The sequence below is a fragment of the Zalophus californianus genome, chromosome 1, assembly GCF_009762305.2.
Source record: "Zalophus californianus isolate mZalCal1 chromosome 1, mZalCal1.pri.v2, whole genome shotgun sequence".
Lineage (NCBI taxonomy): Eukaryota > Metazoa > Chordata > Mammalia > Carnivora > Otariidae > Zalophus > Zalophus californianus.
In genome coordinates this window covers 54,014,403-54,077,262 of record NC_045595.1, presented here as the reverse complement: position 1 = coordinate 54,077,262, position 62,860 = coordinate 54,014,403, and the positions used below count along the sequence as shown (strand labels likewise).

At 45.5% G+C, this 62,860-nt stretch overlaps 1 protein-coding gene across 2 annotated transcripts; it reads left to right on the top strand.

Moving 5' to 3' along the window:
• Positions 1 to 20,733: 20,733 nt before the first annotated feature.
• On the top strand, positions 20,734 to 52,863 carry TMEM40 (transmembrane protein 40). Of its 2 annotated transcripts, XM_027585665.1 has the most exons (11): positions 20,734 to 20,819; positions 35,533 to 35,613; positions 36,309 to 36,431; positions 43,161 to 43,214; positions 45,757 to 45,792; positions 46,141 to 46,173; positions 46,565 to 46,612; positions 49,852 to 49,923; positions 50,005 to 50,079; positions 50,604 to 50,666; positions 51,412 to 52,863. In XM_027585665.1, the coding sequence occupies exons 2-11, from the start codon at positions 35,541 to 35,543 to the stop codon at positions 51,429 to 51,431; spliced, it is 597 nt and encodes a 198-aa protein (XP_027441466.1). In that variant the 5' UTR covers positions 20,734 to 20,819; positions 35,533 to 35,540; the 3' UTR covers positions 51,432 to 52,863. The 2 variants fall into 2 exon arrangements, with proteins under 2 accessions (XP_027441466.1, XP_027441467.1); XM_027585666.1 differs by lacking the exon at positions 36,309 to 36,431.
• The last annotated feature ends 9,997 nt before the right edge of the window (positions 52,864 to 62,860 follow it).

Below are 62,860 nucleotides of genomic sequence, written 5' to 3'. Positions count from 1 at the left end.
ACAAGGTGGCCTCCTTGGGATGCTGTTAATATTCTCTATCTTGATGGGAGTTATAATTACATATATATATTTATATATGTATAAATTAATCAAGCTGTATTTTGATATATGTAAGTTTGCCTCAGTAAAAAGGAAGGAAATGAAATAAATACATAATTTAATACATTTGTTTTTCTGTTTAACAATATTTTTGTAAAAATTTTACAAGTTAGTAAATATAATGTTTTCCAGTCAGAAATTACTAAACAGTTTGGTAGTTTCTTATAAAGTATACTTACCATATGACCCAGTGGTTACACTCATAGGTATTTACCCAAAAGAAATGAAAACCTCTGTCCATACTAACTAATACTTGTACATGGATTTGCATAGCAACTTTCTTCATAATTACCAGAAACAGGAAACAACTCAAATATCCTTCAACTGATGAATGGAGAAACCAACTGCTGCACATCCATATGATGGAATTTTATTTAGCAATTGAAAGGAATGAATTACTGATATATGCAACAAAATGGATAAATCCCAAGAATATTATGCTATGTGAAAGGAGCCTGACACAAAAGTCTACATATTATTTGATCCCACTTATGTGAATGTCCAGAAAAGGCCAAACCATGGGACACTGGTGTGGCTGTTGCTTAAGCATCTGCCTTCAGCTCACGTCATGATCTCAGGGTCCTGAGATCGAGTCCCACATCGGGCTCCCTGCTCAGTGGGGAGCCTGCTTCTCCTCAGCTTGTACTCTCTCTCTGACAAATAAATAAAATCTTAAACAAAACAAAACGAAAAAAGCAAAACCATAAGGAGAGAAACAGATCAGTGGCTGCCAGGATCTGGGGGTGGGCAATGAAGATTGAGTGGAAAGGGAACAGTTTGGAGTGATGGAAATGTTTTGTACCTTTATTGTGGTGGTAATTACATGACTACATACGTGTGTCAAACTTTATCAAGCTGTGCTCTTAAAAATGATGGATTACGGGGCGCCTGGGTGGCTCAGTCAGTTAAGCGTCCAACTTCTGATTTTGTCACAGGTCATGATCCCAGGGTCATGAGAAGGAGCTCTGCGTCAGGTTCCACGCTGGGCGTGGAGTCTGCTTGTGATCCTCTCCCTCTGCCTCTGTCCCTCCCCCTGCTTGCTCTCTCTTTCTCAGAATAAACAAATAAGATCTTAAAAAAACTTTTTTTTTTTACACAGCGTTACTATGTGTAAATTACTCCTCAATAAAGCTGATTAAGAAGAATTAATGAATTAATATATAAAATCTTGGCGGTGAATGAGATCATTAGAGAGGGGGAGATGAGAGGGGTGAGAGCCTGGGACCATGAACTGAGGAACTCCAACATTCAGAGGTTGGGGAGAGGAGAGGGAGACTCAGAAGGAGTAGGGGTAAGGTAGGAAGAAAACTTGAAGATAGTGATATCCCAGAAACCAAGGAAAGAGGGTTTTAGGAGAAGGTCAATGGGCACGTAGAGGGCTATCCCTGGCACACATCAAAAGATAACTGCAACACCCATTAAGATGGCTATCATTAAAAAAAAGGAAGAAAAGAACAGTTGTTAACAAGGATATAGAGAAATCAGGGCCCTTATGCACTGTGGGTGGGAATGTAAAATGGTGCAGCTGCTGTGGAAAACAGTATGGTAGTTCCTCAGAAAATTAAGAATATAACTACATATGATCCAGTAATTCCACTTCTGGGTATATACCCCAAAGAATTGAAAGCAGGTTCTCAAAGAGATCTCTGTACAACTGTGTTCATAACAATATTACTCACAATAGCTAAAACACGGAAGCAACCCAAGCATCCCTTGTTGGATGAATGGATAAGTAAAATGTACTCTGTATATGCAATGAAATATTCTTCAGCCTTAAAAAGAAGGAAATTCTGACACATGCTACAACATAGATGAACCTTGAGGACATTATGCTAAGTGAAAGAAGCTAGTCACCAGGGTCGTGAGTTCAAGCCCCACATTGGGCATAAAGCTTACTAAAAAATAATAATAATAATAATAATAATAAATAAATAAAAACAACAGAAATTTTAAAAGGCGGGGCGGGCGGGGGCGGGGAGGTGGTGCCTGGTGGTTCAGTCTGTTAAGCATCGGACTCTTGGTTTCAGCTCAGGTCATGATCTCAGTGTTGTGAGATCAGCCTGCATCAAGCTCTGTGCTCAGCAGGGAGTCTGCTGGAGATTCTCTCTCCCTCTCCTTCTCTCTCCCCCTCTGCCCCTCCCCCGAAGCGCTTTCTCTCTCTCTCAAATAAATAAATAAAATCTTAAAAAAAAAAAAAAGGAAAGAAGCCAGTCACAGAGAGACAAATACTGTATGATTTCACTTAACACGAGGTATCTGGAGTCATCAAATTCAGACAGAAAGTAGAATGGTGATTGTTTAGGCTGGGGTGAGTAGGGGAGTGAGGAGTTGCTCAGCGGGGACAGAGTTGCAGTTTTACAGGATGAAGAGTTATGGAGTTAGATGGTGGTGATGGTTTCACATTATGAATGGATTTAATATCACTGAACTATCACTTAAAAGTGGTTAAGTTGGTGAATTTTATGTTATGTGCATTTTACAAGAATATAAGAAAATTGGGGGGGAATAACTGTTATTATCAGAGATAGGGAGGGGAGGAATTAATTTTAGACTTACCAAAAAGTTGCATAGAAAGAAGAGAAAAAACAAGGAGCTGAACAGAAATGAATGAAATAAAGAATAAAAAGACAATAGAAAAGATCAATGAAACCAAGAGCTGGTTCTTTGAAAAGCTAAACAAAATTGACAAACTTTTAGCTAGACTAACCAAGAAAAAAAGAGGGAACACTCAAATAAATAAAATCAGAAATGAAAGAGGAGACATTATATCTGAAACCATAGAAATACAAAGGATCCTAAGAGACTATCAGAATATTTATATGCCAACAAATTGGACAACCTGGAAGAAATGGATAAATTCCTACAAACATACAATCTTCCAAGACTGAATGATGAATACATAGAAACTCTGAGCAGACCAATTACTAGTAAGGAGATTGAATCTGTAATCAAATACCTCCCCAGAACAAAAGTCCAGGACCACATACTTCACTGGTGAATTCTACCACCCATTCAAAGGAGAATTAATACCAATCCTTCTCGGGCACCTGGGTGGCTCATTTGGTTGAGTGCTGCCTTTGGCTCAGGTCATGATCTCGGGGTCCTGGGATCAAGCCCTGCATCCAGCTCCCTGCTCAGGGGGGAGCCTGCTTCTCTCACTGCCCCCCCTCCCCCACTCATTCTCATTCTCTCAAATAAATAAATAATCTTAAAAAAGAATACCAGTCCTTCTCAAACTCTTCCAAAAGGTAGAATAGGAGGGAACATTACCAGAAAGTTGCAAAATAGTACGGAATTTCCAAATATCCTTCACTCAACTTCTTCCCTTAATGTTAGACCTTATATTATCATGTTACAGTGACCAAAATGAGGAAATTAATATTGGCACAGTGCTATTAACCAAACATTATGTGGCTTTCACTAATTTATCTAGTGATGTGCTTTTTCGGTTCCAGAATCCAGTTCAAGTCCCCATGTTACCTTTACTTGTCATCTCTCTTGAGTGTCCTCCAATCTGTGCTCTTCCTTCTTCCTTTGTTTTTCGTGAACTTCACCCTTAGAAGAGAATTGGTCAGTTATCTATGGAATGTCCCTCAGTTTGGGTTTGTCTAAGGTTTTCTCATGTTTAAATTGATGTTACACCTTTTGGGGGCAGGAACACAACAGAAGTGGTGTGCTCTTTTCAGCGTGTCACCTATCAGGGGCTTCATGATGTCGTTAAGTCTCATGACTGGTGACGTTAACCCTGATCACTTGGCTAAGCTGTGATATACTTAAGCTGGCTTTCTCCACTGTCAAGTTGCTCTGCTTCTCTTTGTGATTAATAAATTTGCAATGTAAATTTTCATTTAAATTTTTATAATTTATAAAATTTTATACATTATACTTAATAAATATTTATGAGGAGATCATTTGAGACATTCAAGTCTGAGCCTCTAAAATTTCTGACCAAGTGGCTATGAATCATTTCTTATTATGCCACATATACACATACAGTATTTTCAGAATTGCTAATCCTTACTCCCGTGAGAAATTAATTTACTAACTACAGTTTTTTTTTAAGATTTTACTTATTTATTTGACAGAGAGAGAGATAGCAAGAGAGGGAATACAAGCAGGGGGAGTGGGAGAGGGAGAAGCAGTCTTCCCGCTGAGCAGGGAGCCCGATGCGGGGCTCGATCCCAGGACCCTGGGATCATGACCTGAGCCAGAGGCAGACGCTTAACGACTGAGCCACCCAGGCGCCCTAACTACAGTTTTTGTATGCAATTCTCTTTGTCTTTAGCCTTACAGAATCCAGTTCAAATACTACATTCCGGAGTTACTTAAGTTGGCTCTATCTTCCCCGCCCCATTCAGTGTTCTTTGTATTTATCTGTAATACACTTAGATGCATTTGTTAGTGTGTATTTTCTAGTTTGAGTTCCCCTAATGTCCTGGTTGGTTTTGTTTTTTTGTTTGTTTGTTTTTAAGATTATTTATTTGTTTATTTATTTGAGAGAGAGTGAGAGACAAGCAGACTCCCCAGTGAGGAGGGAGCCCGATGTGGAACTTGATCCCAGGACCCTCAGATCATGAACTGAGCCCAAGGCAGACGCTTAACCGACTGAGCCACCCAGACTCCCCTGTCCTGGTTGGTTGTAATTGTATATTTATTTGGGGAGAGATGTGAACATCACCAGTGCTGTAAGAGTCAAAGACAATCAAAAATGTACCCTAAGAGAAGTGTTGCTTCCTTCTCATTCCTACCACCCCGTTCCCATTTCTCCCCCTTTTTCACCCCTTTCCTTCCTGTAAGTACTGATCTCTTTGATTTCTAGTTCATCCTTCCTGGATTTCTTTTGCACAAATGAGCAGACACAAGTGTATTTTCCTATAACCTCTTCTTTCTTACAGGACCATAGATAATTTTTTCACTTTACTTTTTTCCCCTTAACTATCTATATGGAAATCATTCCATAGTGGCTCATAGAGATCTTTCTCATTCATCTTTTTAAAAGAGAAAGCAGCATTTATTAAGCACTAGCCTTGTTATAGATATATTTCACAAGGTACACTGATACACTTCAGTTCACCCACACTGTCACGCATGAGGTTGTGTCTTCACCAGGATTGCTTACATTCCTGATCCATTTGCCAGAGGCACTGACTTCTATTTGGAGACATTCCCTTCTCCACTTTAGTCCATGGGTGAAGCAGCACCCATAGCTCTGAAATGGGCCGCATTACCTAGGTTTAAATGAATGCATTAAACCATTCCTCTGGCTAGAGTAATTGACTCAGGAATGGGCATGTGACCCAACCAGAGCCACTGTATTACAATGAAGCTGTGACTGGGGCTTCTGAGAAATAGACTCACTCTTCCTATGGATCTTGAACTAGATTCTTCCCACTGAAGGTGAACCTGGAAGTTCATAGTCCAGAGCTGTTGCTATTTGAGAATGAAGACAACATATGGAGAAAAAATAGACTTCTGGTTCAGATGTCCTGGAGGTCCAATCAAGTCATTCCTGACTTAACTCTAACCCTGCAAGATCCTATTACATCAGTCATGGAGTTAATTCTATTTTTACTTGAGCCAGAAATGAGTTCTAACTGGCTCACAAACTCACCCAAAAAGCTCAAGTAGAAACAGGGTTTAGAGCAAAACTGTAGGGGATGCCTCAGATACCAACTGCAGGGGGTTATGCTCTACCTTCTTGACGGTAGAGTATCTATACGTATTATTTCAAATTCTTCTGCACTAGATATTTGTTTATTCTCTCCCATTTATTTATATACTCAATCATTTATTTATATCATTATGGACCTATGGATATTTATTTTATACTTTTGGTTATAATCTGGTACTTCTTTATTTTACTGCCCAAATTATTTTAGCTTTGGCCATTGGGAAAAGTTTCAGTTGGTTCTTGTGTCCTTTTGACATACCCTGACCACCACTGTGTGTGTGTGTGTGTGTGTGTGTGTGTGTGTGTGTGTGTGTGTGAGAGAGAGAGAGAGAGAGAGAGAGAAAGAGAGAGAGAGAGAGAGCATTTCTTTATTTTCTGGCACTACAAGGTGCTTCAGACTCATCCTGTATATTTCCTCACCCAATCCTAATGTCAGCCATTTCTCTAAGGAGTCCTGATTCCTTTGACTGGAGAATGGTATTACAAACCAACTTCTGGGTGCTGGATGTACTTGTTGCTACTGGGATGTCATTGCTTGTAGGCCCTCTCAGCTGACAGAGGAAGGAGCAGCAAGAACCTACTTATACCCAAATACCTATACAAAGGTCTATATGTAACCATTTGTATCTCTATTAAGCCTCCTTCCTTTAATAACTGTAACCTCCTACTCCAATAATGAGAAACCTGGCTCCCATCATCAACCACTCACTTACCTAAGTGTTCAATTCCAGTATATATGTACAGCAATATCAGAACTGTTAACTTGTGTCTCCATGGGAAATGATTTGATCAAGTACAGTACTTTGTACATCTTCTTTTGCCTTTAGTTTTGCAGCTTCCACTTATTTCCAAAGGATTTAGGCCAGCACCCTTCTCCCCGACTCTATTCAGTGAGGTTGTTGCATACATTTATAATATGGTTAGATTGCTTTGTCACATTCTGCATTCCATCCTTGAATCCCCTGACCCTCCTAAATGGTTTTATAAAATCTGAATATATTAAGACTCATCCTTTGTGCCGTAAAGCTCTGAGTTTTGAGAAACAGTGTCATGTATTCACTATCATATAGAATAATTTCATCATCCTAAAATATCCTCTGTGCTCCACCTATTTACTCCTCTTCCTTCCCCTGGATTCCTTGGCAGGCACTGCTCTTTTTTACAGTTTCTACAGTTTTGCCTTTTCCAGAATGCAATTTAGGTGGAATTATACAGTGTGTAGCCCTTTCAGATTGGCTCTTTTTACTTAACAACACGCATCTAATATTCACCTATGTCTTTTTGTGGCTCGATAGCTCATTTCTTTCTTTTTTTTAAGATTTTATTTATTGATTGAATGATTTGAGAGAGAGAAAGAGAGAGAGAGAGTGCACAGCAGGGGGAGTGGCAGGCAGAGAAGTAGACTCCCTGCTGAGTAGGGAGCCCAATGCCGGGCTTGATCCCACGACCCCAGGATCATGACCTGAGCTGAAGGCAGACGCTTAACCAATTGAGCCACCCAGGCGCCCCCGCTCATTTCTTTATATTGCTGAATAATATTCCATTGTGTGGATGTACCATAGTTTGTTCATCGCTTCACCTACCAAAGGACATCTTGGTTGCTTCCAGTTTTTAGCAATTGTGAATAAAGCTGCTATAAACATTCACATGCAGGTTTTTGTGTGGACATGAGTTTTCAAATCAGTTGCATAGATACCTAGGAGTGTGATTGCTGAGTCATATGCTGAGCTATATATAACTTTATAGGAAATTGCCAAAATGTCTTCCAAAGTGCCTGAACCACTTTGCATTCCCACCAACAATAAATAAGAGCTTCTGTTGCTCCACATCCTCACTAGTATTTGGTGGTGTTAGCTTTTTGGATTTTGGCCATTCTAATAGGTGCTTTATGGTATCTCATTGTTGCTCCAATTTGCAATTTCCTAATGACAATGATGATGAGCTTTTTTTATATGCTTATTTGCTATCTCTGTATCTTCAGAGAGGTGTGTTCTTATTGTTGAGTTTTAAGTCTTAAATTTGTATGTTTTTTGATACAAGTCCTTTACCAGAACTGTGATTTGCAATTATTTACTCCCAGTATGTGGGAGTAATAGTGTCTTTTACAGAGCACTAGGTTTTACTTTTTTTTTTTTAAAGATTTTATTTATTTATTTATTTGACAGAGAGAGGGCAAGAGAGCACAAGCACAGGGAGTGGCAGAGGGAGAGGGAGAGGGTGAAGGAGAAGCAGGCTCCCCGCTGAGTAGGGAGCCTGATACAGGGCTCCACCCCAGGACACTGGGATCACGACCCTAACCAAAGGCAGACGCCTAACCAACTGACCCACTGAGGAGCCCCTTTTAATAAATTAATTTTTTCTTTCATAGATCATGCTTTTGGTGTTATAGCTAATAACTCATCACCAAACCCAAACTCATATTGATTTTCCCCCAATATTTTCTTCTAGATGTTTTATACCTCTATGTTTTATATGTAGGTCAATGATTAGTTCTGGGTTATTGTGAAAGGTATAAGGTCTGTATCTATGTTTGTGTTTTGCATGTGGGCATACTATTGTTCCAGTGCCATTTGTTGAAAAGACTATCCTTTCTCCGTTGGATTGCCTTTGTTCCGTTGTTAAAGAAAAGTTGACTATATTTATGCGGGTCTATTTCTGGGCTCTCAATTCTGTTCCATTGCTCTATGTAGCTGTTCTTTTTCACCAATACCATACTCTCTCTCTTTTTTTTTTTAAGATTTTACCCATTTATTTGACAGAGAGAGACACAGCAAGAGAGGGAACACAAGCAGGGGGAGCAGGAGAGGGAGAAGCAGGCTTCCCGCGGAGCGGGGAGCCCAATGCGGGGCTTGATCCCAGGACCCTGGAATCAGAACCTGAGCAGAAGGCAGACACTTAACTACTGAGCCACCCAGGCGCCCCTCCTTTTGATTCATTCTTAAAGTTTCCATCTCTCTGCTTACCTTACCTACCTGCTCTTACATGTTGTCTACATTTTCCATTAGAGCCCTTAACAATATTAATCACAGGTATTTTAAATACTGTCTGATATTTTCAACACCTGTGTCATATCTGCATCTAGTCCTGATGCTTGCTTTGTCTCTTTAAGCTGTTTTTTTTTTCTCGTCCTTTAGCATGCATTTTGATTTTTTTGTTGAAAGCCAGGCATGGTGTTTCAGTGAATAGGAACTGAGGTAAATAAGCCTCTGGTGTGAGAATTTTTGTTAATCTGGCTAGGAGTTGGGCTTGCTTAGTGTTTTCTGTAGCTAGAGCTGCTAGAGTCTTCAAATTCTAGCGTCTTTGTATTCATTTTCCCTATTGACTTTGGGCTTCCCTAGATTCTCCTCCTCAGAGAGAATCTGCATCTTGCAGCTCTTTCAACCATAATCTACTGTTATTATTCTGGAGTCCTATTGTGGTGTGGTAAGCGGTGGAAGAGGAGAAGTGGCTAATAGTCTTATGATTAAATCTCAGTATTTCAGTGCATCTGTGTCCCTGGGTTGTGAGTCTTGTGCATGTTTCTTAGCTTTTTTCCTCCACTTTAGGTGACACAGAACGGCTAGTGGGATCTGGAGTGGGAGAAATGTCCTTCCCCTAGATGGGATAAGGTTTGGGAAAGACTTTTTCTCTGGAGAGTAGGGCTTTGTTATGCAGAATACTCTGGGTGTATTTCACAGTGGTTACTCTTTGTTTCCCCTGGTCAGAACCAGAAGGAGGTCTCTCTTGGCCCTTCACTCTAAGAATTTAGTGAGATTTCCAGAGGTAAAACTCACAAAAGTATGGGGTACCCCTTAAGACCATGGCCCCCAGGAATTTCTAACTCTCATGCTAGTCCATACTCAGCCTTTGGCAATTTTTAAAAAATTACCATCTAAGGATTCCTATCGGTTTAGGATTCTAGTGGCTTTTGCTATAGGTAAGCAGATCTCAGCTGTGACTTTTGTTATTCTTCTGTATTGTAGAAGATATGAATCTAATTTTATGTTTTTCCAAATGGTGACCCAATTGCCCTAGCATCATTTATTAAAAAGTCCACAAATATAAAGGAGTAGTACAAGGTAGTTTTTTTTGTGATGCTGTAAAGCTCTGTATCTTGATTATGGTGGTAGTTACATGAATCTATACATGAGCTAAAATGCATAGAAACTGCACACAACTGAACGCATGTTAAAAATTATGAAAGCAGAATAAGGTGCGTAGTCTCGTTAATGGTATCGTTCCAATGTCAATTTCCTGGTTTTGCTATTGTACTATAGTTATATAAGATGTCACCATTGGGATAACCTGGGTGAAAGGCATGTGGGATTCTGTATTACTTTTCCTGTTTCCTGTGAGTCTATAATTTGTATCAAAATAAAGTTTTTAAAAATCCATCTCTGCTATAGTGCATTGAAATGCCTAGATTGAATTTCTTAAAGTCCAATTTGTTCAAGTGGCAAAACTAGTCCATTTATGTTCACTATGATTACTGATATGGTTGGTTTACTTTTATTCTCACTTATATTTTGTTTTGTGCAATTTACCCTACCTTTTCTTTTCTATTTCCTGCTTCTTATTGGATTAATCGAATTTTCTTTGTCCCTCCCTCTTTCCTTTTAATGGAAGTTGTACATTCTATTTTATTAGTTTAGGGATTATCTTTAACATTTAAACAGACAAACTTGATTTACTAAAAATCAAATTTAATTTATAAATTAATTAATACTTCTACTCACCTCCTGAATAATACAAGTACCTTATAATACCTTAACTCGAATGTCTCCAGGCTGTTGTGTATTATTGTTTATTATAAATTTGAATTCTACCTGTGTTTATATATATCTCAAGTTACGTTTTATTTCAGAGAGCACTTACTTAGATTTACCCATGTTTACTTATTTTTTTACTAACAATTTCTTCTTTGATTCTTTCCTTCCTTCTGTGTTCAATTTCTTTTTTCTTGATCTAGGAAACCATGAAAGTTTTTTCAGCAAAAATCTAGGAATGATAAATATACTCACTCTGCAATGTCTTTATTAAGACTTTGCTCTTAAATATTTAGGTGGATTTTGAATTCTAAGTTGATAGTTATTTTCTTTCAGCACTTTGAATATATGATCCATTATTTTCTGGTTTATATTGATGCTATTTACATATCTGCTCTCATTATAACTAACCTTCCTGGTATTGTCTCATGGTCAAATATTGCTACTTGGACTCCTGCCATCACCTCTACATTCCAGTTGGAGTAGATACTTTCACTTACAATCTATTGGCCACACATAGGTATTAGAGCATTGGAAAATGTAGTCTTCATTCTGGTAGCCATGTGCCAACTATTTTTCTAGAATGGGGGTCAGAACTGGTTCATTCCTGGACTTTCCATCAGTAGGTACCCCATAGGTATCTGAAGATGGGTTTTGTCAACAAATCTTCCTCTTCACTCATACTAGTCCATGGTCAGGGCTTAAAGTGTTGCCTGAGGAGAAGGCTCAGGCAGCAGAACCAGCCCTTTTACCCCAGACACAGCCCTCTGCCCCAGGGGTTATTTCACTTGGTCCTGTGGGGAGGCTAGGCTGCTCCCCCTAGGTTCCACTTCTGTCTGGATCTCAGCAGGGCTCCCTGTCCATCTCCTGGCACTCCATGTTATGAGATCCCAGCCCACTTCAGAGGGGCTTGGATGAATTCTTTAGCCTACTGCAGAACTAAAAAGAAACACTTACTGAGCACTCTCAGACACTTTCTCCTGTGGGTAGGTGACTTCTCCATTTGCCCTCTGAAGAAAATGAGGCTCAGAGAGGTTAAGCAATTTGACTAAATTAGTCAGACAACTAGAGCCAAAACTCAAGTTGAGGTCTCCCAGCTCTTGGCTCTGCACTTTTTATGACTAAACTTCTTTCTGAGATGGAGAAAGATGTTTGTGGCTTGAAGCAAACAAGGTTGAAGTCTTGTTCTATCACATAACTGGGAAGTGAGTGAGGCAGGCAGGTTGCTGGGAAAGGGTGGCAGACCCCCAGCTGTAGGGGGAATCCAAGGATGAAGTGAGTTTTCCTTCAAGCATTTACCGAGGAGTCAGACCATGTGCAAGGCATAGGAGGATATAAAGGCAAGCTGATTGGAGATGCAACTTAGAACAGCTTACTCAGGGGGAAGACAGAGTTAAGTTTGAGTACCCTCTAGCTGTGTGAGCTTGGGCAAGTGACACAATCTCTCTGAGCCTCAGTTTCTACCTCTATAAAATGGAAATAACAGCACCCGCCTCAGGAGGTAAAGCTTTTGGCAGAATAGCTGGCATATGGCAAGCCTGCAGTGAATGGTAGCTGTTAGTTTTTGCTGTTTTATTATCGTGACACCTAGCAGGGAAGACATACGCCACCAATGTGTGATAGCTGAGGAAAGATTATGGGAACACGGAGTAGAGAGGTGGGACGTCTGAGTCAGGCCTTGAGGAGCAGGTACATCCTCCAGGCAGAGCACTGGGCTGCCATTCCAGACACACAAGCTTGCATCTGTGCAACCTCAGGCTTCATCACTCAGTGTCCTGGGCCTGCCCCTCATGCCCACAGGACAGGTGTATCGTGTGACATCTGGGCTTGAGCTCAGTCTGGACAGCACTTGAGGGGAGTCACCTCCCAGAGTTCTTAGGAGAATTCCTGGGCTAAAGGCACTGTCTCCTCCAGCAGAGATGAGCTATTTCCAAACTCTTGGTCTTGGACCTCAAGGTGCTCTCAAAAGCTTCCTTTTTAAAAAAAAATCTTCCTCCCAGGGCTCCTGGGTGGCTCAGTTGGTTGAGCATCTGCCTTCAGCTGAGGTCATGATCTCGAGGTCCTGGAATTGAGCCCTGGGGGCTCCCTGCTCAGTGGGGAGCCTGCTTCTCCCTCTCCCTCTGCCCCTTGTGTTCTCGCTCTTGCTCACTCTCTCTCTCAAATAAATAAAATCTTTATTTTACTTTTTTAAAGAATTTTTATTTATTTATTTGACAGACAGTGAGAGAGAACACAAGCAGGGGGAGTGAGAGTGGGAGAAGCAGACTCCCCACTGAGCAGGGAGCCCGATGTGGGGCTCAATCCCAGGACCCTGGGATCATGATCTGAGCTGAAGGCAGTCGCTTAACCAACTGAGCCACCCAGGCACCCCAAATAAAATCTTAAAAAAAAACCTTCTCCCTTCTTCCCTGCCTCCATTTCTTCTTTTTTTCTTTCGTTTTCTCCCTTCTTCCCATCCTTTCTCCCTTCCCTCCTCTCCTTTCCATTCTTTCTTTCTGTCATAGAGGTTAACTCACACCTCCCCACTTACAGAGACTGTTGAACCCCTCCTAGAGAACACGACTGTATTTGCGGGTCAGACAACACAGGGACGGGTTCACAGTTCACAGCTGGAGGTTCCACAACAGTGTTTCTAGCTGGGAGTCTCCTGGTGTCCTGTGTCCGATTGCTAAATGCTTCCATACTGGGTTTAAACAAAGACACGGAAGCCACAGTCCAGGCACTACTGAAGAACAGGACTTCTCTGATGCTGCGGAATGTGGGTCCAGTGACAGACCTCATTCTTAAAGACTTTTATGATGGAAACTTCAAACATACACAGAAGTAGAATGGGTTGTATAATGAACTCCCACCTACAAATCACCCAGCTTCCCCTCTTATCAACATTAGTCAATTGTGATTCCTCTCTCCCCCGCCTACATTTTCCCCATTGCTGGAATGCTTTAAAGTACACCCCAGACATGGTGTCCTATCACTAGTAATCACTTCACTCCTTATCACCAACAGATCACATTGTTTTTACGTTAACTGACTGTGCTAGCACCACACCTAACAAAAATAACAATGAACCTTAAATAATCTAATATTTAAGCCACATTCAGATTTCCCAGATTGTGTCAAAAGATGTCTATTTGCAACTAGTTTCTTAGAAAAGCATATTATCATCCCCATTCTACAAATAGGGAAACTGAGGCTACCCTCCCCCAAAGTCACAGAGTTAGTAAATGACAGATCTGTTTTCTATCAAAGACACTGTCCTGGATCTTTATCCTGTGCTGCTGACTCAAAGTTTCAAAAGCCCTAAGATAAAGAGAAAAAGAAAGAGAGAGACTGAGAGAGAAAGGAAGGAGGGAGGGGAGGAGGGAGGGAGGGAGAGAGGAAGACAGGAGGGAGGGAAGAAGGCAGAAGGGAGGGGAGGAGGGAGGGAGGGAGGGAGGGGAGGAGGGAGGAAGGTGGGAGGAAGGAGAGGAGGGGGGAGGAGAGAGGAAGGTGGGAGGGAGGGGAGGAGGGAGGGAGGGAGGGAGAGGAGAAGGGAGGGAGGGAGAGAGGAAGGCGGGAGGGAGGGAAGAAGGCAGGAGGGAGGGGAGGAGGGAGGGAGGGGAGGGGGAAAGCAGGAGGGATGGGAAGAGGGGGGAGGGAGGAAGGCGGGAGAAAGAGCAGCCACTGTCATCTGGAAGCTGGCCATGTGCTCACAGTTGGGCTGCGCTAGTCTCTGCCAAGACATGAGCAATTTCATGGAACACCAACCTCAGATAATGTCCCTCTGGGACCCTGATAGAGACAAAGCAAGGCCACTTCAAATTGTGTCTCAGTCCAGATGAACAAGGTCCCTGTGCCACCCACTAAATACCAAGCATCCCTCCCTTGGCTAAAATCAGTGTGACTGCTACATCTTTATGGATCATTGCTCCCCTCCCTGTAGATGAGATTCATCAAGATCCCTTTTCATAGGATTGCCCCTCCTTTCTGGCAGCATCCAATCTAGTGAGCCTCTGCTACTTTAGGCCCTCCCCCAAACCATCCAGCCAAAGCACCAATCCTGTAATAGGTTCTTTCTAGTACTCTCTATCAAGACACCCCATGGGGGCACCTGGGTGGCTGCCTTCAGTCAGGAAGGTTCTAGTCCCACCTCTGCCCCCAAACTCCCTATGCATCAGTGGTCAGGTCCCTTTAATCTCTGGACCTCAGTTTCCTCATCAGTAAAATGTGTTCAAGAGTGCTTGTTCAGGGGCACCTGGGTGGCTCAGTCAGTTAAGCATCTATCTGCCTTCGGCTCAGGTCATGATCCCAGGGTCCTGGGATTGAGCCCCACATCGGGCTCCCTGCTCAGTGTGGAGTCCTCTTCTCCCTCTGCCTCTGTCCCTTCCCCTCCCCCTGTTCATGCATGTGCCTGTGCTCTCTCTCTCAAATGAATAAATAAAATCTTAAAAAAAAAAAAAGGATGCTTGTTCAGTCCTTAGTCTTATTCAGCCAGGTCCTGGCAACTGGAAGAGAGAATGACTGTTTGGCACTTCGAAAGGTGGCCCATGGACTGGGAGAAAATATTGGCAAACCACATATCTGACAAAAGATTTATATCCAGTATATATAAAGAACTCTTAACACTCAACAGTAAAAATACAAACAATTCAATTAGAAAATGGGCAAAAGACATGAGTAGACATTTCACCAAAGAAGATGTACACAGATGGCAAATAAGCACATGAAAAGATGTCCAACATCATGAGCCATTAGGGAAATGCATCATGAGACCCATCAGAAGGATTCAGATAAAACATGGCAACAGCGTCAAAGGCTGCCAAGGATCTGGAGAAACTGGATCACTCATACTTGGTGGGTGGGAATGCAAAATGGTACAGCCACTGTAAAAAAGATTATGGCAGTTTCTTAATATACTAAACATGTAATTACCATATAACCTGATAATTGCCCTCATGGGCATTTATTCCCAGAGGGATGAAAATTTATTTCAATGCAGAAGCCTGTATATGAATGTTTGTAACAGCTTTATTCATAACAGAACTGGAAACAAACAAGTGTCCTTCGGTGGGTGAATGGCTAATGATCAGTAGCACATCCACACCATGGAATAGTGCTCAGCAATAAAAAGGAACAAGCTATTGATACACACAACAACCTGAATGAATCTAACAGAGAAGTATGCAGAATGAAAGGAGCTAATCCCCAAAGGTCATAAACTATATGATTCCCTTTATATAACATTCTTGAAATGATGAAATTATAGAAATGGAGAAGAGATTAGTGGTTGCCAGGGATCAGGGAATGGAAAAGTGAGAGGAAGAGTGGGTGTGGCTCTCAAAAGGCAGCTTGAGGGATCCTGATAGTGATGGAAATGTTCTGTATTTTAACAGTATCAATGTCAATATCCCGGTTGTGAAATTGTCCTGTAGTTTTTCAAGATGTTCCCATTGAGGGAAGCTAGATAAAGGTCATATGGGATCTCTGTATTATTTCTTAAAACTGCATGTGATTATCTCAAATAAATAATTATCTCAAATATACATTATAAAAAGTTTCATTTAAAAAACATGGTCAAACAGAGGTAGGTTTTTTTGTTGTTTGAAGTTTTTTAAATTTATTTATTTGAGAGAGAGAGAGAGAATGAGCAGTGGGGAGGGACAGAGGGAGAGAGAGAGAGAAGCAGACTCTCCACCGAGCAGAGAACCCAATGCGGGGCTCAATCCCAAGACCCTGGGATCATGACCTGAGTCGAAGGCAGGCCTTTCACCAACTGAGCCACCCAGGGGTCCCTCTTTATTAATTTTTAAAATTTAACTTTGGTCCTCGTCCTTTTTTTTTTAAGATTTTATTTATTTATTTGAGAGAGCGAGAATGAGAGAGAGAGAGAGCACATGAGAGGGGGGGAGGGTCAGAGGGAGAAGCAGACTCCCCGCCGAGCAGCAGGTAGCCCGATGTGGGACTCGATCCTGGGACTCCAGGATCATGACCTGAGCCGAAGGCAGTCACTTAACCAACTGAGCCACCCAGGCGCCCCATGGTCCTCATCCTTTAAAGTAGGCATAGGGATCCTGGCATCTGAGAGTTAGAGGCGTTGTCAGGGTCAGCAGGTTCAACCTCTGCCTTCAGCCAAAGCTGGTTTTCATCCTGCCCATTTTACAGACAGAACAACTGAGGCCCGGAGGCCAACATGAATCATGCTTAATCTGGATTTAGGGATATCTTAAACTCCATCTCATATAGCATCAGCTGCAGCTGTTGTTTCTTTTTTTTTTTTTAAAGATTTTATTTATTTATTCATGAGAGACAGAGAGAGAGAGAAGCAGAGGGAGAAGCAGGCTCCCCACTGAGCAGGGAGACCGATGCGGGACTCGATCCCAGGACTCTGGGATCATGACCTGAGCCGAAGCCAGATGCTTAACCATCTGAGCCACCCAGGCGCCCATAGCAGCTGTTGTTTCTCAAAGACCATAGAGCTGCAAAGATTTCAGTCTAGGTCAGAGGCTACCTCTTCGAATGTGGATTTCAATGACATATACAGGGGCTTCTAACCCAGAAGTTTAGGTTGGGGTTTCTGCACGGAGGAGTGGGAAAAGTCCCAGCTTTGCAGTCAGGGAAACCGGGCTTCGAATCCTGACCCAGTCACTTTCTGGTTAGTTATCTGACCTGGAGCAAATCATTTCAGCTCTCTGACCCTCAATTTTCTCATCCATGAAATGGGGCTAAAGCCCCCTGATTTAGAGGATCCATTTAATAAATGTTTCAAGGTGATTAAACAGGCCCCGCCCTCACAGACATCTGTTTGGTGACTAAAAATTCACGTAGAGAACCAGGCTCCTGGGTGTGCATAGTAGGAGCACATTTTTCCCCCCTACACCTGCGTGGCATAACTCTCAGACCTAACAAGTCCCTGGGCAGTTCTCATCTGCCTGAGGAATCCCAGTGGCCTCATCACAAGAATGCCCAGGTGTAGTGCAGGCATGCTTCCAAGCACTTTATACCAATAGCGTCACCAGGGATAGGTGCTGCCATCTCCCCATTTTGATGGATGTGGAGATGGAGGCCAAGCTTTTTGTTGCCTCCAGAGTGCACGTGCTTGCTGAGTCAGATGGGCCCCCAGCTGGCAGTCCTGGAATGCAGGGAAGCCGGATGCCATGCTCAGCTGCTGAGTTGGCTTCCCTGGGGCTGTCAGCTGTGCCCACAGGACAGTGGGAGGTTGTCTCATGAATCACCATCCCCCCTACATACACACATAGGGCAGTGAGGTCACCTCGGGAGGGAGCTAAGCTGGGGCCTCCCGTACACCTCTGGCAGCCCTGTCCGCAGCCCTGGCCATCTGCCCATGTTGGAGAGATAGCAAATGCCCTGAGGTTGTGCCTCTATCCTGTGTCAGGTCCATACATCCTGGTGCTACAGGTGATACAGGAAGTAAACTCATTTGCTCAGAGACAGGAAGTACCTTCTCCTGGGATTAGAAAGCAAACAGAAGGTGAGACAGGGGGTCTTTCTGAGCACTTACTATGTACCAGTCATTGAAACCTTTAAATGATACGAAGTATTCTTTAGTCCAGTGATTCTTGAACAAGCATCAGAAGCACCTCGGGGGGCTTGTTAAATACAAATTATGGGTCCCACTTCCAGAGTTATTCACTCAGTAGGACTGGGATGGAACCTGAGAATTTGCATTTCTAAAAGGTTTTCAGGTGATGCTGAGGCTGCTGGTCCAGGGACCACATTTTGAAAGTAACTAATCAGTTCAACTTCCTTTCCCCTGGTTAACGGTGGTCTTCAACTTTCTTCTTACATACCTCCTGGGACGGAGGACTCATTGCCTATTCTGTCAACCTATTCCATTTCTGGATTGTTCTTACTGTAAAGACAGGAATTTTGTGTGTGTGCTTGTGTTGAGAAGAGAGCTAATTCTATTGGCCCTTCCCTGTAGCCCGTTCTTTCTGCCTCTGGATTACACAGTCTCATCAGACAGGAGCAGCTAGAAGGGAGAGGAGACCTGTAATCAGACTGAGGGTCTCCCTCACCCTCCCAGGCCATCAGCCAAGCCCTGCCTGTTCTACCTTCTAAATCAGGACTGTCCAACAGGAATATATTGTAAGCTGTATGTACCTACAAAAATTTTTTAATTTTCCAGTAATTACATTAAAAATAGCAAGAAGCAGCAGGTGGAACTAATTTTAATAACATATTTTCTTTAACCCAGTGTACCTAAAGTATTATCTTTTTAATGGGTAATACCAAAATTATTAGTGAGCTATTGCGTATTCTTGTTTTTCATAGCAAGTTTTGGGTGTGTTTTACACTTAACAGCGCATCTCAGTTCTGACCAGCTACATTACAAGGACTCCATAGCCACACGTGGCTGGTGGCTACTGTTTGGGACAGTGCAGTGACCCTGTCCCTAGTCCTTATCTCCCATCATGGCTCGTGCTCACCTGAATGCCTGCCCCTCACAGCCTCCCCAATCCACAACATGGCAGCCAAATTGTTGTCTGAAATGTGGTAGATTTGATCATGTCCCTCTTGTGTGGCTCCCCATCGCTCTCAGGATAACACCGGGCCTCCGAGGTCTGGCTCCCAAGGCCCTGCCTCTCGCTTTCCCTTCTCCCCTCCTCCAGGCCCCACTCTCCTGCTGCACTGAGTTATTTCCAGATCCTCAGCACAAGCAGGGCCTCTTCCTCCTAACCCTTTGCACTCCTGGTTCCCCCTGCCTGGAATGCCCTTGCAATGCTTTTTCAGCTTCCCTTTCAGGTCATTCATTCAGTCAACAAAATCTATTGAGCACCTACTATGTGTCAGACACCAGCCTAGGTTCCTGGAGCAAACAACACATAAGGAGGAAATACAAAAAAACATATAGTACGTCAGTTGACGAACAATAAAGTGGGATGACAGGGAAAGGTGGTGCCGGCGGTTACTACTTTGTACCAGGTGGTCAAGGGAAGGCCTCTTGGAGAAGGTGACATTTGAGTAGGGACCTGAAGAAGTGAGGAAAGGAACCAGCTGGCTATTGGGGAAAAAGCATTTTAGGCAGAGGGAACAGCGAGTGCAAAGGCCCCGAGGGTGGAACCTAACTGGAGTGCTTGGGGCACATTCCAGTGTAGCTGGGCAGAGTGAGAGAGGAAGTCATTGGAATTAAGGTCAGAGAGAGCAAGAGGTGGGTCCCAGATGGTGGAGGGCTATGTAAGACCTTGAGTTTTATCCTGAGTGAGGTGGGAGCCCTGGGAGGGACATAAGTTGTCTTGGGTTTTAACCAGATTCCTCTGGTTGCCATGATTAGGACAGCCGCTGGGCTGAGAGCAGGAGCAGACAGACTAGTGATCATGTTGGCTGGACCAGGGTGGTTGCCACGGAGGTAGAGAGAATAGCCTGGCTTTGGGATACATTGAAGGTGGGGTCAACAGGGTTTTCCAGATATGTCAGATACAGAGTATGAAAGAGCCAAGAGTCAAGGATGACTCCGAGATTTTGGTCTGAGCTTAGGATCCAAATGACTCCTCTTCCAGAAAGCCCTCCTGGGAACCCATAGCTCCCTGGGCCTTGCCCTCATGGGGCCTGTCATGGCCTGTCTCTAGCTGGCCTGGGCACTTCCCAAGGCAGTGTAGGACTTGTTTACTATCCTACTTCCAAAGTGTTTGATAAATGAGTAAGAAGAAGCAGAGGCAGGCTGAGCTGGGGTTATTCTTGGACTCACTGTCGGAGGTCAGTCCCCACCCCTCACCCCCTTGGGACCTGTGTTTTCCTGTCTGCACAAGGCAATGGACATTCTAGCCTTTGCCCAGTTTCCTCACCAGGAGAGGGCACTGCCAGTCCCATTCACAGGAGTCCCCCGGTCCTCTGAGCCCTGGGCCTCTGGTCCTGCTGCCTGCCCAACCTCACCCCTTGGGAAAGCATTGGGTTGGCCCACACAGCTGGGTCCTGAGTCAGTCTCACCAATTAGGTGGGATCTGGGACACACCCCACCTCCTCCCTGCCCCAGCCAAGGGCGGTGCAACTACCGCCTGCATCACCGCGCCGAGTCAGCAGTCATGGCCATGACCAGGGGGTGGGTCTGGGGGTTTAGGGGCCCCATATGCTGTGCCTGGGGTGTCATGAGGAAGCCTCAAGTCAGACAGGAAGGCCTGGGGCCCTATAGCACCAGCCGGAAGGAATGCCACCCTGGTGAACTGAGTGCAGCCCAGGGCAACTCATGCCCCGCCCCCTCCCTGTCACGGGGGTGTGGCCTGGCCTCTCCCTCTTCCCCTGCCCAGCCTGGCATTGGCACAGTCCACACACGGCTCTCCTGGCAGCCAACACGGGCCTCCAGACCTCAGGTAATGGGACACACGTGCTGGGTGAGGGGCGGGGTGGAGGGTTAATTTTTAGAACAGGCTCTTCCACCGGCCTGAGATTTTGTGGTTCCTAGGTGGACCTGGATTTGAATCCCAGCTCTGCACCTTCCCATCTGGGTAAGCACCTCAGTCTCCATCTCTGGAGGTATCAGGGGAGGATGACAAATATTCACCTCCCTGGGTTGTTTTGAGGCTTCAGCCAGCCCATGTTTGGTCATAGCAGGTGACCAACTCCTGTTTCTGTCGCTAACTTGCAGGACCTTCAGAAAAACCTTTGATGGCTCTAAGCCTCAGTTTCCCCATGAAGGGCCAAACTCGATCTCTGACGGCTTCGTCCATTCTGCCCTTGTGGGACCAAACACTTGGGAGGACGAAGGTGTTTCCCCCCAAAACATCCCAGTCTCTGTGCTTTGACCAGCAAGTGAAGGCAGCTGCCCTCCAGACACCCCCTCCGAAGGCGCCCTAGGCTCTCTGGGCCAGGCCTGGTAGACTCGAGAAGATGAGGAGGCCAGTCGTCTCCTCTGCCTTGGGCTCAAAGCACCTTTGGGGAGAAAATGCTGGAAATGCTGAACAGGCAGAGCCGGGCCTTGGGGGAGGGGAGCCCTGCTGCCTGTCAGAGGCTCACCCAGGTGGCGTGGCCTGGAAGGGAGCCCCGCCCCCAACCCCGCCCCCCAGCATCAGGAGCCGCCCCCGCCCCCCCCCCCCCCCAGCTCCGAGGGAGCATCCCAGCCCCTCTCCTCAGAGGCGGCCTTCAGGCCTCCAGCCAATCCGTGTTTTTGGTAAGGGGGACAAAAGATGATGGTCATGTGCTTATTATTTTATACTGCTTTGTTTAGAAACTGCCAGAAAAGTTGAGTCAGGCGTGTGTGTTAGGGGGAGTTGTGGTGAGGGACGTGTGCGGTGTTTGGTTTGGGGTCCAAACCAAGCAGATCTATAAATAATGGGACCTCTCCTGTCTCTGAAACCCGTGGAACTGGGGGCTAGTGTAGCCCTCTAAAACGCCTCTAAACCTGTGCTTTGAAATCCCCTCCAGGCCACCGTCCTAGAGCGCGCTCTCTCCCGCGCTGGCGGAGGTGTCCTCATTCTTTTTTTTTTCAATAACAACTTTATTGAGATATCATTCACATGCCATCAAATTCTCACTTTTAAAGTGTACAAGTCAGTGTCTTTTAGTATATTCACAGTCATGCAACCGTCACCACTATCTAATTTAGAATTTAGAATTTTTATCATCCCCAAATAAACCCCGGACCCTTTAGCAGTCACCCCCCCATTTCCTCCTTCCCCTGGCAACCACTAATCTACGTTGTGGATTATCTCTATGGATTTGCTTATTCTGGATATTTTATATAAATGGAATCATATAATAGGTGCTCCTTCCTGACTGGCTTTTTTTTTTTTTTTTCACTTACCATCACGCTTTCAAGGTTTGTCCATGCTGTAGCATGTCACCAGCACTTCATCCCTCTTTCTGGCTGAATGGTGTTGTGTGATTGTATCACATTTTGTTTATCCGTTCATCAGTTGGTGGACACTTGGGTTGTTTCCACTTTGTGGCTATTATGAATAAAGCTGACGTAGACATTCACGTGAGAGTTTTTATGTGGACATAAGTTTTCAGTTCTCCTGGATGTATACCTAGGAGTAGACTTGCAGGGTCATATGGTGAATCTATGTTTGACATTTAGAGAAATCACTAAGCGTTCCCCAAGGGGCTGTACCATTCTGCAATCCCACCAACTATACATGAAGTCTCCCAATTTTCCACATCCTTGTTAGCACTTGTCATTATCTGGATTTCTTATTGTAGCCATCCTAGAGGGTATGAAGTGGTATCTCATTGTGGGTTTGTTTCGTGTTCTTTTTAAAGTTTTAGTTATTTAAATAATCTCTACATCCAACATAGGGCTCAAACTCATGACCCCGAGATCAAGAGTCATATGCTCTTCCGACTGAGCCAGCCAGGTACCCCTCTTTTTGTGCTTTTGATTTGCATTTCTCTTAATGAATAGATGTCGAGCATCATTCCAGGTGCTACTGACCATTTCTTCAGAGAAATGTCTATTCAAATCCTTTGACCATTTTAAAGTTAGGTTGTCATTTTATTGTTGAGTTGTAGGCATGCCTGTTTCTCCAGGAGAGGATTCTGAGGCTCTGAGAATGAATGTGGTGTGCAATGATCCCAGTCAGTGGAAGGTAGTGGTGGGAACTTAATCCAGGTTTGTCTGACATTCAAGATCCAGCAAGCTCCTTCTCTTGCACTGGACACCTCCTTTCTGGTTTTCACTGTTGCCGAATTATATGTGTGTTGGAGGGAGATGGGGAGACAGGAGAAAAAGATGGAAAAGAGAGAGGAGACAAAGAAACTTAGGTGACAGAATGAGAAAGGAGGCTGGACTGGCTCTGGCTGTTTAAATAGGCACCCACCTTGGAGAATCTGAGCTGCGGAAAACCTTTTAAGAGCTTTTGGGTTCTTCCCATTGATCTTGATATGTTGTTGGGTTGGGGCTCCACAATTTTTACTGGGGGGCACACTCCCCTCCTAGTTTTTCTTAGTTCTGAAATCTGAAACAAATCTGATTCAACCCTGAAACCCAAACAGGGAGCAGCATCCCCTAGTGTCTAGCTGGGTCTGAAGATCTGGAGCAGTGGTTGCCACACTTTCTTTTTTCTTTTTTTTGGGGGGGGGTGGTGCGGGCAGGGACAGAGGGAAAGGGAGAGAGAGAATCCCAAGCAGGCTCCACACCCAGCACAGAGCCTGACCGAGGGCTCAATCCTGTGACCCTGAGATCACCACCTGAGCCGAAATCAAGAGTCAGATGCCCAACCGACTGAGCCACCCAGGTGCCCCTGTCACACTTTTTGATTGCACAGGCTTCTCAAGAAAAATGCTTTAGGCACTCCTAACAGATGCATATTTACAGATTTAGAAATGATATACAAGTACTGTGATGATTAGCTAATGTCTAAAGGCCCAATATACACTCAGTGTGAATTTAATCTCCAAAATAGTGGATGGAAGTCCACATTCCAAGTAGTTTTCCTATTATTATTTCAGTAAGCAATACCGTGTGTATGAGATCCCATTCATTGTTGTTTTCAACATGGTAAGGTGGCTGATGAAGGCCTTGAGTGAGGAGCAGCCAAGGGTCTGTCCTGCACTTTTCCTGCTGCTCGCTTGCACTTTCTGGAGTAGAGTTATCTCCATCTGTGGTTTCTTTGCAGGGACTCTTTGAATCCACTTGTCTACTCTGTAGGGGCTGATTCAGTTAAAATGCATTGTTTGATCCTCAAATCCACCCAACCTGGCACCAGTGTACTGCAATATATTGCAGTACAATATATAGGCTGAATGTAGAGAAATGAAAGACAGGGTCACAGCAGACCTATTGTGGGGCTTCCCACTGGCCTTGGGAGCCCCACTTAGTAGGCATGACTTACTTCAGTATCTGACATGTAGCCAAGGGTGCCCATCAGGGTTGAACTATATACTGTTAGCTATTTTTAGTTGAAAGTTAAGTAGAAACAGATGGACTAACATGTCCCTCCTGTACTTTGGAGATTATAATTTGGGAGCCTGGTAGGTTCTGAGCTAAGGACATCTAACCCAACCTCTGCCACCCCTCATGGCAGGGTGCCCATGACCATCCAAAGCAGTTCTCTAAAGAATTTTAGAAAACTATTTTATATATTGAGCTGGCATCTGCTCTAGTGGCACCCCAAGGTCCTGACCTCTGGAGCTCATAGCCCCACATGGTTCCTCTGTCCTGCAGGAAGCCCTGCAGATACCTGGGGACTGTGACCAAGTCTGTCCAAGCAGTGCTTATCCCTAGGCTTAGTGCCCTGCTCCTCCAGCCACTTCTCTTGGCTTTGATCTTAATATCTCTGTTTGTCCAGATCTTATTCTGTTCAGAACCCAGGATTGAACCTAGGATGGGAGATGGTGAGATATGGGTCACCTTCTTCACTGTAGACTCTGTCCTTCTGTTAATATGACCTAAGGGTGTGTTAGCTTTGCTCTGTAGCTCTATCACCTTGTTGGCTCATATTGCACTTTAACAAACAATGGTTATGCACCTACTATGTGCTGGACACCAAGTTAGATGCTTGTGCTAACATTTACTTACCTTTCAGAGGGTCTTTTAAAACCCCTAGGTCTTTCTGTATGAACGGCCTCCAAGCTGGGTTCACCCATCCTCTTTCTGCACAGACTTGACTTTGTCCCTTTTTAACCTTCTAGGTTCAGCGTAGGTGCCACCCTGCACTGCTCAGAGGCAACCTCAGGCCCTGGCTGCTTTGTTGGGTGTGCTGTGGCCAAAGGGGTCATGTAGATTCATAATGGGTCCATCTGGCTTGTGGTCCACTAGCTGGGCAGCGTGGGTTGTTATCCCGCCATTAAACTGCCTGGACGGACTTGGGACAAGATGGTGGAGGAGGTGGAAACTGAGGCATTTTCCTTCTTTCCCTCTGTGAGGTTCCCCTCATGCTTGACTTCAGACTCAGATTTGAGTTCATATCTAGACGCCTTGCTGTGTGACCTTGTGTGACCCTTTCCCTTTCTGGGCCTCAGTTTTGGTCTCCAGGTTACAACTCTGTGGAATTGGAACCAGGAGAAAGGGAGAGACCGCCAAACCTGGGGAGCTGGGGGTGGGGTGGGTGTGAGGTGAGCCTGGGACAGGAATTGGGAGAATGTTGGAGAAGAAGGGATGTGAACAAGTAGTGTAAAGGAGAGAAGGAGATACTAAAGAAACTTTGCTAGGCTGGCATTTCTCTAAGCTCCTAAATTCAGTACTTTATGACTTCTTTTTATGAAGCACTTTGTCTAAGCCAGTGGCTAGAATATAGTAGAGAGTAAGAAAAACATGATTCCTCTTCCCAGGGAGCTCAGAAGTAAGGTCCTTCTCATCTCAATCCTCACAGCAACCCTGCAAGACAATGACACTCATCCTCATTTTACAGACAAAGGAAATCGAGGCTCAGAGAGGTAAAGTGATTTACCCAACGTCACAGAGCTGGGAAGCAAAGTGATAAAGCACGTCTTGAGTGGGCTCTGTCATACCCCATTGCAGCAGTGACTTAATCAAGATACCTCTCAGTATAATGTCCTGGCAAATGACATGATAATTTTACAATGCACTTTCCTATCCACAACCCCATATGCACTCCAAAATGTGAAAAATAAGAGTGACATTATTTTGTCTTGTAAATGAGAATAAAAACCTAGAAGGGGGAAGTGATGTGCCCGAGGGCCCAGGGTGGGTTGGAAGCAGGGCCAGGACTAGGCTCTTGGTCTCATGGCAGCTGGCTCAGTTTTCTCCCCACCCCGTACCTGCCCCGGGGATGCTGAGAGGATTTACCAGCCACACCTTGGGATTCCAAAACTGATGAAAAGACCATTTCTGTTCCATGCCCCTGGCTTCCGAGGGTCTGTTTCTGATTCCTTCCCTTCCCTAGCTGCCCTGACGGAGGGATAGAAGAACTCCGGATCTGGGAATTGGCACTGTCCAAAATGGGCAGCAATGGTGCCCAGGCCTGGACTCCAGGATAGAAAGGCTGACCTGGAGAATGTCAGGGATTGAAGCTGGTGGCATTTCCCAAAGCGGCGCCTAAGTACACTGAACCATATTCTGGGGGAAAGGACTATGCTCTTGCATGGTTTGGGGAAGGGTTGGGATAGGGTGAAAAAGCTTTCTCTCCTGCAGGCCTTTTCAGAGCCTTTAACACATAATCACACATTTTGGAGCTCCGAGATGGGAGCTATGGAAAGCAGTGTTGCACAAACTTCTTTGAACACAAAATCTCCTTTTTTCTTGGAGCATTTCAACAGCCTGCTGTTCCCCACAAGATACTATATGCATCTTATTATTAGAACAGGCTTTCTGGGCCTTCCTGCAGGTCACATCAACCCCGAGTCCCAAAGTTCTTTGCTGACTGGATGTATCAAGAAGACATTAACTGGAGGGGAGCGCTAATTCCCTAGAAAGTCAAAGCTGAAAGAACCTTACAGAGGGCAGCCCAGCTTCTACGTATGGAGTAACTGAAGCCCAGAGCAATCCAGCAATGTGTTTGGAGGGGCGACACCAGAGGCAGGCAGGGAGATGACTTTAACACTCTGGGAGAGGTTCTGGTGGTCTGAGTGGACCACACTCTGCCTAGCATGTGTTGCTTTTGTTAACAATGCACACTTCCTTGGGCCACAACCTAACCCTAACTTTGCTCCTAACACTAGCCCCCTGAGTGGAAACCTCCAAAGGAGAGAGTCCTGGGAATCTGCCCTGTCAACAGTTCTCCCAGGGAAATTGGATTATTAGCCAAACTGGGGAGACATTGAGGATGGGCAAGGAGAGGGGATACTCTCATTTATTAAGTGCCAGTATTCTGGGCTTGTTATGGGCACAATATCATTTAATCCCGACAACACTCTCGGGGACATATATATTAATACCCCATTTTATATATGGGAAACTGAGGCTGAGAGGAGCCAGGGATTACAACCAACTCCAAAGCCCTCAGTCCCCTTATCAGATCTCTTGGGAAGGAGGCAGTGGGAACAGAAAAGCCAGGCCCTCTTGAAGGGAAAATGGGACAAGCTTGGGCTTTGGCTGGCTGGGGAGGAAGGAGCCAGGGCATCCTTCCTATCTTTGGAGTTTGGGGGCCCAGGAGCATGGTGGAGTCAGAGAGGGAACCTGGTTTAAGAAGGAAGATGTTCAGCCTTTGCAGGGCTCCAGGCTGTGGCAGGCACTGGGGTTAGAGACTGTGGCAGCCCGAATAATGGCCCCCAAAGAGGTCTGCATCCCCATCTCTGGAAAGTGACTAAGTAAGCTTTCATGGCAAAGGAGAATTAACATTGCAGATGGAAGTAAGGTTGCTCATCGGCTGACCTTAACACAGGGAGATGATCCTCAATGACCTGGGTGGGCTCAATGTCACAATGACGCAAGGGTCCTTAAAAGTGGAAGAGAGGGGCGCCTGGGTGGCTCAGTTGGTTAAGCGACTGCCTTCGGCTCAGGTCATGATCCTGGAGTCCCGGAATCGAGTCCTGCATCAGGCTCCCTGCTCAGCAGGGGGTCTGCTTCTCCCTCTGACCCTCCCCCCTCTCATGCTCTCTCTCTATCTCATTCTCTCTCTCAAATAAATAAATAAATAAATCTTAAAAAAAAAAATGTGGAAGAGGGATGGGGCACCCGGCTGGCTCAGTCAGTAGAGCATGCGACTCTTGATCATGGGGTGGTAAGTTCGAGCCCCACATTGGGTGTAAAGATTATTTTATTTTATTTTTTTAAAGATTTTATTTATTTATTTGACAGAGAGAGAGAGACAGCAAGAGAGGGAACACAAGCAGGGGGAGTGGGAGAGGGAGAAGCAGGCTTCCTGCTGAGCAGGGAGCCCGATGCGGGGCTCAATCCCAGGACCCTGGGATCATGACCTGAGCCGAAGGCAGACGCTTAACGACTGAGCCACCCAGGCGCCCTAAAGATTAACAAAGGGGGAAAAAGGAGAAAAAAGGAGAAAGAGTGGAAGCGGGAGGCAGAAGAGGTCAGAATAGCGTAAGGTGAGGATTGACCTGACATTGCTGGCTTTGCAGAGGGGAAAAAGGCACCACAAACCAAGGTCTGTGGGTGGCTTCTAGGAGCTGGACAAAGCAAGGAAATTAAGGGGACAGGGCAGGGGGTGGGGGGGCATTGGAGAGGTAGCTGCAGCAGCAGGGATAACAACAAGGAAATGGATTTTCCACCTAGAGCCTCCAGAAAGGAACGCAGTCCTGCTGACCCCAGTGAGACCTGAGTTAGACGTCTCACCTACAGAGCTGTGAGAGGCTAAATATGCGTTGTGTCACAAGTCAGATTCCCAAGAGGAAGAGGCTGATGGTCTAACCTGGGTACAGGGCAGTGACCGCTTGTCCTGGAGCTGTGTTGGCCAGGCCAGGATACGTTTGAAATTAGGCTTTATGCCTGTTTGGGGGTGGCTTGGGAAGCCAAAGGAGATTCTGGAGGGCTTTGGTGTAGCCACCGGAAGAAGGGGCTTCCATCCCAGGTAGGCAGAAACAACAAGTATCCACCCTCAGTCAGCTCTGTTCTCTGCACAACTGCTCTTTTGCTTCTAATTCCGCCCAACCCCTTCACTGCCCTGGGCCTGTTTAACTTCGCTGGCTCTGCGTTTGTGGCTCACAGGCACAGGGCTACAGTCTACCTACAGGGAAAGGGCCATTCACCTGACATTCAAGGCCCAGGATGATTTTCCCCAATCTCATGGGCTTCCTACCCCTTCAACTGCCTGCCACCCACTTCCTCTAGTAAACCTTTATCCCATTCTGCCTTCTGCCACCTGTTGAAATCCACCTCAGTCCCCTCCTCCAACGTGGGGCAACAAGGAAGGATAAGCAGCTCCTGAGTCAAGAGTCAGGGCTCTGGAGTCAGCCTTGCCCCTGAGTTGCCTTAATACAAGTTAAGTGCAAGTTAAGACCCATTTCTGGGTCTTAGTTTCCCCATCTATAAAACAGGACAAGAATCCCCACTCTGCCTCCCTCCTGGTGCACATGAGGATCAAGTGAGCTGGGCGGGGAAAGCACTGTGAGGCTTGATGTCCCCTAGTATCCCTCCCACCCTAGGCCCAGGCCCTTGTGACAGCGGGAGCTTAGGAAATGTGGGCTGAAGTGAAGGGGAAATCCAGTTTAGCAAGACCTGTGGGTACAGAGGCCCTGGCCCCACCAGTGACTCAGCAGGGCTGGGCCTTTGGGAGAAAAGTGCTAGAAAGTCAGGCATTCCATTTCCTTGTAGGACCAGTCTAAGATTTGGGGGTGGGGGGAAGGGCAGAGCACCTGCAAGAGGGGATTTTAGGAACCTCTAACCAGGGTCAGGGAATGGGGCTTCTCTGCTTGGGCAGGGGTTGGATTCGAGTCCACCTGTCAGCTGGGAGACCTTGAACAAGTCACTTGTCTAACTGAATCCCAGCTTCTTGCTGCATAAAATAAGACTTGCATTCATGAAATAAGATCTTGGGAAACATGCCATGTTCTCTTTCCTCTTTCTGCTTTCTTCACTTCTCCTGTCTCAACGCCCCATGGTCCATCTTGCTTCAGAGGAGGTCACACACTGTGCCCTTGAGCTTTGGAAGCCCGTCCCAGAAATCCCTTGGCCAGTGCCTGATGCTCTGCCATCAGTGCTGCCCTTTTGAGTTAAGCATTGCCCCGTGCACCGATCCTTGAGCTTCAATTTTTTCTTGAATCCATTTATCCTTTCTTATAATAGAAATGTGGGTAGAGGAGGGATGGGGCAAGGACATTAAAAGGAGAAATAGGGCTGCCTCAGGTCCCACCTCCATGATAGTTCCATTTCCCTCGCTCCTGACGGAGGAGCTGAGCAAGTGCCTGGGGCGGTTCCCCTGGCAGTGAGGACACGGCTCAGCGCTCCACCTCCACGGAGGGCATGGAGGGCACGGAGGGCTGACTACAAGCCAAGTCAGCATCATTTGCATAGCACTCCCATGACTTAGTGGCTTCATTGCTGGTGCTAATGACAGGGGCCTGAGGAGAGCTGACAGCTGCACTCCTTCCTATCTCCCAACGTGAGCTAAACAACTCCCTTTGCTCAACCACTTACTAGCTACGGCCCTGGGAAAGTTTCTGAGTCTCCCTGTGCCATCTAGAAAGTGGGCACAACCCCGGTGAGCTGTCACAGAGTGGTGGTGAGGAATACATGAGATGACACCTGTAAGGTGCTTAGAGGGTGGCCTGGCAGCTGGGAAGTACTTGGTTGTCATCATCATCGTCAACATCATCATTTTTCCTTTTTTGCCAGGCCCCGTGCAGGCTTCAGGTGACACAGAAATGAGTCAGTCTTAGTTTGTCCCCCAGCTGGGTTCAGGCTCTAGGGGAGGAGACACACCCCGCTGAGCCCTGAGCAGAGATCTGTGTGTGACCGAGAACAGTGGCCCTAGAGTTGTGCAACAAGGTGCCCTACCCTGAGGAAGAAGAGTCTGGCACAAGGCAGAATTGACGAGGCTTAGGAGAGAGATATGCCCGGGGACAAGGCAGGGGTGCCCTTTGGGCCTCCCCCCAATCTCTTTCTTCTTTAGAATGGCCTCCTCCAACTGTTCCCCATGTGAGACGTGGCCCCTTGCCTCTATGCCTTTGCACATTGTCCCCTCTGGCCCTTCTAAACTCACCCCAGCATTCCTTCCTTCAGGAACTTTCCCTGACTGACCCTGGTCTGATTTGGCCCCTGGGTTCCCATAGCCCCCTGGTTTACCATGAAATTCCTTGAGGACAGGGATGCAACTTGTTCACCATGTATTGCCCAGTTCTAGCACACAGTAGGTGCTCAATTAACAGACGTAATGTAGGAGAGGGAAAGTGTGTATCAAAAGTCTTGACTATAGGGGCGCCTGGGTGGCTCAGTTGTTAAGCGTCTGCCTTCGGCCCGGGTCCTGATCCCAGGGTCCTGGGATTGAGCCCTGCATCAGGCTCCCTGCTCAGCAGGAAGCTTGCTTCTCCCTCTCCCACTCCCCCTGCTTGTGTTCCCTCTCTCGCTGTGTCTCTCTCTATCAAATAAATAAATAAAATCTTTAAAAAAAAAGAAAGAATGGCCTAGGTCTGGAGGCCTGAAATCATCTCCTCTGGCATTTATTCCACACCTGCTCTATACCAAACATTGTTCTAAGTGCTTTACACCTTTTAATACATGCCATTTTAACAACACTATGAGATAAGCACTATTACTGTCTCCATATTACAGATGAGGAAACTGAGACAGCAAGAGGTTAAGTAATTTGCTCAAGATCCCACAACCAGGAGTGTTAGATAGGATCCAAGCCCAGTTGGTCCACCTCTGAGGCACAAGGAAGGCTATTACCTTGCCAAGGTCTTGGTAGATTAAGAGTAGATTCTGTACCAAAAGCAAACAAACAAACATACAAAAAACCCAAACTCATAGATGCAGAGAATGGATTGGCAGTTGCCAGAGGTGGGGGTTGGGGATGGCCAAAATGGGCAGTCAAAAGGTACAAACTTCCAGTAATAAAAGAAATAAGTCATGGGGATGTAATGTACAACATGGTGACTATAGTTACTAATATGGTATTGCAGGGGGTGCCTGGGTGGCTCAGTCAGTTAAATGTTCAACTCTTGGTTTTGGCTGGGGTCATGATCTCAGGGTTGTGGGATTGAGCCCTGTGCAGGGCTCTGGGCTCAGCGTGGAGTCTGCTGGAGATTCTCTCTCTCTCCCTTTGCCTCTGCCCCTCCCCCTGCTCACGCATGTGCACATGCACGCACTCTCTCTAAAATAAATGAATAAGTATTTTTATTTATTTATTTTAGAGAGAGAGAGAGAGAGCATGAGTAGGGGGAAGGGGCAGAGAGAGAAGCAGGCTACCCGCTGAGCAGGGAGCTTGATGTGGGACTCAATCCCAGGACCCTGGGATCATGACTTGAGCCGAAGGCAGACGCTTAACTGACTGAGCCACCATTGCCCAATAAATAAATCTTTAAAAATAATAATTATAGGGTATTCCATATTTGAAAAGTTGCTGAAAGAATAGATCTTAAAAGTTCTCATGATAAGAAAAAGAATTTGTAACTATGTATGGGAATAGGTGGGAACTAGACTTATTGTGGTGATCATTTCACAATGTAGAGAAATATTGAATCCTTATGTTGCACACCTGAAACAAATATAATATTATATGCCAATTATATTGCAATAAAAAATTTTAATACAATTAAATTTTTTAAAAAGTAGGTTCTCTAGACCAGTGGTTCTCAAGTGGGGGTGATTTTCGCCCCCAGGGGACATTTTGGTAATGTCTGGAGACATTTTTGATCGTCACAACTGGCTGGGGGATGCCACTGTCATCGAGTGGGAGGCTTGACATCTCACAATGCATACAATGGCAAAGAATCATTGGTCCCAAATGCCAGGAGTGTTGCGGTGGAGAACCCTAATCTAAACTAATCAGAGTAGTGAAGCTATTCCTTCTCCCAGTTGAGGACTTAGACTCAGAGCTGAGAGAAGAAAGAGGGGAGACTTTTAAATGAACTGTGCAACTCAGTTATGTTGCTGTAACAAATAGACCAGATCACGGTGCTCAAATAAGAGAGAAGCTTATTTCCTGAGCACGTAGCTGATCAGAAGCAGATTCAGGTGGTTAGGCAGCTCTGTGCATGAGGCCTGGCAAGACTTAGATTTCCTTTTGACTTCTTGCTCAGGAATTCCCTGGGGTATTAGCTTGTTTTGCATGATTGAGGTGGTTCACCACCCCCACCCTACCCCCGTCCAGTCTGGGAGTCTGCCGCTCCAGCAAACACAAAAGGAGGAAAGAGGAAGTGGAAAGGCAAGCAGAAGTTATGTCCAGAGCTGACACCCAGCTGTATCGCCTGTGAAAGCAGATGGTTAAAGCTTTAGGAATTTTGGGAGCCAAAGATTGTTAAACCCAACCATTATTAAATTAGAGAAATGTACAATTAAATAAATCCTATTAAAAACAAAGTTAATATGTACTCAAAAGGTATCACTTCCTGATTTATTTTGCTACCTTCTGCTATTACCTAGGTACTTGAGATTTTCATACCTGGTTTATCTGTATGGTAGAAATAGCGCATGGTGTGTTCTATGGCCCAGCCCTTCCCAACTTCTCACTCCACGACCTCACGCTGGTAGTTGGAAATCAGCCACAGTGGGAGTGTTTACACCGTAGAAATCGGTAAACTGCAAATCAGAGCTCGATGGTTTGTTCTGTGGATTGTCTGCGTTTTAGAAAGTGATCAAGGGACGCCTGGGTGGCTCAGTCGGTTAAGCGTCTGCCTTCGGCTCAGGTCATGATCCCGGGGTCCTGGGATCGAGTGCCACATCGGACTCCCTGCTCCGCGGGGAGCCTGCTTCTCCCTCTGCCTCTGCCTCTCTCTCTCTCTCTCTGTTTCTCATGAATAAATAAATAAAATCTTAAAAAGAAAGAAAGAAAGAAAGTGATCAAGAAAACACTAATAGGGAGCCTGGGTGGCTCAGTCGGTTAAGCGTCTGCCTTCGGCTCAGGTCATGATCCTGGAGTCCCGGGATCGAGTCCCGCATCGGGCTCCCTGCTCAGCAGGGAGCCTGCTTCTCCCTCTAACCCTACCCCCCTCTCATGTACTCTCTCTCTCTCTCTTATTCTCACTCTCTCAAAATAAATAAATCTTTAAAAAAAGAAAACACTAATAATGCAGATTGAACCTAAAAATTGCATTGCACCTGCAGCCATTACATCGTGAGTAGCAGAAAAAGTTGAGAAAATACTCTTCCAGAATTTGAAAACTGATTCGATTCAGCATTGCTCATCTCACTGGCAAACTATGACAAGAAATGCCTTAGTTGATTCACTTTTTTCTTATCCATTAAGGTGAAAGAAAACAGCAGCTAACATTCACACTGGGAATACTCTGGTTTATCAATGATGTCAGCAACTTTTTTGCTGAATCTGGTAGTAATAAAAAATGTATAGTAGTCTGATTTTGTGCCCCTGTTATTGGTAATGGACTTAGAAACACTGATAATGGGTTTTGGGGTGTATTAAACAGAATGTGGGTTCTGGAGTGTCTCCGTAAAATAGGGATAATGAAATGTACCTTGCAGGGTTATTTTAAGAGTCAAATGAGACAATGTTTGGGGAAGTTTTGTTGTCTAGAAACTACAATTCAACTGTGAGGAGCCATGAATCCCAATTCCTACCTGACTGGTTTGTGAGCAGGCTCAGATAAGCCCTTAGTAAAACCCATGAAGGTCTACACTGAGACAAGATATGGGCATATTACATTTATAAGTACTTACGGAAAAATTATTGGCGATTTTTAAAAATTTTTTTAGATTTTATTTATTTATTTGTTTGTTTGAGAGATTGAGAGAGTGAGCATGTTCAAAGGGGAAGGGCAGAGGGAGGGGGAAAGAGAATCTCAAGCAGACTCCACACTGAGTTCGGACCCAAGGCAGGGCTCAATCCCATGACCCTGAGACCCCAACCCAAGCCGAAATCAAGAGCCAGACACTCAACCGACTGAGCCACCCAGGCGTCCCTACTGGCAATTTTATTATAACAAAAACAATATTGTTAAAAATTTAGAAAATGTAAAGTAAAAATGAGAAGCTAAAAAATACCCATAATACCACCACCCAGAGATAACCACTATTTATATTTTGATATAGCTCCAATAACTATTAACTCAGGATCATGTGTGTTTATTTGGACCCCCACCTATGCCCTGAGACTCCTCAACAAGATCATGTTGAAGAAAGTCCCAGACATCATTTAATTTCATCATAAAAACTTCAGTATCCTTACATTTAAGGACACTTCAAATCAATATAACCTCAATATAAATATCACACCTAAAAAAATACTCTGGTGGAGGATGTTTATAATGAGGGGAGGCCATATGTGTTTGGGGCTAGGGGGCATGTTGGTCATCTCTGTTTGTACCTTCCACTCAATTGTGCTGTGAACCTCAAACTGCTCTAAAAACTAAAAATAAGTTATTAATATTATCAAAAGATGATCCACTATTCAAATTTCCCTGTGTATTCCTTTTTTTTTTTTTTTTTGTAAGTTGTGCTCTTGTACTTTTGAATATTGGGTGTTTGTCTTTTTCTTCTTTGTTTGCCAAGGTCTTTATATGTTAAGGGGATTAACTAAGGTGGTACTAATTACTTATTTATTATTGTCATTCCTCCAGGGAAAACCATGGAGACATCAGGACCCTCCTCCCAGACTCCAGATCACAGTCGAGTCCATGGAGAAACAGAAGATCTAGACTGTATGTTTGCCTTTTCTCACCCTCTGGGCAAAGCCACATGGGAGGTAGAGTCCAGCAATGGGTGGAACAGAAGAAGACCTTGCTCCCCTCATGTGGCACAATGGCTCAAGTCACAGTTGAATCCTCTAGAGAAATAATGTTTTACACACACACACACACACACACACACACACACACACACACACACACACGCTTGGTCCAGTCTGTCCCCTAGAACTTTCTAGCTTTGGGGACCTTCAGTAGCTCCCCACATCCCAAGGGGGCTCTGGAGGCTTGGGCTGGCACTGGGGAGGGTCCTCAGAAGGCGGGAAGGTTCCTGTGCTACCCCACAATTGGGGATGAGAAGGTTCACTTGACCAGATCATCCCTGCCATGTAATTTAGAGTGAATCTTAAGTTGGCCACTATTGTACACAGTCTGGTGGACTCTGGGCAGGATGGGGGGCTTAGAAGCCCATCTCTGGTTTCCACATTCAGAGAAATTTATGCCTTGGGCCTTCCTCGAGCCCCTGGGGCCTCTGAGAGCTTGGATCTCCTGCACCTTCCATTGGCCCTACTTTTTGGGGGAAAGTGTCCCAGAGAATCCAGTCATTCCTGGCCCCCAAGGCCAAGTAGATGGCTGGGGAGGTCTTGTTGGTCTCTGGGGTGGGAAGGGGCAAGAAGCACTCAAGAAACTTTTCTGTGTGTGCCTCCCAGATGAAGAGACGGATTTCCACAAGTCAGACAGGGAGGCTGGACTCCTTTCTCATGAACAACCCAAGAGAGACGAGTCTTCTACCTCCTTCTCCTCTTCCTCCCTGTCATCCTGCTCTTCCTCAGGTACAGAATATTAATATATATGTATATATTCACAATATTATCCAAGAAAAGCATTTACATGGAAAAGCAACGCCCCATAATCTCCCACCTTGATACTTTAATTCTATTTTTCCGTATCCCCTTCCAGACTGCATCTATCAGTACACATAACTTGTATATAGTTATAACTACCAGACAGACAATTTTGTCCTCTGTTTAAAATGTTTTGCTACCGTATCCTGGGCATTCTGACAGGTTATTCCGTAATATCTTGGCAGCTAATTTGCATGCTTACCAAAAGGTCCCTCAAGCGGCTGCATCTCCTGTAAAGTAACATTGAGGTTTATCAGGAGCAGTCTGGTGTTGAACCCAATGCATCTGTCTCCTCAAGCAGCCTGCCTAGGTCCAAATCCTTCTTTTGACACTCACAAGCTATGTGTCCTTGGGTAAATTGCTAAACCCTATATGCCTTGGGGTCCTCATCTGGAGGTTGGGGATGGTAACAGAAGTTACTACCTCATGGGATTATTGTGAGGATTACCTTCTTTACACTTGTCAAGTCTTAGCACCCATCACGTAGTAAAAGCTCTAAAAAACAACTGTTAAGATTATCCCCCAACAGTGCACCCCAATGTTTATAGCAGCAATGTCCACAATAGCCAAACTATGGAAAGAGCCCAGACATCCATCGACAGATGAATGGATAGGGAAGATGTGGTATATGTATACATTGGAATATTATGCAGCGATCAAAGAGATGAAATCTTGCCATTTGCAATGACATGGATGGAACTAGAAGGTATTATGCTAAGCGAAATAAGTCAGTCAGAGAAAGACAATTATCATATGATCTCACTGATATGAGGCATTTGAGAAACAAGACAGAGGATCATAGGGGAAGAGAGGGAAAAATGAAACAAGACAAAACCAGAGAGGGAGACAAACCATAAGAGACTCTTAATCTCAGGAAACAAACTGAGGGTTGCTGGAGTGGTGGGGGGTGGGAGGGATGGGGTGGCTGGTGATGGACATTGGGGAGGGTATGTGCCATGGTGAGCGCTGTGAATTGTGTAAGACTGATGAATCACAGATCTGTACCCCTGAAACAAATAATATATTATATGTTAATAAAAAAAAAAAGAAAAAAAGATGATCCTCCAACCTTCCACCAGTTTACCATGCTCGTAAGCAACCTTGCTCAAAGGTTTTTACTTTTTGAATTTTTGGCATAAACTGTGTCCTCGGGATCAATTCTCCACAAGTCCTTCAGTGGGTTAACAGGAAATGAATATCTCCCATTGGGCCTTGATTACAAATCGCCATATTATTCTCCAATAGAAAGCAGAATGTCCTTTCATTTTTATTCTCTTAATTCAAAATGTTAGGCTGAATGGATAGCACCAGCAGCGTCATGCCTGGCATTTATTGAGCACTTATTATGGGCTATGTACTGTTCCAAGCACTTTACATGTAATAATTAAGTTCATTCTCATAGAGACCCATTGAGGAAGGTGCTAGTATTATTCCCATTTTACAGGTGAAGAAACTGAGGCACGGGGAGGCTGACCTGCTGTCAGAGGGCTCAGTAACCAGCTTGGGATCCCTGGAGGTCTTTCCGGGACTGGGGAGCCTAAGGGGTGGGCTCTGGTCTACTCTTTCACCAGAATGCCTGCACTAAGATCTGCTTTACGGAGTGGGCTTGGGCCTGAGGTTTTATTTGGGGGAAGAATTCTCAGGCTAAATCCTAAAAAATGCTTGCAAAGCCCTGGCCTCACATCCTCACGTTGCAAATGATGAGACTGAAATTCAATACTATAAAATCTATGCTTATTTCTCCAGACAGAGGAGAGTGAGTGATTGGTGGGTCCAGTGGGTTTATTTGTAGTCCTCATGAGACTGGAGAGGAAGCCACTGCCCTTATTATTTTTTTCTTTTAAAGATTTTATTTATTTCTTTGAGAGAGAGAGGGAGAGACAGAGAGCTCAAGCAGGGGGAGGGGTAGAGGAAGAGACAGAAGCAGACCCCCCTTGCTGATCAGGGAACCTAATATGGGGCTTGATCCCAGGACTCTAGGATCATGACTCAAGCCAAAGGCAGACACTTAACCGACGGAGCCACCCGGGTACCCTGTCACTGCCCTTATTGAAAAGTACAATTGACCCTTGAACAACATGGGGTCTAGGGACCCTGACTCCCCACGCAGTTGAAAATCTGCATATAACTTTTGACCCCCCCCAACTACTAAAGCCTTCTGTTGACTGGAAGCCTTACCGAAAACATAAACAGTGATTGCTACATATTCTGTATCTTGCATGTATGATATATTGTATTCTTACAATAAAGTATGCTAGAAAATAAAAAGTTATTAAGAAAAGGAAAAGAACATACATTTATAGCACAGTGAGGTGACAAATCTGCGTGTAAGTGGACCCGTGCAGTTCAAACCCGTATTGTTCAAGAGTGGACCATATATAAACCCATCCCCTGTTAGGGTTAGCCCTGGAAGAAGAGCTTCCAGGTGCAAGGGGGCTCTTGCCTGTCCTTTTGTTTCTCCTCCCTGGGTGGGAGGTGACATTCTGTCTTCCGATTGTGGTTGACCCTCAGGGGCGCTGCTCCCCTACAAATGTTCTCCCCCAAGTGTGGCTATGAGCCCCTTCCCTCAGGTCTCCACAGCACACATAGGGACTACCTGTAGTTAGCAAAACAGAACACCAGGAAAAAACAGCAAGAAAATCAACAGAAGCACAGAGACATACTGATATCAGGATTCCAATCTCTGATCCACAATGGGTTGGCCTGCTGCTAGAACTCAGACCCTGCCCATTCTTTGGGCTTAGATGGCTCCCAAGGCCCCAAGCCTGGTTGGGTAGCTCACTGCAGCCCCAGCCCTCCTCCACACTCAGGACCCGAACTCATACTCTAGCATCCAGGACTGCTCTCCCTACATTTCTTTTTGTTTTCACTGTATCCTGTTATTTTTTAATTAAAACTTTTTATTGTGAGAGGTACCTGGGTGGCTCAGTCAGTTGGGCGGCCAACTCTTGATTTCGGCTCAGGTCATGATCTCAGGGTCGTGAGATCAAGCCCCACGTCAGGCTCTACTCTGAGCGCAGAGCCTGCTTAAGATTCTCCCTCTCCCTCTCCCTCTGTCCCTCCCCCTGCTCATGTGCACTCTCTCTCTCTCTCTCTCTCTCAGCAAAACAAAACAAAACAAAACAAACTTTTTATTGTGAAAGATTACACATAGGAACACTGTAGAAAATGTGGAGTATATAAGGAAGTTAAAAGAATAAGAAAATCATCCTTTGCTCTGTCACCCAGATATAACCACTAAACACATATTAGTGTGTTTCCTTACATTGATTCAATAAATATTTATTGAGCACCAGCTATGTGCCAGGCTCTGGGATGGATACTGGGGGCACCAACAACAAAGTGTGACTCCTTCTGCCAGGGTTAATTTTTTAAGTGACTGAATTAGAGTGTACATACAAAAGTTGTCCTCGTTTTAGACAACATATAATTCTATAATGCCTTTTATAAAAAATACTCTTGATCTCAGCTCAGGTCTTGATTTCAGGGTCGTGAGTTCAAGTCCCACATTGAACTCCATGCTGGGCATGGAGCCTACTTAAAAAAAGTTATATAAGGGGCGCCTGGGTGGCTCAGTCCTTAAGCATCTGCCTTCCGCTCGGGTCATGATTCCGGGGTCCTGGGATTGAGCCTCATGTCAGGTTCCCTGCTCAGCGGGAAGCCTGCTTCTCCCTCTCCCACTCCCCCTGCTTATGTTCCCTCTCTTGCTGTGTCTCTCTCTGTCAAAATAAATAAATAAAATCTTAAAAAAAGTTATATATTATGAATAAACCATAGAGAAAGCTAAAATATAATGTTCATTTGTATGTTGATGGAGGCAGATAGAATTTGGAGTAATTTTTGCTTTCATTTTCTGTATTGTTTGATATTTTGCAAAATGCAATGAAAAAGCCTTTTATTTGAAAGATTTTTATTTATATTTGAGTGAGCACGAGAGAGAGAGAGAGAGAGCCCACAAGCAGGGGGAGTGGCAGGCAGAGGGTGAAGCAGGCTCCCCACTGAGCAAGGATTCCTGATCTGGAACTTGATCCCAGGACTCTGGGATCATGACCTGAGCCGAAGGCAGACACTGAGCTACCAGGCACCCGAAAAAGCCTTTTTTTTTTTTAAACACTGATTAATATTTATAAAATACAGAAAAGAAGAAAATAGAAGCCAACCAAAATCCTATCTTCTGAGATAAATACTGCTGTTGTAATCTTGATGTACTTCTTGATACCTTTTTCTCTGTATCTAGCTGAGATCACGTGCACTGATTTTAAAGCAGTTAACTGGCTTCCTGGAAATTTGAAATTTATCCACGATTGAGTAGGAGTTTCCCAAGCACACTGAGGGACATTAGCCCTGGTGGGAGCCATCTTGGTCATCCTAAGGAAAAGGGAGTCCTCTGGACCTGAAACCCGGAACTTCCTGCAATGCTGACTGTCCAAGAGTGCAAATAAATCTGTCATTCTTCAAGTCTTGATCAAGCTCCTCCTTCAGGCACCTTTAGATGAGTGAGGACCCGGGCCTTGTCCTTCAGGAGCTCAAATGGTTGGAGACATGAACACCACCACCACTGGCCCTCATGCCCACCATGTCAAGTACAGACAGTTGATACTATAGTAACCCCAGACGAGGGAGGGTCAAGATGAGCGTGAGCTGGGGCAGTTGGAAAAGCCTTCTTACCCCTTAATCTTCAAGATAAAGGAGACAAATGGGAAGGGCCTTCCAGGTGGGAACAGAGTCAGCATGATATGGGGACACAGAGATGACACAGCCGTGTGCTTGTAATATGATACCTCGGATGACCTTGTCTTATCTTCATGAAAGCAGCAGTGGAAATATTAAATGATTTGTTCAAGATCACACAGAAAGTTTATGGCAGATCTCCTACCCCTCCCATCCCCCAAAGACCTCTCTTTCCTCCAGACCTTCTCATATAGGCTAAATTCTGAGAACACCAGAACCAATGTATTTCAGGCTCGTTCCAGACTGAGGTTCTCCTACAGCTTGTGTTTGTTCTCTGCAGAGAGCAGTGATGAGGACCAGCACCCAGGAGTAACTGGACAACGTCAGCAAAGCCAGGGGGCGGGACAACCCCCCGGGACAGCTCACCTGGTAGGCAGTAGGCCTTGCCCTTTCTCCTTTGCCCTCCCCCCCAGCTCACCGTTGAGTCTCAGCAGGACCGAGCGTGCCTGCGTGAGGATGTTCCTCATGGCATTGTTTATAGTAGGGTGCCGGTAGCAAGCAGCCAAATGTCCGACACCAGCAAAGTACAGCCTGTCCTGCCTACAGCTCTATTCTTCACATATCTCTGAAGTGAAAAAGAAATATGTCAAATCATACGATTTGTTTGATCTCATACATACTCTAAAAATTCACACGTATGTGGTGATGAGTACGATGGGAAGGAAAAATAGCAAAATGTTAGTAGTGGTTATCTCTGGATGGTTAAATGATGGGTGATTTTTGTTTTCACTCTTTTGACCTGGTCCTATACTATAAATATTATACAGTGAGCATGTTCTATTTTGACAACCAGGAAAAGAATTTTGGAAAAATAAAAATTTTAAATAAACTGTGGCTTAAATGGATTGTGGCAAGAAAAGAGCATGGGGGAGGGGCGCCTGGGTGGCTCAGTCGTTAAGCGTCTGCCTTTGGCTCAGGTCATGATCCCAGGGTCCTGGGATCGAGCCCCGCGTCGGTCTCCCTGCTCGGCAGGAAGCCTGCTTCTCCCTCTCCCACTCCCCCTGCTTGTGTTCCCTCTCTCGCTGTGTCTCTCTCTGTCAAATAAATAAAATATTAAAAAAAAAAAAAGAACATGGGGGAAAGAGCCTGGATTAATCCCTAGAACAGAACCTGGCACACATGAGATGCTGAATAAATGCTGCCCCTGAAGCTGGAGTTGAGTTCTGGGTTCTGTTTCTGAAGATAAAAGTGATGAGGGGGCGCCTGGGTGGTGCAGTTGGTTAAGCATCCAATTCTTGGTCTCAGCTCATGTCATGATCTCATGGGTCGTGAGATGGAGCCCCACTGCTGGCTCCACGCTCAGTGGGGAGTCTGCTTTAAGATTCTCCCCCTCTGCCCCTCCCCCCACTGTGCATGTGCTCGTGCACGTTCTCGCTCTCTCTCAAATAAATAAATCTTTTTAAAAAAGGGATTAGGATTGCAGGCTTGGGTGTCAGATCTGGGTTTGAACCCTGGAATTTCCACTTACTGGCTGTGTGACCTTCAGGGAATAATTTAACTTTGTGAACCTCAGTTTCCTTACCCATAAAATGGGGGAGGGAGAGGTACGAATACCTTCTTCATAGGATTTCTGTAAGGATCTAGTGAAATATTAAATATAAATTACTTAGTTCCATATTGATACCTAGTAAGTGCACAATAAATGGCAACTCTTATTACTGACTTTGAAGGAGGCCCAGGTCCACTTAGACCCTCAATTCTTTTTCAGGAAACTGACCACAGTCACCTCTGAGTGTGTGTGGGGAGTTAGAAAGGGTAAAGGGAAAGTACTTGTAAGGCTGCCTTGCCTCTTGAGGACTGCCTGGCTCACCCCCAGCACAAACAAGGACCATGTTACTTTTTAAGGCTTCAGATGTGCAGGAGATGGAAGCTGCCCTGGGGTGCTGTGATGGGGAGAGCTGACTAAAGGGGGTTGTCTCCACTCAGGTGCTGAGCATGAGGAGCCTGACCTTTTGAAGGATGAGCTTCAGCTCTATGGAGGTAAGTCACTGTCCAGTGGCTTTGGCGAAAATGGAATTACACAAAGGACATGAGGGCTTTGGGCTTTGTTGGACAGAAACAAGTTCATGAGGGTGTTTCATGGCGGAAAAGTGCTAGGAAAATATAGGAGATATGGCAAGAAAAATGGTCAGAACATTGGCAAATGGGGATGAAAGCAAGCATTTTCTGCTTTGGTGAGACTGTCCCGGAATCTCTTCTGAACTATAACCTTGACTTGCAGGGCGACTTAGTTCAGTCACCCGATCTTTCTGGGCCTGAGCTTCCCAGCCAGCAAAATGGAACATGATTAGCACCCACTGTCTTGGAATAGTGGGCTGTTTACAGGTGCACAGGAAAATTAAGGATCTCATCTCAAAAAAACTCATGTTATGGAATAATTATCTCCAGGCTTCGTGATTATTACAGCAAGGAGATATAAACATTATGGCACTTTGCTTGGAAGCACTTTGATGAAATGGGGACAATTTGTAAGAATGAACCAGTTAGCCAAAAAGCCTAACAAATGCATACTGCAGTTAAGAAAACCCACTTAACTTTGTTTAATACATGGGGTATCTGGCTGGCTCAGTTAGTGGAGTGTGTGACTCTTGATCTTGGGGTTGTGAGTTCAAGCCCCATGTTGGGTATAGAGATTCCTTGAAAAAAATTCTTCATTTTGTTTAATCCAACATTTCTATAATTTACGTAGTCTCCTAACACCTGATAATAACCCAAGAATCAACAAGAAACACATACACATTCTAAGAAATGTAAATGAAATATTTTAATTTCTGCATCAAGATATTACCCATGGCTGCCTCTGGGTGGTAGCATTATGAGTAATAGTTACACTGTTTTATTTGCTTAACTGAATTTTCTGATTTTCTTTCTTCCTTTTTTTTTTTACACAAAAACAAGTACTACTTGGTTTACAAAAATGTTTTTAACTACTCAAGTAGTGTAAGAATAGTTTCACTGGGTGTAAAATGAGGGAGAAACTGTTACATTTACATATATTTAAAAATGTTTTTGGGGGCACCTGGGTGGCTCAGTCGATTAAGCCGACTGAGTTAAACTCTTGATTTCGGCTCTGGTCATGATCTGAGGGTCATTAGATCGAGCCCCACGTCTGGCTCCATCCTCAGCGTGGAGTCTGCTTGGGATTCTCTCTCCCTCTCCCTCTGCTCCTCCCCCCCTTAAATAAATAAATAAATCTTTAAAAAATGTTTTTGGGGTGCTTGGCTGGCTCAGTCAGTGAAGCATGCGACTCTTGATCTCAGGGTTTTGAGTTCAAGCCCCACATTGGGTGCAGAGATTACTTAAAAATAAAATGGTTTTATTTCTCATCATAAAAGAAATTCATATTTACTCTAGAAAACATAGATACCACCACAAACTTGTGAATTACTCCCCCCCACCAAGACATTGGAGGTTCTTAGTAAATTACACTCTTGGAGTCTCATTTCATGCCATTCTAGTAGGTATATTCTCCATACCCTCAGCACTGGCCACTCTTAGGTCACCTGCAGATGATGCTTCCTATTTGCATATTAGCCTTCAAGACAGTCCAGCATGTTGATTGTTGTGTGCTGAGTGCCCCCTTCTGGTGTCTGTATCCTGGGGCTGACCCAAACGTTGGAAAGTGTACCGGCATGGTGACTACTGGTGGTGGGGGCAGGGGGCGCTACCTGGGGTCCTACCTGCCCTTGAGGGGAAGGATTTGACAGGTTAGGAGAGATGTCACCAGGAACTAGAATAGGCACCAAGAATCAGGGTGAATGGGGTGGGTAGGCCACCCTAGACCAGATTAATGAGGAGGCTGTGGCTTGGGACAAGTACATAGGGCTCACATCACCCTCAGCAGTGCAGACAAGGAGCTCAACACTCAGGGTGTGGGGCTGGGGTTCCCAGGATGCAGCCCAGCTCGGCTCCCCCGAACTCGGCCTGGTGGGGCTGGGTCCACGTAGCTGAGTGTCATCACCTGCATCTTGCATGGTCAAGAACAGGCACAGGTTGCAAACTGGTGCCCACGTGTGTGCAGATGTGTTTTATCTGGCTCATAGAGCATTATTATTATTATTATTATATTTCATCAACTCATACTTTTTCACATTTAGACATCTCTGAAATCAGGATGCATCTTAAAATCACTGGCAACTTACAATTAAAATTGGCAGTGGTTTTCCTTACATAGTAACGTATAAAATAATGTCATGCCTCACAAACGATGACATCTTTGATTCCGTGGAATCCAAGAGTTGCCAACCTCTTTTATAATCAAGAAGTTGGTGTAAAAACCTGGATTTCTGGCTTTTCGTCAGAAATTTGATGACCTATAACACTAGACAGGCATTCCTACTGTGGCTGGTGGGTGGTGGCTGCCCCTTTGGAAGGAATAGGCTTCCAGCTTGCTCCAGTCACCACTTAGCCCACTCAGATCATATGGAAAGTCTCTGAGTGAGATCCACCTTCCCCACAGTGTAACTTCTCCCCACCCAGAGGATAAGGGATATTTGTGATCACTGATTTTCCTTCCATGTAGGTGCCCCTGGAGAGGTGGTGCCCTCTGGAGAATCAGGTGAGTGTCCGCTTAGGGGGGAGAGATTGTCAGTATGGATGATGGACAGGTCTGGGCACTGTCTTTCCCCTGGAAGAACCAGCTACTGTTGGGGTTCATGGGTGTGAGATGGGGACTCCAAATCCAGTTGGGGTCCTGGGACTCTGACCTGGGCTCAGAGGGTTAGAAAAGGGTTTCAGGCAAGAGGAAAAGGGATTGCAACAAGCAACTGATAGATGGAAAGCTCCTTTGGGGACTGGAGAATTTGACGTGGCTTCTTCAGAGGTCACCTACTTCCTCTGCTAGGGTGCAGGCACCTGTTAAGGTCCCAAGCTAGCGTGGCACTAATGTTGAGTTTCTAATTTCCAGGACTCCGAAGAAGAGGCTCTGACCCAGCAAGTGGTAAGTACACAAACTCCGAGAAGAGAGGGGGAGGGGGCCTGGATTCCAGGGTTTAGGACAGGACCAGACAGCCTGAGAGGGTGGGTCAGTCACAGCAGGGATGCCATCACCAGCCAGAGTGTCTCCATGATTCTGGAAAGGGACCTCCAAGCTCAGGAGAAAGGAAACAGAATGCGGACTCAGGCCTGTGTGGAGAGGAGGGGGGGTGAGTGGGGGCCCCAAGGACAGATAGCCCCACATTCACAGCTTTGCTCTGACTGGTCCTGTGGTGAGTGCCTTCTGACCCAGGAAGAAGAACCCAGGAGAGCCAGTCTCAGTGAAGCAGGGAAGAGAAAACCCCAGCAGCCGTCCCTCATCCAAATTCAACATTTATCTCTCTCTTGTTCCTAAGGAGAAGTGGAGGCCTCTGAGTTAAGAAGACTGAATATAAAGAAAGATGGTAAGAAAGTTGGTGCCCCCAAGCTGCTTCTGCCTGTCTGGTCCAGATTTCTATGGGCAGAAATTCTGCCAGTGGCCTAGAAAAACAACGATCATAGCCCACCTCGGTTGTGTGCCCTGTTTGCAGACTCCTCAGCTTAGAATCACCTCAAGAAGGTGGTACGGACTCCCATTGTGCAGATACGGAAACTAAGGCTCAAGGATGGAGTGCGGGCTTTCAGCGAGCGAGTGGCACAACCTGGGCTTGAACCCTGGTCCTGTACTGTTTCTGCTATACATGGAGTCACAGGGATGATAAGTGCCCCCTAGCCCGCTGGCCACAATGGGGAGCTGGAAGCGGGGGTGAGGAAGCCTTGAGGTTAGATTAGCTAGACTCTAGAGAAGGAGCCGTAAGAACTGGAAGGAACTCCTTCGCTCTAAGCCAGGGGTCTGTGAGGGCTTCAGGGAGGAGGTCAAGGAAGGGACAGGAGACCAGGGTGTTTGATTAATGGCAGTTGTCCTAGAAACATCTGGGGTTGTTGCAAAGGCCCACCTTCAGGGAGTGGGAGACCTGGGTGTGAGCCCCTGACTCTGTCTCTCTCCAGCTAAATGAACCAGGGTTTTAGAGCTTTCCTGGGCTATGAAATGTGCCTCATTTGAATAAAACTGAGATTCCCAAAGTGCAGGGCATGACATTATACCCCAAAGCAAGAAGATGATTCCCCTTTCCGCTCTCCTTCCTAGCGCACGAGCTCAGTTTGGAGCCCCTGAGCCTTTAATGCCACCCTGACCCTTATTCATTGCCCTTTGGACACAGACAACAGAGCCACCTCTATTCTCAGCCCCTTGACTGAGTCGAGGGCCCTGTGTCATCTCCCCAGTGACTAGCCCAGTGCCTGGCAAAGTGCCGCAGGGCCTCGCTCACAGAGCACGCCTGAGCGCCGGCCCATGGCACAGAACCCACTCTCAGTGCCTCTCCTTGGAGAACCCTCCAAGCCTACATTTTCGCTTCTGAGCATGGGGCCCACAGAAATACGTGCGCAGGGATTCATATGTATTTGGTGCAGCATCACTAACAGCAAAAAATCAGACACTTCTAGGTTCATCAATGGGGGACCAGACAAATAAATTAGGTTAAGTTTATACCATGGAACACTATGCAGCCATCCAAAAGAACAGGGCGATCTACATATATTCTGAGATGGAAAGACAGCCCTGATCTATCTATGAGAGGAAGAAAGGAAATGATAGAGCTGTAGGTGTACAAATGGGTCCTGCTTTTTTTTTTTTAATTCAAATATAATTAACATACAGTGTTATATTAGTTTCAGGTGTACAATATAGTGATTCGATTATTCTGTACATTTCTCAGTGCTCATCATGCTAAGTGTACTCTTAATCCCCTTCACCTGTTTCACCCCTCCCCCCACCTCCCCTCTGGTGACCATCAGTGTGTTCTATTTAAGAATCTGGTTTTTTTGTTTGTCTCCCTTTTTTCTTTGTTTGTACATTTGTATGTTTGTTTCACTCACGTATGAGTGAAGTCATATGGTGTTTGTCTTTCTCTGATGGACTTGGTTCACATAGCTTTATACCCTCTAAGTCCATCCATGTTGTTGCAAATGGCAAGATCTCATTCTTTTTATGGCTGGGTAATATTCCATAATATACACATACCACATCTTTGTTATCCATTCATCCATTGATGGACACTTGGTTTGCTTCCATAATTTGGCTGTTATAAAGTTACAATAGACATAGGGGTGCATATATCTTTTCAAATTAGTGTTTTCTTTTTATTTGAGTAAACACCCAGTAGTGGAATTACTGGATTGTATGGTAATTCTATTTTTAATTTTTTGAGGAACCTCCATAATTGGCTTTCCACAGTGGCTACACCAATTTTCATTCCCAACAACAGTACATGAGGGTTCCTTTTTCTCTACATCCCTGCCAACAGTTGTTATTTCTTGTCTTTTTTATTTTAGCCATTCTGACAGGTGTGAGGTGATATCTCATTGTGGTTTTCATTTGCATTTCCCTGATGATGAGTGATGTTGAGCATCTTTTCATGTGTCTATTGGCCATCTGGATGTCTTCTTGGAAAAATGTCTGTTCATGTCTTTTGTGCATTTTTAATTGGATTATTATTATTATTGGTGTTAGGTTATATAAGTTTTTTTATATACTTTGGATATTAACCCCTTATCAGATATATCATTTGCAAAATCTCCTCCCATTCACTAGGTTGCCTTTTTGTTTTGTTGATGGTTTCCTTCACTGTGCAGAAGCTTTTCATTTTGGTGTAGTCCCATTTGTTTAATTTTGCTCTTGTTTCCCTTGCCTCAGGAGACATATCTAGAAAAAAGTTGTTACAGCTGGTGTCAAAGAAATTACTATTTATGTTTTCTTCTAGGAATTTTGTGGTTTCCTATCTCACATTTAGGTCTTTCATCCATTCTGAATTTATTTTTGCGTAGGGTGTAAGGAAGTGGTCCAGTTTCATTCTTTTGCATGTAGCTGTCCAGTTTTCCCAACACCTTTTGTTGAAGAGACTGTCTTTTTTCCATTGGATAGTCTTGCCTCCTTTGGCGACTATTAATTGACCATAAAAGCATGGCTTTATTTCTGGACTATCTATTCTGTTCTATTGATCTGTGTGTCTATTTTTGTGCCAGAACCATAACGTTGTGATTACTACAGCTTTGTAGTATATCTTTATATCTGGAATTGTGATACCTTCCTGCTTTTGGTTTTTTTAAATGTGCATATATATGCCTGGAAAGGTTTTGGCAACCACCGCTTGCTTTTAAGGAGGGGGATTAGGGAGGGAAAATGGGGCATTGTGAAACTTTTAGACTTGACACATTTGCATTTTTTACTGCATTTAATATTCATTTGACAAACAAAAATATTGGGCAGCTCTGCAAGCCTGGCAGTGCTTTAGTCTCTGAGCAAAATCCCTACCCTCCATCCTACTGAGAGGGACAGAGAATAAATCTGTTTCACATTTTTTTCTTTGTTTTTTGAGAATAAGTGTGGAAATAAAAATATAACAAGTTGAGGGGTGTCAGTGTTAGAAAAATAATAAAATGAGATAAAGCCTGGAAATGGGGTGCTTTTTTAGTTGGGCTGCTCAGGAGCACCTTCTCTGAATAAAGTTACATAGGAGCAGAGACAGGACTACTTTTAGTAACAAAAAAAAAAAGAGAGAGAGAGAGAGAAAGAAGCAAATAGTAATTCCCACCTCTGCCTTTACAGATGAGTTTTTCCATTTTGTCCTGCTCTGCTTTGCCATTGGGACCTTGCTGGTGTGTTATCACTATTATGCAGGTGAGGGCTGCGGGAACAGGTGGGGGGATAGGAGCGTCCAGACTTGCAGGCTGACCATTCTCTCCCTCGCTGCCCTCGCAGACTGGTTCATGTCCCTTGGGGTCGGCCTGCTCACCTTCGCCTCCCTGGAGACCGTTGGCATCTACTTTGGGCTGGGTAAGTTCCCCCCATACACACCCACACACACACAGACACACACACACCCAGTCTCTTTAGGGGTGGTGGCTGGACAGATGCCCACTAAGGGCCAGAAAGCCACCACCTAAACATTTTTTAAAGATTTCCTTATGCTCATGTTTTCTTCCTAACCACTTTCAAGGTCACGGTCAGGTCATTGGCAAAACCCCATGGAAAAAATGGGCAGCTCCACAAAAATGCAACAAAAACAGTTTAAAGTGGCAAACAAACAGAATTAGCCAGAGATCGAAAACAAGGCAGTTCACGGAGTGGGGTACTGAATTCACTGAATTTCCTGGCACTGTTATTGCTGTTCAAGGTCATTGTTTTTAATAATAATAACTCCAGTACTATTATCTAAGCTCAACCTGCTGCCTGAAATTCCACCACTAATCCCCGTTTGTGTGGGTTAGGCCTTTATCCGAGCGTGGGGCGGGGGGAGTGACCCTGGGTCCCTTGCTGGGGCACAAAGCTCAAGCTCCTTTCTCTCTGTTTGTGAGCAGTGTACCGGATCCACAGCATCCTGCATGGCTTCATCCCCCTCTTTCAGAAGCTTAGGCTGATGGGTAATGTTTCCATCCTTCCTATGTTCACCATCTTCCTCCCTATCAGGGTCTTTGGTTGGAAACGGGGCTTAGCCTACAGGAAACAGCACAGGGCCTGGAGTCAGGGACTCCTGCCGATTCACCAGCTTTGGGGCTCAGGATCATCTTTCAGCCTCCGTTTCCTCCACTGGACCATGGGTGTAGTAATAACCACTGCACAAGGGTGTTATGCAAAACCACATGAGGAACGGATGCGAAAGGGCTTAAGTGTGGAACACTGTAGAAAAGTGAAGGGAATCTGGGTGTTTCTCATTCTCTCATAGAACTTTACGCTTACCCGAACACCAGTTTTGCCAGGATTTTATTTGCCTATTAGGTGTGCTTCAGTTATGTTGCACATGACCGATGAAGGAATTGAGGCCCAGAGAGGTGGAGTGACTTGCCGAGGGTCACACAGCTAGTGTGGCTGGGCTGGGCTGAAGGAGATCCTCTTTCTTTCTGACCAGCAGCTCTGTGCCTCCCGTGAGGTCTCAAAACTGAGAGGCCAGGGGGCTGTGTGGCTCTGTGCTGGGGATTTCTGTCTCCTACAGCCCATTGAATTCATAAAGGGGAAATTCGTTTCAGTGGCTGTCGGTCATGGAGACCCATGGCTTCTAGGGTGACATTATCCCAGCTGTGAGGAGTATTTGGGCATCTGGGGGGATGATGGAAATGAGGCCTGGCTGCCTTCAGAATCCCATGCCATCCTGCGGGCTTTGCTTTCCAGGATTCAGGAAGACCGACTGAGGCCAGTGCTGGGCCGGCAGCTGCACTGGGCCCCAGTATGACCACCACTGCATCTCCTGAATGTGCAAGGGCAGAGCCCCATTCTGGGAGACACGCGGGCGGGCCAGTCTAGAGCAATAAAGAGAGCACTTTTCCTTCCGTGTCGTCTGAACGTTGGCACCAGCCTGGACCCAGGTATCATTTGGGCAGTATTGGCATGCAATCCAGCTGCCAGGATGGAAAGCAGAGGCAAGGTGCCAGGCCTATGCCCTTTGCGGTTCCTGGATCAACAGGAGGATTCTAGGATGTCACTGCTCTCAGGAGACAGTAGGAGACCCCTGGGCTCTGCAAGCTGTCATTCGTGTGGGCTCCTGATTCCTCTCAAATCCCCAAGCCATCCAGGTGGGGTGAGAGAGGAAAGAGAGCCCACTGCCCCGAGGCAGGGAGCCATCATGCCGGGCCCCTAGGGTGAACCTGATACAGGCGAGCTGCTGGGGACTAAAGCCACAGCATCAAGGCATCTTCTCTAGCCCTATTGCCTAGTGCCAGCCCCGCTGCCTTGGATTCCATTAAGATTCAAATAAACGTTTTCTTCCCTGGACTAAAGAGAGTCAGCTAAATGTTCCTTCAAGTTTCTTGAGCATGAGAACACATTTGGAGTCTCCTTTGACCCATCTAGTCAGGGAGGACACCTTGTCTATTGGATAAAGTATAAAAGGGAATAAATGTACAGCCCCTCACTTAAGGTCCAAGACTCAAATTGCACAAGTTCAGGAAGAGGGTTTTGCAAACTTTCCTATGAAAAGATGTGGGCCTGCTAGGTGCTCTAAGCCCAACAAATACCAAATGAGTGAAATAGAAGCACACATACACAAAAATCCCTTGCAAACTTGGGTTGCATAAATGGAGGTACAGAGTCTAGATTGAAGGAGGTGATAGTACACCCTACTTTACACAGCTATTCCACACCAACGCACATATTCAGTTCTAGATTAACATCTTAAGAGCAATAGTGACAAACCAGAAAACAAACAGAAGAGACCAGAGTGGGAACAGAAAGAATGACTGAAGAAACGAGAACTCTTCAATTTACAGAAGAGAAAAGTGGGGCCTTCTCTGAGCTCACAAACTCTTGGAGGATAGTTGCTCAAGTGCTTATGATGGTCCAAGTACAGTCACATATGTTATCTGATTTAATTCTCACAGCAGCCTTGAGATGTGTCAGTCATCCCCATTTTGCAGATGGAGAAAGAGACTCAAAGAGCTTTAGTAACTTCTCAAGTTCCCACAGTAAAGCAAGTGGCACAGCCTCCATTTGAACCCAAGCTTATGTTCTCCTTTTGCCAAGCTGCCTTACAGAGCTTAGCCAGTCTAGTCCCCCACTCCAGGCAAAGCAGCCCCGAGGCAGCGGCACTTTTTCCCAGACTTTGGGATTTCTGAGTTAGAGAGTATTTTTTTAAAAAATGAGAGGAACGGGGCACCTGGCTGGCTCAATTGGTGGAGCATGTGACTCTTGATCTTGATCTTGGGGTTGTAAGTTCAAGTCCTGTGTTAGGTGTGGAGATTACTTAAAAATAAGATATTTAAAAAATAAATAAATAAAATAGGGGCACCTGGGTGGCTCAGTCGGTTAAGTGGCCAACTCTTAATTTCGACCGCTTAGGGTCCTGAGATTGAGCCCTGAGTTCGGCTCCACGCTTGAGGGAGGAGGGCGTGGAGCCTGCTTGAGATTCTCTCTCTCCCTCTCCCTCTGCCCCTCCCCCACCCCCACTTGCATGTGTGCATGCGCTCTCTCTCATAAATAAATAAATAAATAAATAAATAAATAAATAAATAAATAAAATTAAAAAGTCAGAGGAGGGCTGCCAAGTCTTTCCCTTGCTAATTGGAGACAATAAAAATAACAAAAACCATCAACTATCAGCATCATTTTATAAAAGAAAGAATAGTTTTACACCAAAAAAGCAGGGAAATTATCAGCAGAAACAAAAGAGGGTTTTAAATGAACAAAGCTTGGGGTGCCCAGGTGGCTTAGTCGTTTAGCATCTGCCTTCGGCTCAGGTCATGATCCCAGGGCCCTGGGATGGAGCCCTGCATTGGGCTCCCTGCTCCGTGGGAAGCCTGCTTCTCCCTCTCCCGCTCCCCCTGCTTGTGTTCCCTCTCTCGCTGTGTCTCTCTCTGTCAAATAAGTAAATAAAATCTTTAAAAAAATAAATAAATGAACAAAGCTTTATGAAAATTTTACTGCGTGTCCTTTTTCCTCAAATCCACCATAGTCTGGTGAAAAAAAAAAATCATCATTCAGAAACCACAGAACTGGAGAATTTCCAAGGATGTTTACATTCTCTTTTTCTACTCTCGTTCTAAGACACCTCTCTCAATGAAGCTTGCAGCATTATTTCAGAAGAATAGTGACCTCCAAGTGGGGAATGTTCTTGGTGGTCACGATTGCAACATTTAGCTCTGAGCCCAGCCCTGACATGGATGCCCGTGGCACGGTTCTCCGCCTTTACTCCTCTTCCTCAAGATTGTTTTGTTGTTCTGGGTCCCTTGCATTTCCACACTGAGTTTTAGGAGCAGCTCATCAACTTCACAAAGAGGCCAGTGGGAATTGTGATACGACTGCATTGCATCTGTTGATAAATTTGAAGGGTATGGTGCTTCTTGTTTTAGTGATTTATTACCTTTTTAACATTTACGTTAGAAAAAAATTTTTTGCACCAAATCCTAGCACCCAAAATCAACCACAGTTAGATATTTGGGTGTGTTTCCTGTGAGTCTTTAGTGCATGAGGTATTTATTTTTATTTTGGGCCCTTTTCTCTTGCACATAGAATAAGGATTTTTCCATTATATAATAAGGATATTTCCATAAGCATCATTTCCCACCCACTGTGCTTTTCATGCTTTGCATAATAATCCCTCCAGATCCAGGTAATAATATCAATGGCTAACATCTGTTCAGCACTTCTTATGTGCTGGCTGTGGAGATAAGCACTCGGTAGACTCCACATCATTCTTCTTCACTGAAACCCTGTGAGGTAGCATCTGTCATGATCTCCATTTGAGAGATGAGAAAACGAAGACACAGAAAGCTAGGTCAGGTATTTATCAAACAGGAATAGAACGTAAGTTTTCATGATAGAAAAACGAACTTACTGACTCAAGGACAGTGTGCTTAGCCTCATTTTGTGAGGATGCGGGGTCCTTGTGACTGGCTCTGCCACTGCCTGGCTGGGATTTTGGCCAAGTCCTTCTCTGTCTCGGCCTCAGTGTCCTCGTCTGTATAATGGGGATCACAGTGGCCCCCACCTCACAGTGTTGTGGCAAGGACTACATAAGATAATTGCATGAAGTCTTTATTTTTAAAGAATCATCCATACAGATTGTTATTAGATGTCTAGTTTTATGTCTCACTTAGTAAAACCCTCTTATTGCCGAATTTTCTTTTACGTTTGTATTCTCTTATTTGAAAGCAATCCTTTTGTGTGTTTGTTTTTGTGTCTGCTTTTATTATTTGAGTATAGTTGATGTATAAAATCTTATACATGGTCTCTGGTACATAGTAGGTGCTCGATAAGAGCATCTTCTTGGAAGGTACTTGATCAGAGCAGGGGCACACACCTGATCTCGTAAGTCAGGCAGGCCAAGTCAGCCAGAGGTAGAAAAATGGGGAGTCAGGAGAGGGGACCAGGCAAGCTGATACCTGACTGAAGGGGTCAGCTGCTGTCCAGCATCGCTGGACAGGAAGAGCCACCCGTGGCTACCAGCCAGAGCCAGCCAGGAAAATGGAACCACACCAGGGGTTTCAACAGAGAGCTCTAACACAGGGGATATGTTAAACAGGCCCAGGATCATTGAGAAGGCAAAAGGGGTCACTGAGGTATCACGGAGCCTACCTAGGGCTGGGGAACAAAGGAAAGAGTTTTGAGTTCCCAGCCCTGTGAGGAGGGGAATGGCTTGGTGGGGCTGGTGTCTCTCCTGGGGGCCCAGTGGGGCTGGTTCAAGACCAGTGATGTCAGACCTCAAATGTCTCAACAGAAGCCAGATTTTCTTTGATGTTGGCAACTAGTTTTTTTAAATTTCAAATTCTGCTGTGAAAAAATGGTTCCTCAAAAAATTAAAAGTATTATTACCATATGATCCAGCAAGGCCACTTTGGGGCATATACCCCAAAGAATTGAAAGCAGGGATTCAAAGAGATATTTGCACACCCTTGTTCATAGCAGCCTTATTCGCAATTCTAAAAGGTAGAAACAACCCAAGGGGCCATCACCAGTGGATGAATGGATAAACAAAATGTGGTCTATCCATAAACGGAATATTATTCAGCCTTAAAAAGGAAGGAAATTCTGACACGTGCTACCATATGGATGAACCTTAAGGACATTATGCTCAGTGAAATCTACCAGTCATAAAAGGACAAATATTGTATGATTCCACTTAGATGAGGTCTCTAGAGTTGTCAGATTTATAGAGACAGAAAGTAGAAAGGCCACTGCCAGGGGCTGACTGGGGGAGGGGAATGGGAAGTTCCTGTTTGGTGGGTACAGTTTCAGTTGGGGAAGATGAGAAAGTTCTGGGGATGGATGGTGGGGCTGGTTGCACGGCATATAAGGGTATTCAGTGTCACTGAACTGTACACTTAAAAATGGTTAAGATGGTAAATTTTATGTTATGTGTATCTTACCACAATTAAAAAAAAAATTCAAATTATCTGTGGCCAAACAAAACTGGACCCAGCCTGTAGGCCATCTGCGTTGGGGGGGCTCTCCATGGTGTAAAGCTGGAGGTGCACACAGAACGGGAGAGAAAGCCAGAGCAAGAACAAAGACACAATCATTTCTGCTCCACATTCCAATTTTGGGCAGCCTGACCACACTGTGGGGACACGAGTTCAGTCCCTGGTCTGCCTCTGGTAACCTTGGCCTCTCTGAGCCCCAGTTGTCAAAGGAGGGGCTCAGGTGGATCAGGTTGTAGGAGCCCCCCATGCCCTGAAAGAAAGCCCCCCCCCCCACCCACTGGAGCTCAGTGGAGCATCCATCTGCCCTAGTGTGCTCTCTCCCCGGGGCCCCAGCCCCCAGCACTGCCTTTGGACCTTCTCATGGCTCTTCTGTCCAGCTAGAGCTCAAGGCCAGGGCCAGCCCAGGGTCTGGTTACACCTCAGGCGTCAAACAGATTCCCTTCTAATGTATGGTCTAAAAATAAACCATTACATCCTAAGTCCAGGAAGGCAGGATTGCAAGTGGGGGAGGGAGGGAGAAAGCCCTTGGATCGGGATGGGCTTCAATCTCTGGCTGCCCTGGATTCTGTGCAGTGGGTTTCTGTTGTAAGCACTGGGGAGAAAATGGGGGTATGAGAAGATCTGGAGGCCATATAAGCCAGCTTGCTCTGGGAAGGCAGAAGCGAAGTCCGAGAGGACGGTGGTAGCTGTTCGCTCCCTTCTTCTGACACAGCCACAGGAATCCTCTGTCTACTCCAGAGAATGTGAGCCTGGACTGCAGACAGAGTCAGGGATGCTGCCGACTGAACCTGGGAAGCTGGAGAAAGCACTTGACATTGAGCTAGGCTTTGATGGGAGAGGTGTATGGAAGGGCTTTCCAGGCAGAGGGCACAATGCAGGCAAAGGCGTAGCGCAATAAAAGAGAACATACATCTAGGAAGCAACAGGTAGTCAGTTCAGTGTGGTTGAGGCCTACAGGCCATGCACGAGAGTGAGGATTAGTGGGCCGTGGAGCACACAAGGTTAATTGTCCCCTTTCCCCCAGCAGGACTTTGAGAGCCAGGGTAAGGATTTAGGGATTTTAAGGATGTAGCCTGAGGACACTAAGGAGCCATGGACCGTGTTTGAGCTGAGGAATGTCACAGTGAGATTGCATTTTAGAAGATCACTCTGGCACCTCTGTGGGGGTTGTGGGGTTCAGGAAAATGAGCCTCACAGACTTTGAACTGCAGGGACTGTAACTGACCAAGGGCTGCTGTGCTTTTTGCACTGAGGCCATGCTTCCCGTGGGGTGCTCCCAGCCAATGACTTAACACAAGGGGTTTACTAAGGCAGGCCCCTTCCTGGGAGACCCAGGACTACCTGACACCTACCAGACCTTCCTTAGACAACCTGGCAGACTAGCTCCTTCCACCCAACCTCCCTTCCCTCTCTTCTTCACCTGGGGTTAGGTGTACATCACAGCCCGACAGCTCTCCCAGCCTTCTACTCCCTCCGAGTTTCCTCTCACACAGGTGTTTCACCTAATAAAATCCTTCCATAGTTTATCCTGTCTTGGTACTAGCTTCTCAGAGGGCTCGGACTAACAGGGTGAGACTAGAGGCACGGGCTATCTGTGGACACAGGAACAGAGAGGAGGGGGTGAATTTGAAGACATTTTAAAGGGCTAAGCCACAGGATGTCTTCAACTGCACACACACCCTCAGCCCCCCGGGCTTTCCGTAGGGTTGTAGCTCTTGACACCCAGCATGAGGATGGTCTATATCCATATTTGTCTCCCCCACTAGATTCTGAGTTTGTCCAATAAATAAATGAATGAATGCATGAGTGAATGAATGAATGGATGGATGGATGAAGTGAAGGACAAAGGAGAATCTCAGATGATCCTGGAGCTCTTGTTTGGGCCCCTTAGTGGATGGTTGTAGTTGATATTTGCTATTTGTCCCCCCTGGTGTTTTTTTGCCACTCCGATTTTCCTTTGAAGAATAAACCTACACCCTTTTGTGCATCAAAGGACACGATCAAGAGAGTGGAAAGACAGCCCACGGAATGGGAGAAAGTATTTGCAAATCACATATCCAATAAGGGGTTAAATACCCAGAGTATATAAAGAACTCCTACAACTCAACAACCACAAACACCCAATAAAAAATGGTCAATAAGCACAGGAAAAGGTACTCAGTATCTTTAGTCATTAGGGAGTTGAAAATCAAAACCACAATAAGATATCACTTCACACCCACTAGAATGGCTGTTATATTTAAAACGAAAACAAAAAAACCCAGAAAATAACAAGTGTTGGCGAGGATGTGGAGCTGAAAGTCTGCCAGACCTTCCTTGTGCATTTTGTTGCTGATCAGAATGTAACATGACGCAGCCACTGTGAAAAACAGTTCAACAGTTTCTCAACAAGTTAAACATAGAAGCCAGCAATTCATGGCTCAGTCAGTTAAACATCTGCCTTCAGCTCAGGTCATGATCCCAGGGTCCTGGGATCGAGTCCTGCGTCCGGCTCCCAACTCAGTGGTGAGTCTGCTTCTCCCTTGCCTCTGTTCGCCCGCCCCACTCCCCCTGCTCGTGCTCACTCTCTATCTTGCTTTCTCTCAAATAAATAAATAAAATCTTAAAAAAAAAAAAGGCCAGCAACTCGACTTCTAGATGTACATTAGAAAAAATTAAAAACAGAGATTCAAACAGGCACTTGCACACTCATATTCATATCAGCATTATTCACAATAGCTAAAATGTGTAAGTAACCCAAGTGTCCGTCCACTGATGAATGAACGCATAGAGACAAAATGCACTCTGCCTGTACAATAGAACATTATTCAGCCATAAAAAGGAAGGATATTCTGGGGTGCCTGGGTGGCTCAATTTGTTGAGTGTCTGACTCTTGGTTTCGGCTCAGGTCATGATCTTGGAGTTGTGGGATCGAGCCCTGCATTGGGCTCTGCGCTCAGTGCAGATCTGCTTATTCCTCTCCTTCTGCTCCTCCCCCCCAACTCAAGGTCTCTTTCTCTAAAATAAACATATAAAGTCTTTTTAAAAATTTTTTAAAATATTTTTTAAAGATTTATTTATTTATTTATTTCAGAGAGAGAGAGAGAGAGAGCACAAGCAAGGGGAGCAGGAGAGGGAGAAGCAGGCTCCTGCTGAGCAGGGAGCCCGATGAGGGGCTTGATCCCAGGACCCTGGGACCATGACCTTAGCCAAAAGCAGACGTTTAACCAACTAAGCCACCCAGGCGCCCCAATATATAAAATCTTAAAAAAAAGGGGAAGAAAATCCTGACATACGCTACAACATGGATGAGGCTTAAAGACATAATGCTCAGTGAAATAAACCAGTCATCAAAGGACGAGTATTCTATGATTCCACTGATATGAAATACTAGAAGGCAAGAGATGATGGTGACTCGGCCACTGAGACCAGGCAGACTGGGATTGATGGGGGAGCAGGCTTTGCGGTCGGGGGGGGGCGGGGAGATGGGGTTGGGAAGAGCAGGGTTCAGACTAGAGTGTGTAACGTTTGAGACGCCAACATACATCCAGGTAGAAATGTGTGTGGTTGATTCTATGAGTCTGGAGATCTAGGGGGTGCTCTGGGCTGGGGATACACGTTTGGGAGACGTCAGCATGAAGATGGAATTCAAGGTCCCAAGACTGGATGAGGTCACCAAGACTGCAAGTACAGAAAAGAGTCACAACCCTCCCTGGAGAGGCCCCATCATCCTTTATTTGTCCGCCACCACCACCAACCTCATGTTTTCCCAGATGGAGAGGTAAGGAAAGGGTGGTTCAAGAAGAAGAAATAATGTGTGCAGAGACTTGGAGACTCTCTGATGCCTATGTGGTCACACATGGGCACTTCTGAAGGGGTCAGGGTTAGGGGCCATGAGGGGAGTGGCAGGAAATACAGTCACCCAGGGGGGTGGGGCCAGAGGTCAAAGGGCCTTAATGAAGGAAGAACTAGGGCTTTTCCTAATGGCTGTGGGGAGCCATGGAAGGGAATTGCAGGGAGAGGGGCACGAAGCACTCAGCTCTGAGTTTTGGGGAGTGCCCTCTGACTACAGAGCAGGGACAGGCTGGACGAAGCCTGGATGAAGGGAAACTGACACAGAGAAAGAGAGGATATTGGTCCAGAGGATGTGGGTAGCCCTGAGCTGCAGCAGGATGGATGGGGTCGGGGGCCGGGGGGCAAAGGATTGGACAGCAGCAGGCTGGTGCTCCCTCAGTGGCTCGGCTGCTGAGCAAAGGATTCTGGGAGGATGCCCTACCCACTGGGAAAGACCCAAGGCTACTGAGCACAGGTTCTGGCCCATCCTGGCCTAGGGGGCCGAACCAGTGGTCAGAGTGGACCAGCCAGGGCTACGGCAGAGGCAGCCCTAGCTGTGGCAGTTTTCCACCGGTCTGGCCTGGGGTGGGGGAGACCCGGTCCTCTTGAAGAAGCCCAGGCCCTGCCAGGATGTCTGGTGTAACTTCAGTCAAGTCATTGCCCCTCTCTGGACCTCAGTTTCACCTGGAAAATAGGCTTCCAGGAGAGTACATAAACTCCAGGGGAGAGGTTAAGAGTGGGGCTCAAAGAGGCTTCTAGTAAAGTGGAAAGAAATGGGTTTCTAATTCTGACTGGCTGTGTGACTTTAGGTAAGTCACTTTATCTTTCCCAGCCTTGACTTCCTCATCTGTGATATGGGATGATAATATTATTACTACCTCATAGAGCAGTTGTGGGACTAAATGAGGGGCACTTTCATACAGTGCCTGGTACCTAGTAGGGGCTCAACAAAGGTCAAAGATGCACCTTGCTCCCCTTCTCCATCCCTTCTCCTATATTGTGGCCTTTATAGGGGAGAACAAAGGCCCAAGAGGTGCGCCTCTGAACACTTGAGACGGCAGTCAGAGGGAGGCCTATAGGGTTTCAGAAGGAAAGCAGCCTTGGGGCCCTGGGTAATTTTACCATTGGGAGGGGAGCCTGGGGGTGGAAAGGAGGAAAAAGAGAGAGAAGAGTGTCTGGGAGCCGTGAGGGGCAGGCAGGGCAGGGCAGGGCAGGGAGCAATCTCACCTCCCACACCCTCCTTTACAGAGGGGTCTGAGGGAGGAGGAGAGAGGGAACCTGCCCTGTCCCATCTACCAGGCCAGTGGGCCATTCTCAGCATTAGTAAGTCAGACAGAGGGACAGCAAGGATGCCCAGGTCCCGGGAGGTGAATTTAAGGAATTTTTAAAGTTTCAGAAAGCAAAGTAAACGCTGGTTTGGAATAGCCTGGAGTAGTTGTATGTAATTAATTGTAACTTGATTGTTCTTCCTGCTACAGAGCAAGAGCTCTCCAAGCGTGGTCCTAGAACCATCACCAATCAGCACACCACCATCATCTACACCTCGGCACTTGTTAGAAATGAAAAGTCTTGGGGTGCCTGGGTGGCTCAGTCAGTTAAGGGGCTGCCTCCTGGTTTCAGCTCAGGTCGTGATCTCAGGGTCGTGGGATAGAGCCCCACATGGGGCTCCATGCTCAGCAAGGAGTCTGCTTGTGGATTCTCTCTCTCTGCCCCCAACTCCCCCCCCACCGCCGCCTGCTTGCACACGCTCTCCCTCTCTATAAAATAAATAAATAAATCTTCAAAAAAAAAAAAAAAAAGAAAGAAAAGAAATGAAAAGTCTTAGGTCCTATCCCAGACCTATTGAATCAGAAACTCTGTGGGGTGAGGCCTGCAATCGGCATATGTGATTTTATTTATTTATTTGAGGAAGGGGGAGCGGCAGAGGGAGAGGGAGAGAGTCTTAACAGTCTTAAGCAGACTCCGTGCTGAGCATGGAGCTGAACACGGGTTCAATCCCACAACCCTGCAATCAGGACCTGAGACAAAACCAAGAGTTGGAGACTTAGTAACTGACTGTGCCGCCCAGGCCCCCCTGCATATATGATTTTTAAACAGTGTTACTATCTACAAAGAATTTATAAAACTCAACACCCAAAACAAATAATCCAATCAAGAAATGGGCAGAAGACATGAACAGACACTTCTCCAAAGAAGACGTCCAAATGGCCAACAGACACATGAAAAAATGCTCCACATCACTCGTTATCAGGGAAATACAAATAAAAACCACAATGAGATACCATATCACACCAGTCAGAATGGCTAAAATTAACAAGTCAGGAAATGACAGATGTTGGCGGGGATGCGGAGAAAGGGGAACCCTCCTACACTGGTGGTGGGAATGCAAGCTGGTGCAGCTACTCTGGAAAACAGCATGGAGGTTCCTTAAAAAGTTGAAAATTGAGCTACCCTATGACCCAGCAATTGCACTACTAGGGATTTATCCCAAAGATACAAATGTAGTGATCTGAAGGGGCATCTGTACCCCAATGTTTAGCAGCAATGTCCACAATAGCCAAACTGTGGAAAGAGCCCAGATGTCCATCGACAGATGAATGGATAAAGAAGATGTGGTATATATATACAATGGAATACTACTCAGCATCAAAAAAATGAAATCTTTGCCATTTGCAGCAATGTGGATGGAACTAGAGGGTATTATACTAAGCAAAATAAGTCAATCAGAGAAAGACAAATACCATATGATCTCAGTGATATGTGGAATTTAAGAAACAAAACAGAGGATCATAGGGGAAGAGAGGAAAAAAATAAAACAAGACAAAACCAGAGAGGAAGACAAACCATAAGAGACTCTTAATCATAGGAAACAAACTGAGGGTTGCTGGAGGGTT

Coding starts and splice junctions, on each gene's coding strand:
- TMEM40 (XM_027585665.1), top strand. CDS start 35,541: ATGGAGACATCAGGACCCTCCTCCCAGACTCCAGATCACAGTCGAGTC. Junction 46,613..49,851: donor ACTGAATATAAAGAAAGATG/GTAAGAAAGTTG, acceptor CTGCCTTTACAG/ATGAGTTTTTCCATTTTGTC. Junction 50,080..50,603: donor TGGCATCTACTTTGGGCTGG/GTAAGTTCCCCC, acceptor GTTTGTGAGCAG/TGTACCGGATCCACAGCATC.